Source organism: Lygodium microphyllum, chromosome 7, assembly GCF_053477565.2.
Source record: "Lygodium microphyllum isolate KBCC chromosome 7, Lygodium_microphyllum_v1.1.10, whole genome shotgun sequence".
NCBI classification, from domain to species: Eukaryota; Viridiplantae; Streptophyta; class Polypodiopsida; order Schizaeales; family Lygodiaceae; genus Lygodium; species Lygodium microphyllum.
Window position 1 is genome coordinate 127,141,033 of NC_141141.1, and position 72,089 is coordinate 127,213,121.

At 39.9% G+C, this 72,089-nt stretch overlaps 1 protein-coding gene across 2 annotated transcripts; it reads right to left on the reverse strand.

Moving 5' to 3' along the window:
• Nucleotides 1-18,479: 18,479 nt before the first annotated feature.
• LOC148033930 (putative phosphoadenosine phosphosulfate reductase) lies at nucleotides 18,480-41,475 on the reverse strand. 2 transcript variants are annotated; one of them, XR_015691394.1, is made up of 10 exons: nucleotides 41,303-41,474; nucleotides 40,574-40,847; nucleotides 40,052-40,168; nucleotides 39,854-39,949; nucleotides 39,695-39,760; nucleotides 39,411-39,470; nucleotides 19,398-19,453; nucleotides 19,170-19,320; nucleotides 18,858-18,991; nucleotides 18,480-18,769 (listed from the first exon to the last, which is right to left on the reverse strand). XR_015691394.1 is itself a non-coding variant. In XM_087681915.1 (10 exons), exons 1-9 carry the CDS (start codon nucleotides 41,365-41,367, stop codon nucleotides 18,926-18,928), a joined length of 951 nt encoding a protein of 316 aa, XP_087538041.1. In that variant the 5' UTR covers nucleotides 41,368-41,475; the 3' UTR covers nucleotides 18,480-18,769; nucleotides 18,913-18,925. The 2 variants fall into 2 exon arrangements, 1 of the variants encoding a protein (XP_087538041.1); XM_087681915.1 differs by having other exon boundaries at nucleotides 18,913-18,991; nucleotides 41,303-41,475.
• Between the last annotated feature and the right edge of the window lie 30,614 nt (nucleotides 41,476-72,089).

A 72,089-nucleotide genomic window follows, 5' to 3' on the forward strand; every position in this document is an offset into this window, starting at 1 on the left:
CTCAAGCTTTCGTGTCTTTGGGTTGTAGAGTTCATAGCCCTTCATGGTAGTGCTGTAGCCCATGAAAATAAGCTTCATGGACTTTAAGTCAAGCTTTGTCTTCCCCTTCTTCTTGTACATGTGGACAAATGCATCACATCCAAAGATGTGAAAGTGAGACGTGTAGGGCTTTCGACAAAAGAGATCCATGTAGAGAGTCATGGCTTATAGCATAGAAGTCGGGAAGTGATTGCAGATGTAAACCGAAGTAGCCACCACCTCACCCCAAAGGGAATGAGGAAGACCCTGATGCTCCAACATTGATTGTGCCATCTCTAGCATGGTTTGATTCACATGCTCCATAGGCTAGTTCATGTAGAGGTGGATTGCTTGTAACTAACACAAGGCTAGCTAAAAATAGATTAGATTACTTAAACAAGGTAATTGGATTGCTTGTAACTAACATAAGGCTAGCTAGAAATAGATTAGCTTATTGCAACTAATAATAACAAGATAAAAATAAAACATGGGTGCAAATGAGCGACATTTATTAAAATATGGCTAACCAAAGTAATATGATTAGAAGGTTATGACATAATGATGGCTAGTTAGAGCTTAGATTACTTATAATCAACATGAAAAGAAAAGTAAAAATAGATGCCAAGGAGCAACATAATGCTTTGAATGTGCAAAGCACTCAAAAGGTAAACTCTTTGTGAGAAGATATACATCATTATCATTCATATGTCTATTGACAAGCTCAATGCACTTTGTCCTCATAAACCTCCCTATTGAAGTGATACTTCACCTCAATGTGAATTGTATTTACATGAAAGACAAGGTTCCATACCTATTGAATAGCACTTTGATTATCGCAGTGCAATGTAGGCATCTCTCCTGCAATGTCCAAATCTTACTTATAATCCACATGAAAAGAAAACTTAAAATAGACGCCAAGGAGCAACATAATGCTTTGCAATGTGCAAAGCACTAAAAAGGTAAACTCTTTGTGAGAAGATATACATGGCTATCATTCGTATGTCTATTGACAAGCTCAATGCACTTGTCCTCATAAACCTCTCTATTGAAGTGATACTTCACCTCAGTGTGATTTGTCTTTACATGAAAGACAAGGTTCCATACCTATTGAATAGCACTTTGATTATCACAGTGCAATGTAGGCATCTCTCCTGCAATGTCCAAATCTCCTACTAGATGAGTAAGCCATTAGAGATCCAAGAGATTGCACTACTTGTGAAACTGAAGACAAAATCTATAGTAGACCTCTTAGAGTCTACACTCCTCCCTAGCAAATCAACATCTACATATCCAAGAATAGATGTGTCCTTCCTTTTGAATCATATGAACATAGATCTCATGCCATTCAAGTATCTCATGATATTATTTATTGCCTCTCAATGTGTGTTGTTATGGTTTGCTATATCTTGTTAACCACTCCCACAACATAGGCAATGTCTAGATGTATAGCAACCATGGCATATATTAAGTTATCAACCGTATATGCATAAGGAACTTTGGCTAGTTCAACCTTTTTCTCATGTGACTTGGGGCCATTCTCTTGGCAAAGTTTCAAATATGGTAATGGAACACTAATAGCTTTCCCCCTCTACATATTGAAATGCTCAAATACCTTTCAATGTATTCCTTTTGAGAAAAGTAGAGTATTTTTTGTCTTGATCTCACATAATGCATATATAAGATTGTGACCAATATTTTTCAAGTCCTTCATTTGGTAAAGGTTTCATATGACCTTTTCTTTAAAGCATCCACATCCATGATTGACTTCCTAGCAATCAATATATAATCCACATAAAGAATCAAGATTATAAAGCTACCATCATGAGCCTTTCTAGTATATAGATAGTAATCGATCTTGCTTCTAGTACACCCTTAAGACCGCATAAAGGCATTGATATTGTGATACCATTTCTTAGGATCCTATTTTACACCATATAAGCTCTTATGCAACTTACACACTAATTGCTTCTTGCCTTCAACAACAAACCCCTTAGGTTGATGCATATAAATATCCTCATGCAAGTCCCCATGCAAGAAACCAGTCTTTACAGCCATCTAAACCAACTTTGTATCCTCTCTAGCAACTAATGCAAGGACCATATGAAGATTGGTCTTGACCACAAGTGAGAATATCTTATCAAAGTTAAACTCATTTTCCTACTTAAATCCTTTGGTCAACAATCTTGCCTGTACTTAGATAATGCATCAGATGGAGATACCCACAACTTGTAGGTCCACTTAGATGGTAATGCATGTTTTCCCTTAGGCAAAGGAACTAACTCCTAGGTAGCATACTTTTCAAAATCAAATCAATCAAGCAAAAAAAGATGCTAGTAGAAGATTATGCACAGTAGTTTAAAAACCTATTAAATAGGTTGGATCATAATAATAGATTATCTTTGGATATGCAAACTCGTTATTTTTTGAAGGGGCTGAGTAGAAAGATTTCTAGGGTTATTGCCAATGTGGAGATTGGAGCACAACAGACATTAGATGCCTTGATTTAGACAGTCGCATGGGTGGAAAACAGCTTGGTTTTGGAAATTCCCACAAATGTAGAGATAGAGAGTCTTATTCGAAAGGGATAGTGATTCTAATGATGAAGAGGAGTCTAAAGATGAAAGTGATGGTTCAGATTCTGAATCTGATTTGGAGTCCGATGATTTTGATGATGAAGATAGAATGAAAAAGAAAAAGAGGCACAATAAGAAATCAAAACGTAAGAAATCCTCCCATAAAACCTCTAAATCAAAATTTTCTTCTAAACAAAAATCTATTAGTAAATTGGATTAAAAGATAGTTGAGAAATTGAAAGCTTTAGGAGTGCCTATGACAAAAAAATAGAGAAAAGATTGTCAAATTAGCAACAGAGTTGGCCATGAAGCCAAGACTTATCCCAATGTGAGAAATCTACAACCACCTGCCAGAGTACAACAACCAAAAATAGTTCATCAAGTTAGAATGTAGAGGGGTTCTGGTGGACCTTGAAGATTTTCAAACAAACACGCATGGGCCCAAGCTCAACGGCAATTGGAGGGGTGGCGAGGAGCTTGTCATTATTGCAAAGCAACCTAGGGACATTTCGTGGGGGCACAATGTGAATTGTGGATTAGGCATGAGCTGAGAGAGGAATATTGATAGTGAAGAACCACAATGAAGGGCAGTCCACAAGAGCACCTCATCTACAATCACTAGCCCCAATTATGATAGATTTGCCCGAGGAGCAAGCACAGATGCCAAGCTTTGAGGAAAATGCGATTACAAAATTATTATAGGAATCATTTGCAATTTTCAAGGTCATGCTAGCACCAGTGTAGCAGAGGCAAGAAACACCTATAAAAATAGAAAAAGAGGTTTAAGAAGAGAATGTTCTAATGAACCTTGATGAATCCCACTTTAGAAAATCTGCAAACAATAGTACTTGAAGCAAGAATATCTGAAGCATTATTATAGGCTTTGGTTACTTCATCATTGCAATTGACACTTGAACAAGTGTTGGATCTTATTCTTGGATTTAAGGAGAATTTGTTACAGAAGCTGAAAGAACAATACATGAGTCTTGTTAACCAGGAAGTAGGTCTAGAGCCTGTGGAGGCCATATGTCGTGCTATAATTCCTACTTAGCAATTGATGGTAGATTATGACACCCTACGATTTAGATTGAGTATATGGGAAAGATGTTCGATGAAGTTCTTTTGGACGGTGGATCCTTGGTTAATATTCTTCCAGAAGTAGTTTACTTATCTACTAAATGTGTAGAGTTGGCTCCAACACCATTTCAAGTGAAGATGGCTAATCAAGAAAGATTGCAACCATTAGCCATCCTAAAGAATTAGTTAATTAGGGTTGCAGCGTTGAAGTTCAAGGTGAGTTTTGTGGTTTTGCGCATGGATGATTTTGATGATTCTTATCAAATGTTGTTTGGAAGACCGTGGTTCAAGCTAGACAAGATGAAACAAGATTGGGCTTCACGGTTTGTGATTATTCCCCATGGTAAAAAGGAAATTAAGCTTTGTACGCAAGGTGAGATGTTGGTTTAAGTCCAATTGCCGGCCCGTGGTTGCTCAAATAGTTAATTTAGCTCCTGAGGTTGAAGATAATGAGGAATATCTTTTTCTTCAAGCTAATCGTACAATAGTTCTTGTTTTTGAAATTGTTGTGGAGAGGATAGTTCAAGAATACATTGCTATTCCTAAAGTACACACATCCCCTGCTAATCCAAACATTCAAGAACTTGCCCCAAACCTATGGAATTTTGTATTACAAGAACAGGATGTACAGGATCAGATTGCATCCCGCACTATTGACAAACAGGAGGAATTGGCCCAAAAGGCTATCGTTGAAGCAAAGAAAAATTTTGAGCATATGATGCGGCATTCAGCCCATTTTATAGAAGATGAAGTGGAAGAAGTATATTTAGGTGTCATTGAAATTCCCAAACCCATTAAGGTCAGTATTTTTTGTGGATTCTAATTTCAAGGAGCAGTTGCTTGCATTATGTAGGAAATTTGAAAATATATTTGCTTGGGAATACATCGATATGTCAGGATTTGACCCTAAGGTCTATCCGCATCGCATTAATTTGCAAAAGGATGCCAAACTTGTTGTTCAGCATCATTACAAGATGAATTCCAACTATGTTAAGTAGGTCAAGGAGGAGCTGGAAAAATTATTGCAGGTTGGATTCATTAAGCCCATTAATTAGGTCACTTGGCTATCACCTATTGAGGTGATCCCTAAGAAGAATGGTAAAATTTGGGTTTGTGTGGATTATAGGAAGCTCAATGCTGCTCCAATTGTAGATCAGCTTCCACTTTCTTTTATAGACTCTATATTAGATGATGTAGCAAGTAACCAGATGTACAGCTTCATTGATGGATTTTTAGGATATAATCAAATCTATATGGATCTCGATGATATGGATAAAATAGCATTTATTACTAAATGGGGTGCTTTTGTCAACATTGTTATGAAATTTGGCTTGAAAATTTTTCCTTCTATTTCAAGGAGCTGCACATCGAGCTTTTGACACATACACCTAACTTCTTTTATGAGAGTTTTCTTGATGATTTTTGTGTATTTGGCATGAAAGGAAGACCATTTCCAACATCCAGGCTGTGTTTTGAAAGGTGTCAACAATTCGGGCTCTCTCTAAATCTCTTCAAATCAATCTTTATAGCCAAGCATGGAGTTTTGTTGGGAAATATTACTTCTAAAGAAGGCATGGTGATTGATTCATGGAAGATTGAGGTAGTGAGAAAATTTCAACCCCCCAAGATAGTTCTAGAGATAATTTGGTTTGTTGGTCATTTTAAATGGCGTAGTAGATACCTCCACTCTACCTAGTCGATATCTCTACTTTGCTTACCATGTTGACTAAGAAGGGGATGCATTTTGTATGGAGAGAAACTCAGCAAAATTCTTTTAAAGCATTGAAGAAAATATTGGTGGTTGCACCCATTCTACATCCCCCTAAATGGAACCTCCCTTTTCATGTTTTTGTGGATGCTTTCGATGTGGCAGTCGGTGTGGTTTTAATGTAGGATGAGGTTCCAAACTAGTTTTAGCTAGTTTATTATGCAAGTCGAAGGTTAAGTGTTGTAGAGAAGAATTATTCCGTGACACTGAAAGAGAGGCTTTGGGTATGGTGTTTGCCCTACAAAAGTTTAGGCATAATTTGCTAGCTAATAAAGTCTTTTTTCATGTGGATCATCAAATATTTCTTTATTTGTTGAATGAGCCATGGTTAATTGGTTGTTTAGCTCGCCAGATGTTGCTTGCAAGATTTTGATTACTCAGTAGTTCATACACCTGGAAAGGGGCACATAGTTTTCTAATTTTCTAAGCAAACTCGATGGTGGACATGAGCAGTCAATAGAGGCATTGATGATTAGTTACCTAATGCTAACTTGTTTGATGTATAGGTTTACAATCCTGATGCATATCATAATCAACTCCTAAAGTTTCTACTTTTTGACAGCATGCCTGATTCATTAAGTTCTGATCAGCAAAAAAAGTTAGCTCGCGAAGTAAGTTTTTTCAAGCTATTTTTGGTCTATTGTATAGAAGGGGAGCTGATGATGTTTTGAGATTATGTGATCTAAAAGAGGAATAGTGGGTAGTTCTTGAAGAAGCTCATGCGAGACTTTTAGAAGGGCATTTTTTGGGTGAAGTTACAAGTCGATAGATTTTCTAGGTCGGGACTGTGGTGGCCTACAGTTTTGAAGAATGCATATCAATTTGCTAAATCTTGTTTGGTTTGTGCTAAGGAAGGCCAGCCCCAATCTCGTCTCACAATCCCAGGATCATATGAAGGATCATCCTATGCTTCCATTAGAGCCCTTTCAAAAATGAGGGATTGATTTTGTAGGCCCAATCAAACCACCTACAAGATATACGCGCAACTAGTATATTCTTGTCTATACAAATTACTATATACCAAGTGGGTGGAAGCAAAAGCCCTGACGGATAATACTACCAAAGGTGTTGCTAGTTTTCTGTATTCCAATATCATGACACATTTTGGATGCCCTATTGAGCTTGTTAGTGATTAGGGTAAACATTTCTTGAACGAAGTAATTGTGGAGCTAACTTGCACACATATGATTCTACACAAGAAGTCTACTCCCTATCATCCGCAAGCCAATGGGTCCAATGGGTAGGTAGAAAGTTTGAATAATTTTTTGTTAAGGATCCTGAAGGAAATTGTTGAGGAGAATCTTATAACCTAAGAAAGAGGTTATGGTTAAAAGAAACCTAAGACCTCCATGAGTTATTAATTTGAACCTAAGAAAGATTGAAGTTTCTAGGCTCAACTAGAGATGCTACAATTAACCCAAGAATGATTTTTCTTTCAAGAAGATAGGCTAAAGTCTATGTCAAGTTTATGACAACTTAGATGAATTAAGAAAGGCCCCATGCTAGAGGAAATGGCACCTTGAATAGATTCCTATATAGTCATGGAATCCACAAGGATTACCAAAACTTAAGTAGTTATCCTATGATGTCTTAATTTTCTTGCCCACTAATTTATATTTCTGAAGGGGAGCGACGGATCAAAGGTTGGACTCGAGAGCTATGGCGGGAGAGCAAGAGCAAGAAAGGGAGAGACTAGAAATGGGAACTCCAACAGTCACAATGTGTGACCGGGCCTTCCTTTATTCAAACTGTCACTAAAAGAATAAAGAATAAAGTGACGGTGACGGGCGCCCGCCACCTACAGTGTGCAGTGGCGGTGATTGTCAGTGTAGTAATACACGGGCAGCTAGGCAGAGGCGCCTTTACTCCCAACAACCTCCCACTTAAAGGCGAATCTGCCCCAATGAGGAGTGAAAAGAAAAAGAAAAAAGACAATACAACATGTATACATGTACAACAAGATGAGGAAAGACGTCATCTCATCCCACGCCCATCAACCTCCTAAGAAAGGCAAAGCGCTCTGTAGAGAGGCTTTTCGTGAGCAAATCTGCAGGATTCTGGTCAGTCGAGATCTTGACAAGATCAACAATCTTGTCCTCAACGACCCCACGTATGAAGTGATACCTCACCTCAATGTGTTTCATCTTTGCATGGAAGACCGGATTCTTGGCTAACTGAATAGCACTCATAGAATCCGAATGTAGTGTAGGGATAGCATCAATACCAAGGTTAGCAACTAAACGATCCAACCAAATGGCCTCCTTGCAAGCCTTAGTGGCTGCAACATACTCAGCCTCTGTAGTAGAAAGGGCCATGCATTTCTGCACCCTAGACATCCAAGAAACAGCACCTCCAACATAGGTGAATATATAGCCGGAAGTGGACTTCCTACTATCTACATGTCTTGCATAATCAGAGTCAATGTACCCCACGACTCCTGTATCCTGGCTGCCATAGCATATGCACATATCTGCAGTGCCCTTCAGGTACCTCATGATACCCTTTACGGCATCCCAATGCTTCTTGCCAGGTGTAGCCATATAGCGTGCCACAACACCAGTGCAAATGCAATATTTGGACGAGTGGCTATCATGGCATACATAAGACTGCCCACTGCGGATGCATAGGGAATCTTGGCCATCTCGGCCCTCTGCTCATCTATCTACGGACAATCAGCCTGTGATACCTTCACATAAGAAGGCAATGGACAGCCAATAGGCTTTACGTCTTGCATGTAGAAGCGCTCAAGGACTTTATGAATATACTCCCTCTATGACAAGTAGAGGAGTCCCTGATGCATGTCGCGTCTAATGCGCATAACAAGTATGTGAGCGGCCTGTCCCAAATCTTTCATCTCAAAGCTCTTCTTGAGCTGAGCCTTAAGAGCATCTAGCTCATCATGAGCTTTCCCTGCTACTATCAGCATATCATCCACATAGAGTACCAAAATCAATAAAGAACCATCACAGGCTTTCTTCGTGTAAAGACACGGATCCATAGCACTCCGATTGTAGCCCTGTGACTGCATAAAGGCATCAAACTTATGATACCACTCCCTAGGTGCCTGTTTCAAGCCATAAAGACTTTTTTTCAATTTGCACACTAGGTGCTCCCTGCTAGGTTCTGCAAAGCCCTTAGGCTACTCCATATAAATCTCATCATACAAGTCCCCATGTAAGAAAGCCGTCTTGTCATCCATCTGATATAAATCCAAGTCAAGCTAAGCAACCAAAGCCAAGACTAAGCACAGGGTGGTCATCTTAACCATAGGAGAAAAGACCTCGTCAAAGTCCACACCATGCTCCTGCTTAAAACCCTTTGCTACCAATCTAGCCTTGTATGCCTGCTTGGGGTGTCCAAGGGTACTTTTTAGCTTGTATACCCACTTGCATGGCAAAGCTTTCTTGCCCGTAGGCAAGGAAACCAAATCCCAAGTGTCATTCTTATGCAGGGAGTCTATCTCAGACTACATAGCCCTCTCCTAGGAGTGATTGTCACCCATGCGCATAGCCTCATCATAGGTGAAAGATTCTCCTGCATCTGTAACCAAGACATAATGCATCGAGGGCTGAAATCTATCAAGTGGACGTCTGTCTCTAGTAGACCGTCTCACGGCAGACTCTGCTGCCTACCCAGCTGCCTATCCAATGCCCTAACCATGAGCATCTACTGTAGCTGTATGTTGTCCACCAACTAGCTGTGCGGGAGCTCTCGGCTCAACCTGAAATATGACCCTGTGGATCTCAACAACTCTCTCAGGCTGTCTATGCATTTTGTCTTCATGGAAGACTACATCATGACTGCGGATGACTTTCCACACCTGCGGATCCCAGAGACGATAACCCATCTCGCCTACATCCCCATAACCAAGGAAAATGCATTTGACACTCTTGGGATCTAGCTTACTTCTCTTGTCCTTGGACACATGGCAAAATGCCTCACATCCAAAGACACATAGATGCGCATAAGAGGGGGGTTTTCCAGTCCATACCTCCTCTGCAACCTAGAAATCCAAACCACTAGAAGGTGATATGTTTATGACATGCATAGCTGTACTAATTGCCTCAGCCCAAAAGCTCTGTGGTAGGCCTGCATGACTAAGCATACTACGTACATGCTCTTGGATAGTTCTATTCATCCTCTCAGCCAAACCATTCTAGGAGGGGGGTGTAGGGGGGGATCAACTGATGCTTAATACCCCTCTTATCACATAACTACTCAAAAGCACATGAGACATACTCACCCCCATTATCCGTCCTTAGGCATTTTAGCCTATACACAGACTGGTTCTCAACCAATGCAAGCCATCTCTGAAACACAGCCAAGGCATCGGATTTCAGCTTAATGGATAAGCCCAAACTTTCCGTGAAAAATCATCTATGAACGTAACAAAATACTTTGCACCACCCATAGACTGACAAGGCATGGGCCCACAGACATCCGAATGTACCAATGCCAAGGGCTCACTCATGCGTGGCCTACCAGACTTCTTATGTGTAGACATAGTCTGCCTGCCATAAAGACAATGCTCACATAAATCAAAACATGCATAATCAAGGGGCGATAAGTACTGCAAACCAGAAAGCATTTGCATTCCCTTCAAAGACATATGGCCCAAACGGGCATGCCAAAGAGATACATGTGGGATAGAACCCATAGATAAAACATGATCAAGGGAAAAAGCTGATACAATCAAGGGGTAAAGACTGCCAGCCTTGGCACCTCTCGCAATCACAAGTCTGCCACAAGTGATCTTCCATGCAGAGTCTCCAAAACATACATGATATCTTGCATCATCAAGCTGTCCAGCTGACATGAGACTGCGTGTCAAAGTAGGTACATGACATACATCCTGCATAACAAAACTACTGCCAGAAGGAAACCACAGTCTAACATCACCAATGCCCACAATATCAAGATAGTTGTCATGACCTAAGCGCACAGAACCCGAAACAATACGGTATGAATGAAACCACTCTCGGCAAGGTGTCACATGAAAGGACGCACATGAGTCCAAGAGCCAACACTGTGCATACATAGAGTGTATCTCTGTCATCTGCGAAGCACTAGAAGAAGTTGCTAGGATGTAATCATCATCATCAACATTCTCAAGCTGCATAACATTGATCTCTTCAATTTTAACACTGGACTTTGCAGGTACTATGCTTCGATCAGAAAACTTATCCTACACTTTGTCTTTCCCCTTATCTTTGCACCTTTCATTGCGCAATTCATGGCATTGTGGCCTAATATGGCTCTTTTTCCCACAATGGTGATAAGTAACATCTACATTCTTGCCACGGGATTTGCCACATGACTTTCCACGAGACTTGGACCGAGAATCCCGTCCAAGGCCACTGCTACTGCCATGCTTTCCATATCCATCATTCCTACCTCTGACTATCATAGCATGCGACACATGAGAGGCATCCAAATTCTTACGGTTAACATCTTCTTGAGAAGAGCACTCTCAACATCAAATAATTTCAAAGTAGCAGTAGAGGCACATAATGCAATGCGGAATACATCCCATGACTCATTAAGAGTATCAAGCAAGAAAAAAAGAGTGACATCCTCTACAAAAGTGAAGTCAAGTTCTTGAGTATAGCATGGAACTGGCTCAAGTGAGCAGACATAGTCACATTCTCCTTCATGCGCAAATTCATAAGCTGCTTCAGTCAATACATTTGACTCGCTGGACTTTTCTTGTCATAGAGATTCTTGATTTTATCCCACAACTGCCATGTACTCTGTTCTTCCTCAAATACATTGTAGTAAACATGTTCTGTGAGAGACAATACAATGGTGGACTTACATAACTCATCAAGCTCAAGCCATTCCTCATCTGGCATAGTTGCAGGCAGATGTCCGCTTAACCTCAAAGGTTTGATCTGTGATTTTTACACCAACACTTGCCAAATCTGGCTCTTCCAATAAGATTAATTCGTACCATCAAGCTTAGTGATGTTGAAAATAGCATGATCAGTGGACGAACTCGCCATAATGCAGGCTGGAAGATTGTAGACAGTTCAAAACTACTTGCTGTTTAATGCAGAAAATGATCAAAAAATCACCAAAATCGAGGGAAAATGGCAAGGAAAGTGGAACCAAAGCTGCTACCCACCAAGTACTAGTGAAAGTACATCATTTTAGACTATTTCAGCATTAAAAATCCATGTCAGTCCATACATATATGCTTGCTGTAATAAATTTCAGATTTCAGTAAAAGAGAGCTAACAGTGCCAAAATCGGATCCCAAGGCAATCAAATATTTCCAAGACCAAATCCGGCATCATGCGAGCATAGCATAAGCATATGACGGTCAATAAGCTTGAATCCAACACCCAAGTATGTCATACAAACTTCTGCCAGTGAGTAGGCACACCCCCTAGGCAACAAGGCAAAGTGTTCTTGCCACTACCAAAACTTGACACTACCAAAACTTAACACAAGTAGGTGTCAGTTCACAAAGATACGGATCTAAAACTGAGACTTAGCTCATAAGCATACAGTGAACCAAGACATATGATGTATCATCCCAAAAGGTAAAAAGTCCCAAAGTCTCACGTGTCTATAACTGCTCAATAGCATGTAACGGCTCAATGCATAAAAGTATCACCTACTCAATGTCTGATAAGCATTCAAGAATGCTCCCACTGGCACAAAAGCCGTATGTACGAGCTCAAGAGCTCAAGCCAAGGCAAGACACAGTGCCAATGACATAAGTCCAAGACAATACATCAATAGTACATCCCAAACATGTAATCGGTAGAGCATCCGTATGTAGCATCCATAAGCATATAAGACATCAAATACATTCCAATCCAAACTCTGACAAAGCCAAGTAACATCCAAGACTACTCCAGATAATCCAAAATGCATCCAAGGTGGAGCTTCAACGAGCACTCAAGCTCAACGTATGCATAAGGTAATCAACCGTGACATGAGCATCAAGCCGTAGGCAACGGGTATGCATAAACCCAAGAAGCATCACTGTCAAAGCATATACCAATGTCAATAAGTGCACGCTGAAATAAGCTCAAGCTTCCAAAAGCATCCAAATTCAATGACAAGCTCAAAGTCGTCCCTCGATGATCAATACATCATAGCATAACCCAAGACATACATCCGGAACCAATAGGCATATGTCAAAGCATGAAAGATAGCTTTATCCCAAGAGTATTCAGCATGCATTTACTGTTATAAACTGTGTATTTCTAGTCCCAAAATCAGGCCAAAATCATAGCATTACATGTAGCTTCAATCCCCAATCAATCGGGATGCAATAGGCATCAAATCGATTATGTAGTCATGCCCAAACAAGCATAAGCATACAAATACATGCTATCTCAGACCTGAAATCTGTTGCAAAAGATTCTGTCATCAGAATTTGGCAAATTTGACATCACCATTGCATTCGGAGCATGCCAAAACCCCAACTTAGACTCTTACCTTGCCTGAATCGGGTTCTGAATGCCCGAGATATGACAAAAAGAGTGATTTTTGGGCCAGATTTTGAAACATGTGCAAAAAAAACGTGAACTAGCTGGGGGGGGTCTACTGTCCCACGTGTTAACAATGGGGCCCAAAGGGGACACAAATGAGGGCCAAAGAAGGCCTACACCAAGCCTTAGCAAGCCTTGATAAGCTCGAAGCAAGATCCAGGTGAAGGAAGCTCCAAGAGGTGTGCGCTATGGCTGCCCACAACTTGTTTACAGCCTGTGAGACCTGAGAACTGAAGTAAACCCTGAAGAAAATGATCAAATACCTCTGATGTAATGCCCTGAAGGTGCCCAATAATACCGAGAAGGTGCTTGGGAAGCTGGGGAGTGACGGGAGCTCGAAGGAGTCGGATATGGCTGCCGGGAACGAGACCCAATGCAAGTAGGGAGTCGATGGGAGAGATGCCACGAATCAAGCTCAAGAGTCAGAAAGCAAAGCTCTGATACCAGTTGAAAGGGAGCGACGGATCGAAGGGGACTCGAGGGCTATGGCGGGAGAGCAAGAGCAAGAAAGGAAGAGACTAGAAATGGGAACTCCAACAGTCACAATGTGTGACTGGGCCTTCCTTTATTCAAACTGTCACTAAAAGAATAAATAATAAAGTGACGGTGATGGGTGCCCGCCACCTGCAGTGTGCAGTGGTGGTGACTGTTAGTGTAGTAATACACGGACGGCTAGGCAAAGGCGCCTTTACTCCCAACAATTTCAAAAAGTATCATTATTGTGAGGATATAAATCCTAGATATAAAGATGGGGCACTTGGGCTTGAATCAATGTAGTGGGAATATCACTCACTCATGCAACCTCTTGCCTGCCTCTAATGCTCCTTCTCTTTGGTGCTATCATGAACCAATGAATTATCTTAGGTGCACTCTCACTTTGCTTCTCACTCAATCTTTGTAATACTCCAACCCTTGTGCCACCTTCACGGTGTGATTTGGCAATTTCAAGGGGAGTATTTAGCTAGAGAAGGGAGGTTTTATGGATGGCTATAGATTTAAGAGTAAAGATTTAGATAGTTATTTGGTTTAGAGAGATCTGCTCTTCAAAGTAGAATAGGCTAGGATTATAACTTAGGTAGCAAAAGTGAATCTATATTTGGCTTATTAGATCTTCTCCTTAAGCCATTGACAATGGGGTACAAATTGGGATTTTTATAAGATCTAAGGTCAATAAGTGGGATAGGGAGAGAATAGATTGAATTTAAGGGCAAGGAAAGAGGGTGGTTGATGAGAGTAATGGAGACAAGGGGGTCATGAGTTGATGCAATCCTCTGAATTTTAGGTTGTCCACAATCCCCTTCACCTTTTCCCTCTTCTCTAACTCTTTGATCTGCTCTTACCAATTCTCTCTCTCTCTCTCTCTCTCTCTCTCTCTCTCTCTCTCTCTCTCTCTCTCTCTCTCTCTCTCTCTCTCTCTCTCTCTCTCTCTCTCTCTCTCTCTACACATACATACATACATAGACACACACACATATATCTACACATCCATGCATATATGTGTGCATATGCGTGCACGTGCATGTGTGGGGGGCAGGCACGCATATATACATATGTAGGTGTGTGTGTGCGCGCGTGTGCGCACACACGTGCACACATATATATACATGTACATGTGTTTCAACAAATGTGCACTCTCACCCATGTACATGCATGTGTGTGTATGTATATGTGTGTATGTGTGCATATGTATATATCTACATATGTATGTATACATATACATATATACATATACATATCTACACATACATATACATATAAGTATGTGTATATACACATACGTGTGTGTGTGTGTGTGTGTGTGTATGTGTGTGTCCACATATGTATGTCTATATATGTATGTATGTATGTATGTATGTATGTACACGTGTATAGATATACATAAATACTTCTGTGTGTGTGTGTGGAGTATACACACACACACACACACACACACTCTCTCTCTCTCTCTCTCTCTCTCTCTCTATACACATACATACATACATACATACATAGACACACACACATATATCTACACATACATGCATACCTGTGTGCATGTGCGTGCGCATGCATGTGTGGGGAGCAGGCAACGCATATATACATATGTAGGTGTGTGTGTGCGTACGTGCGCACATATATATACATGTACATGTGTTTCTACATGTGCGCACACGCTCACCCATGTACATGCATGTGTGTGTGTGTATATGTGTACATATGTATATATCTACATATGTATGTGTACATATACATATCTACACATACATATACATATAGGCATGTGTATATACACATACATATGTGTGTGTGTGCGTGCGCGCATGCGCGCACGCATACATATGTAAATATCCACATATGTGTGTACATATGTATGTATGTATGTATGTATGTATGTACACATGTATAGATATACATAAATACTTCTATGCATGTGTGTGTAGTACACACACACACACTCTCTCTCTCTCTCTCTCTCTCTCTCTCTCTCTCTCTCTCTCTCTCTCTCTCTTCACACAACAAAATATAACTAAAACTATCTAGTTATCCTAGGCTTCAGAATTATTACATAAGCTTGGCTTCCAAACTGTACATGAAACTGATGGCCTCGTACAACTCTGCCCATTACTTCCATCATGAAAAAGTGACGATTATATGGAGGGTGTAGACACACTTTCATGAATTGCAAATGACAACTACAAGGATAATGAATTGTATCTAATGTTTGTCAATGGACATAAACTAATTAGATATTGATGGAGTCAACATAGTGATCTTGAGATTACTAATCAAGTTTAAAACTAAAGTAGATCCTTTCATGGATGCTCCATATAGGCTCTAAGTCTCACAAGGCAGGCTAGACTTGCACATAATCAATATTGACAATTTGCTCTTACTCCTCATTAGCATCTTCTTCCCTCATTTATACAATAGCATGAACTCTCTGCTTTTCAACATTCTCATGGCAACAAGGAAAATGACGATTACATTGAGAAAAACAATGGAGAAAAACAATTAATTTAAGAAAAACTATGAAGCTTTTAAGGCTTTGCTTTAGTTGTTATTTCTTTTTGTCCTTTTTGAATCCCCCCCCCCCCTCTGGCAATTTGCATACGAGGGGTTGGGCATCACAAAAAATTACCAATGATAGAGCTTTATTACCCAAGGATTCTTTGAAGCTACACATTTATGGCACCAAAGACTAGGCCACATTGATTAAGCTCTAGTTAGAGGATATGGTTATAGATTTTTTGGAGTGCACCTATCAATCACATATGTGAAGCCTACCTAATTGGTAAGATGTAAATTTTTTCTTTTTCAAATGATTCACATGTACATGCTCCCTCCAAATCGCATCTACTTCATATTGATGTTGTATGGTTCTATGAGGACCAACTCTATCAATGGGTTTCTCTCTTTTTGTCACATTCATAGATGACTACTCTTGATTCACTTAGGTTTATGGGCTGAAATCCAAGTCAAAGTATACTCTTATTTCAAAACTCTTATTACCTTGGTGGAGAACCAAAGCAAATCTCACATTTGAATCATATGCATTGACAAGAGGGTGAGTATTTCTCAAAACAATTTTCAAATTATATTGCATCGCATGCCATCCATCATTAGTGTATTGTTCCTTACTTCCCACAACAAAGTAGATGTGGAAAATGGAAGAATCAATACCTTATAGAAATGGCTTGATACATACTAAAGAGTAAGAATTTACCCAATTTATTTTACTTCGATGCTATTATTTGCACTAGAGATCTTCTAAACAAGTACCCCACAAGTGCTTTGAGAATCATCATTCCTAATGAATCGTGAATTGACTCCAAGCCCTCCATCAACCATAGGATATTTGGTTCCTTGGCATATGCTCATGTCCTCTCAAAGGAGGCACAAGATTGATGATAAAGCTACCCACTACATCTTTCTTGGGTAAAGTGCAAAAAATAAATACCACTATCTATATTAACCCTCTACAAGCAAGATTATAATCAATAAAGATGTAATTCACTTAAATTTCCACTACTATTGATGCCTCAAACGTCTTTCATACCTTATTACCACTCTACTCTAATGGTACAATCATTGATGAGTCTTCTTTGACTTTAGTTCCACCATGTGCATGCCCATTATAGTTAATGAGTCAACTCAATGCAAAGTATGACCTATTGTCCCACTATTGGCAATACTTTGGAGCACACTAGATTGGCATTCAATTGCCCAAAAGCATCCCTTGGTAAGCTATTAGACTCTCTTTGAGACAACAAATAGACTCTCCCTTTGACTACCTACCCTAAAGCCTCAACTTGAAAGAATATGGTCATTTCTTGCATGAGCAACAAGAACCCCTATGTTATAAAAATGACTTTTCAAATCACCAACGGGTGAATGCAATGAAGGTAGAGCTTAATTCAGTCCATCAAAATGCTACATGGAAGCCATGTGACTTACCTCCTAATAAGCATACAATTGATACTAAACGGATCTTTTAAATTAAAAAAGAGTCAAATGATTCCCTTGACAAGTACAAAGCCCACTTTTGTTGAACAATACATCAACCAAACATCAAGATGGCATTTTTGCATGGTCATCTCACTAAAAAGTTATATTGTAATGCCATTCATTCCATGATCTTATCATATTTTGTACAACTATAAGTTGCTATATCCCTTTAGATGAACTTGTGCAACCATAACCCCATGCATATTATTGTTATAAGATTTTGTCATCTTGTCCTGGACTACACCCACACCATGGAGGGAAATTTGTAGGCCATTTGATTGGCTACATGTTGATGCCTTTAATTTATTGGCTTAGATGTCCTAGGCAACCTGAATCGTAACTTAGGATAGGACACATTAGAACCTAGTGTATTTAGGATCATGGCTTCTTGCGAGTGAGGTATTGTTCATCGTGGTCTATTGAGTGTTTGTACTTTCATTCAATCATTTTGAAATATTGGCTTTCATTGTAATTGAGTATCATTGTACTTCTCTCTCTCTCTCTCTCTCTCTCTCTCTCTCTCTCTCTCTCTCTCAGAATACTACACTCCTGGGTCAACATTATAGCAGTTGAAAGGACGACAACTGCAAGGTATATGCGAGTCCTGTGAGATTATTAAGCCAATATGAAATCCAAGTTGCCTAAATCCAGTAGAGATGTCTGTCACACACAGTCAGTTCCATGGTGCAACACAGTAATAAGTCACTTGTATAGGTGACTGCTCCAGAAAGGCTGAGACTTATTGCATGAAGAGAGAATGAGGGACATCAAAAGTTCTTGCATTTAAAAGCTAAAATAAAGCAGCAGACATCTAGATGTATGAATATAGTTACAAGCAGTGGTAATGTGTATGACTCTATCAAGTCTTCAAAGAGCAGGGTCACATGATCAGGCAGGTATATTTCAGAGATGAATGGACACTGACAAGAAGAGCGCGCATATTATATCACAAGGTTAACAGATGTTTACAACAGATTAACATCGACTGAGTTCCTTAAACATAAAAACATATTTGGACAATGACAAATTTTTTGTATGGTCATTAGACAAATAGGAACAGAATTCATTGTGTATTGTGTTATCATGTGACTCTAGAGAGTTCATGAATGCAGCAACATTCACACAACATACAGTTAACCTAATATTTGCTTTCAAGAAGCTTTGAAGAAAGAATACAAGAGAACCTTAGTCCAGCTGCATCTTATAGACAAGACTATATTAGTACAACAGTTTCTAACCGAAGACTTTTACAAATAGACTCATTCTTTGCACACAAATAAATATCATCCCTCTCCACTCAACTGGTGATTGTTACTGCGGCCTGAAAATACCAACAGAGATTTCTGGCAGCCACAACAAAACTTCAGTTAACACAAGAACTTTGTCATGCATGATGTGGAAAAACAAGATGCCTTAAGGTTGGAACCTTACACATCAAAAAGAGGCCCAAGAAATGTAATCTAGCAACAAAGCGGCATATACATACTGCAAAGGAGCCCTTAGTTTTGTCCTCCAACATGGATGCCACACTCCGTCTTCTCAGAGCCATCTTTGTTTTTCAGGCCCTGCAAAATAATTAGTGCTAAGTGCTAAAAGATATCTTGTAATGAAATTGACTTACTACTGACAAAAAATAGCTTGAAGATGATCTGGTAGTCCTGATCATTCCTCACACACACACACACACACAGAGAAAGCGAGCAAGCGGGGGGGAGAGAGAGAGAGAGAGAGAGAGAGAATTACCTGAAAACGACCAGACCGTTCCCCACCATATTCAAACCATTTATCCTTTGGTACAGGCAATGTACTTTGGATATCTCCTATACTTGGATATCCTTGATCATGAAGCGGATGGTAAGGAATATTATATTTTTCCAGGTAATCCCATACATCCCTGTTCAAATTAAGCCATCTAGCAATAAGAATTCACCAAAAACCATGAAGAGTGCCATTTGAGAAATAGGACTGTACCTGAACTCCCAGTATGCCAATGGCTGAATCTTGGCCCCTGCACCTCCTTCAGCAACCTAGAAGGTGCAGATGGAGCACTCCAATCACTAGATTGATGAGAAATAGCATAACAAATAGCACCAGTTTGACCAGAAACGTGACAAATTTGGAGAAACGTAATCCTATCAATGTCAGATTCCATTCTTTCTTCTGCCCAACTCATATATGCGATGCAAACCAGAATACTCAATTGGTTGTGCAGATGAAAAACAATCATGCTATCGTCCCTATTATTGCCACCTTTCACAACAGTGCTTAGCAAGCACAATGCATGCATGATGCACGTGTGTGTTTTGACAGTTTATGCTCCCTATCAAATCAGTCAAGTTCACTGTTTTGGGAAAAAGTTTTGAGACAACACAAAATTTTCCATGATAAATGCCCCAAAATGCGTGTTCAGAGTCCCAAAACACCAAACAAGACAAATTCCTCCCTCCCTCTCCTACGGGTATGCATGTGCATGTGCATGCATTTGTGAACATTTGCGTGTTTTGACTCTCTATGCTGCCTATCAAATCAATCAAGCTCACTTGATCCTATAAAAAGAGACAGAAGTGCCAAAACACCCCACAACACCTGTTGGAAGGGCCAAAACACCAAACAATCTCTCTCTCTCTCTCTCTCTCTCTCTCTCTCTCTCTCTCTCATCTAGAGGCTACTCAGTGGTAAACCACTTATGTATTCACACACACGCACACGCACGCGCACACGCACGCGCACTCTCTCGCCCCCCCCTGCCCCCCAAAACATGGACGTGCATGTCATTTGGGATGAGATGTTGTAGGCCAAGTGCAGAAAATCTCACATCATTCCCAAGGTGAGAGAGAGAAAAACTCATAGAGAAGCTAAAAGGACAACATATGCGAAATATGCCATATGGAGATAGGAGCACTCTGCATGCGCATACCATGCCAGCTATGAGATACAAGGCTGCTATCACTACTCTTTCCCTAAGGGTTTTGTCCCCTACGTCAAGTTATAGCACTCCACAAAGATTCCTAGAACTCTTACCTTTGAGAGATCCTCTCACATTTGAGATTTAAAGATCCAGCCTTAAGCAGGAATAACAACAATCGGAATGTATGATACAAATCCCTATGGTATGCAGCAACCAATGCGTGGAATGCAAGACTTGACGTATTTGGATATGGCAAGTGGAACACAAAACCCCATGTATGATAGTATAGGCATGATGCTTGGGGCACAAAGTGGCATATATGGTTCTACACCCCCTAGTGTGTATGAATATTGGTCATGGAAATGCTTCATATGGTGGGTGCTAGCTATAATGCAAATATAGCAAATGCACCCTTTTTGCAGCCGCCAGTTTATGATAACTCAACTCCAAAAGGGCCAACAAAGGACTATGATGAGGGTGGTGAAGGGGTAAAGTTTGAGACCTATAGTGTTGTGCAAGATAGATTGAAAGCCTTTGACTTTCGTTTAAAAAATTGATACAGCTTACTCTAGAGATAACTTCACCAAATCCTATTCATAAGACAGCCACATTTTTGAAGGGAAATGCATTGTAATGGTGGTCCACACTTCTAATGCAAGGTAGAGCTCCACTAACATGGATACAATTTAAGCAAATGTTTGCTTCTAATTGATTAACAAGCACCTTTAAAGTGGATATTATAACTGCTTGGAATAAGTTAGATGCCTCACAATGTAAAAACCTGGAGCAATAAAATAGAAGTTTTTGTTAGCCTACCATTTTGTCAATCAATCATCTCCTAGTTGTGAGCTCCATCAAAGTCTAGTACAAACATTGGAGCTCTGACTATTCTAAAGCATTCTATTAGTCTGCATTCCTTTCTCAATGTGTGTCAGGTGTGTTCACACTATGCAATGGGTTTTTCCAGCTGTTTTTGTGGGCAGCCAGCCTAGGACATAAGCAATTTTGCTCAAGCCGGCCACAGCTATGTTACATCAGCATTTTCGTTCACCAGTTTGGCTGGTCAGCCAGATTTACCAAGCTGACTGCATTTATTATTCCTCCAGCAACTAGTTGGCCAGTTTCAGCAATTTATGGCTGTATTTAGCTGCCTTCAGCTTTCAAGCAGATCATCTTTCCTTCTCTTTGCAGGTTGCACACTCCAACATCCATCTCCGTCCCCATCTCTGGTGCTGCCATAATCTTCAGCCTAATCCAGTGCCCTCATGGATGCTTTGGCCTATGTGCAGAGACTGATCAGTCCATTGCATTCAGCATCTATTTCAGATTCAGTGCAGATTTCTCTTTCCTTCCTGCTATCTTTCTCTTCTCCTCTCCATGTTCATGTTTCTCTTCTATTGCACTCTCTCACAGAGAAGACCACCCTGTTGCTGAAAATGCAATTTTTCAGCCTGCTGTTTGCTGCAGAAACCACAAATTTTCTGCATTCTACAAGTGCTTCTAACAAAGCCAAGACATGTACAACTGATCTTTTGCAGGTGTAGCTGATTATTCTCTTTGTTCGAGCTCTTCCACAACAAAATACAACAGATTTAGTGTATTTGCAGGTCTAGAGACATGGAATATCACAAGTTCAATGGTTTTGATAACTCAGATGAGGAGTCTATTCACACCCCCTCTAATATGCATTGTGAACATCGCGAAGATTGGAGGTCAAAGCCTTGTTCCGAATGGGAAACCATTGCCTGACAAGTCTCAAAGATCAAAGCAGCCTTTCCCTCCCCCCTCTCTTCATGTCCCCCATAGGGCCCATCCTTCTAGCCCTAGGATGCCTATGATGGCACCTTCAACAAACATGCCCATTCTCCCTACTCTACCCAAGGAAGACCAGTTGGATGGATCTAATTACTCCCTTTGGTCTTATAAAGCAGAGTGTATTCTTGACACATTTGAGCTTTGGGCCTTTGTGACTACCTCTATTCCTCATCCTGTAGAGGATCTCATTCAACTATGGATCATGCAGCCATTTGGAATAGGCTCAACTCTTGAGCATGGTCCTTTCTCTTTATAAGCCTATAGGATTCTATCCTTGTTCATGTGCACAAGTTAAGGACAGCAACAAAAAAGCTTTCTTCTCTCTACCATCAAAAAACTTTTGCTCATCGTATCACCTTAGAGAAGAAGCTTCACATGCTCTCGGTTGATGACTCTCCTTCTATGAAGGATCACATCAATAAAATGGAGGATATGAGGATGAGCTTGCCTTCCTTGGACGAACGATATCTTCAAAGAATATGGCAATGGTTCTTCTTACACAAATTCCATCTCCTAAGTATATGCTTTTACACTAGCCTTCTTACCTCGAGAGTACGTGACACTGTTCTTTGGAAGGAGCTAGTCATGCTTGTCTTGGAGCATGACAAGCATCCCAAAAAGATAGAAGCCAGTGGATTTGGCTCTACCAAAGCATTTACTGCAAATACAAAAGGGGTACACAAGAAGGGGAGCAAGAAGGCAAACAACAAGGATAAGAAACAAGATGACAAGAAGGACAAAGCCCAAGTGCCCACACTATGGGAAGGTCACTCATCCAAAGAGGTGTTGGTAGAAATACCCCTATTTGAAGCCAAAGGAAGGTTTGAAAGACTCAAAGGCTACTCCTATGGAGTCTGTCTTTCTACATTTATTTGAGGTTAAGTATATAACCCTTGCGTCCTCCATTGAGGAGAAGCCATGGCTCACTAACAATGGGGCCTCTTCACATATGGCCTACTAACAGGATTGGATTCAAGATCTCTATTCTAGAGGGGGTTCCATTACCAATGGTGACAACTCTTCCATACTGATTTGTGAAGTGGGGACTATTTCCCTTTTGCCAAATAGCCAAGATTCATTGGCCACAGTTCATTATGTACCAGATTTAGATTTTAGCATTCTATCCATGCTTTTAACACAACTAGGTACACACGCAATCTTTACCTAGATGCTGTCATTGTTGAGGATTCTTCTATGGGTTCTATTATTTGAACAGTTACACAAGAGGACGTGCTTTACAAACTCGCTACCCTTGCTGTGAGAACTTCCCAAGAGCTTGGGTTATGGGCACCTATATTTCAACTCCATCCAACAGGCTTCTTGAAAGAAGTGGAGGGACTAATAAATTTTCCTCCCATTCACACTTTATACCCCAACTGCCTATAGGGCAAGCAACATAGACAACCTCATCCACAAGTTGCTTCTCCAAGGGCTACTACTACACTTGAGTTGATGCACACCGACTTGTGTGGACCTATGGGTACAGTCTCCATTGGGAAGGCCAAATAGTTTATGCTTATTATTGATAACTTTAGCACGTACAGATGGCCTTATTTTTTGGAGTACAAGAGTAAGACATACTCCCACTTTTGTGATTGGAAGGTATTTGCAAAAATGTAAACTTTTTTCAAAGTTTGTGGTATAAGAGTAGACCACAAAGAAGAGTTTTGCTCCAACGTTTTTAACAAGTTTTGCAAAGAGCATGGAATTCAAATAGATTACCCTCATCAAAACACACCATCTAAGAATGGTGTGGTGGAGTGCACCAACACACTATCTAGGAATGGTGTGGTAGAGTGCACCAACAGCACCATGCTTGAGATGGCTCGTTCGATATTGGAGGATCAAGGTCTTCCTCATTCCCTTTGGGGTGAGGCAATTTCTATGGCAATGCATATCTACAACAAGTCTGCGACTTCGGCCTTGAAGGACATGACTCCATATGAGGCTTTCTTTGGTAAGAAGCCTTCCGTGTCTCATCTTGCATCTTTGTGTGTAATACCTATGTCCATGTGGACAACAAAAAACAAGGCAAGCTCAATCCGAAGTCAAAGAAGCTTATCTTCCTCAGTTATAGCACAAGTGATGACATGAAGGGCTACAAGCTCTATGGCCCAAAGAAACCAAAGATTGAGGTAAGTAGGGATGTATCTAATGAGGCTCTAAGCCTCGAATGATTTGATTAATGGTGTGCTTCTACCACAAGTGGTTCTTTGTCATCAACTGACCCTAACCATCAACACCTCTTTCTTCCAAGTTACCGATCAACATTCCCCCCCCCCCCCTCCTCCCCCTTTCAGCTCCCCTTCCACCCTTTACAACTCCTTTTATTCCTTCTTCATCAAGTATTCCTACTCCTTCCTATTTCCCTCAAGTGTCTTCTAGGGGTGTTGAGGCGTCAAAGGAGTTCTTTTCTTCAAATAAGGGTGATGTACCTTTATCCAATGAGAGACAGTCCCTATTCCAAATAAGTGCATTACAAGGACCAAAGGCACCTTGGTCTCTATCACAATAGGATGAGTCTATTGTTATTCCTCAATGATACAAACAGCTTATCCAGGATACAAATGTTTCTCACTTTCTTGCTACACCAAGATGCCCACATAGATCAGCCAGGATACAAGCGTGGCAAGGTAGTTCACTCTATGTGAGCTATGTTTTAATGTCTCACATTTTACAGGATCATGAGCCTACTACTATTAATGAGGCTCTTGCATAGAATGTATGGTGTCATACTATGCAAGAGGAGCTTAATTCCATCTAGCATAATCAAACTTCGGATTTGGTTCCATGTCCACAAAAGTAAAAGGTAATAGTGTGAAGTAGGTCTATAAGACTAAATATTTGGTTAATGGCACCTTGGACAAGCACAAAGCTAGGCTTGTTGGCAAGGGATTTGCGCAGAGGGCAAGTTTGGACTATTTCGAGACATTTGCACCTACATTCCATACATCTACTATACATGTTGTTTTGGCTCTTGCTGCTCATCACTAGTGTTGGTTTATCAAATGGATGTAAATCCTGCCTTCTTGAATGACATCCTTGAGGAGGAGATTTATGTTGATCAACCTCCTAGTTTTCAAATGTAAGGGAAGAAAGATCATGTCTATAGCCAAAGGCCCTCTATGGCCTAAAGCAAGCTCCTAGGGCTTGGTAACAATAGAAGTGGCTGGACAGCACGGTGGTCACAATGGACTAAGCACCAAGGGCTAGTGACTTTGATGACACGATGGTGCATTCAAAGAATGAGGAGAAGCATACAAAGCACTTGGTCATAGTGTTTAATGAGTTGCACGAGTATGGGTTAGTAATCTATGACAAGAAGAGTGAGTTCTTTCTACATGAAATCCACTTTTTGGGGCATATTGTATTCGTTGATAGGGTATGCATGGACCCCACAAGATTGAAGCAATACAATACAATAGTGGCCATACCTGTGAAATGTATATAAAGGTCTTATAAAATGTATGTTTGGCACTTTGCTGAAATTTCTTCTTCATTGTATGCTTTGCAAAAGAAGGGTATTCCATTTAGATGGATAGCAGTAGAAATTTTAGTGGATGGGTAACTTCGGATCCAATGCTTATATTGCCAAATCTTAAGAAGTCTTTTGTAGTGTAGTGTGATGCATGTGGTAACAACATTGGGGCTGTTTTAATGCAAGAAGATCGTGTGATCTGTGGAAATCGTGTTCTCTAACAAATCATCAAACATTGCATTACTTTTTAACCCAAGTGAAGTTATCTAAGAAGCGTATGAGGTGGGCAAACTTCCTCTCAATGTTTCACTTTCAAACTCTGCATATTGTTGGCAAAAAGAATGTAGTAGCTAATTCACTATCAAAAAAGCCTCAAATTTCAATAGTTACTATGGTCTATCACATTGAATTGGATTCCACAAAATATCAATATGCTGCTGATTCGGACTTTGCCAATGTTAATGATCAACTTTGAGATGGTCAAACCATCAAAGGCACTAGCACTTTATGCTTCGAGAGGGCTTTCTCATGATGCATGGACCATTATGTGTCACAAAGTAGTTGAGACCAAAAGTGATCATAGAAAGTCATGCTCCTCCTTATGTAGAGCATAGAGACATTGATACTACAATGAAGGTAATCGAGCCCTTTTGCTATTCGTCAACTTTGAGACATGATATAGATCAATTTGTATACACATGCATCATGTGTCAAAAGGTCAAGTCTGGTAGGCAAAATATGCTAGGCTTATTGCACCCCTTGCCTATACCTGAGACCTTTGCAAAGCACTGCTATGGACTTTATCTTTGATCTTCCAAGGACGCATACATGGAATGATGGGATATGGACTATCGTTTCACAAGTTCAATAAGCAAATCCATTTCTCTTTTCTTTACATAAAGAAATGTGGCTAATTATATTACTCAGACCTTTTACGATAAAGTACATGTGCTCAATAATCTGGCTGGAGCTGTGAAAGGTCACAAAATAATCATATATACAAGCATTTTAAGGTCGTCTAGGTGGTATGAGAAAGAGAAGCCAAGTAGTACTTGCCTTTGATAGAGTTTGCATATAATAATATGGTGCATAGTTTCACTGGTAAGGCTCCATTTGAGGTTGTGGAGGGTGGTAAGAAAGTTTCCCCTATTTTGCACACAAAGGACGCAATTTTTAAGGCTGATAGGTACGTGGAAAGCATGGATATTGCCTATTAAGAGGTCAAGTAAGCACTTCAAAGGTCATAGGAAAACCAAAAGAGAACAACTGCTTACCATAGACGTGCTTTGTAATTTGCAAAAGGCGATAATGGGTTGTTGAGTTTCGAAAATGCAAGGTTGAAAAAGATGAAAGGCAAAGAGCATTTGTATCCAAAGCTGAATATGCGATATTATAAGTCCTTCTAGGTGATGGAAAAGATTAGTGTTGTGGCATTTAGGCTAAAATTGCCTCCACATTGGCAGATACATACTGCTTTTTATGTGAGCTTGTGACAACCTTTTCATGATAATGTGCCTGAGAATATGTCTACTGAGATTCAACCAAAAGTTAAGGAGCTGAATGAGAATTTGGTACCCGAGTAATTTTTGTAACTTAAAGAAAGAAAGATAAGAGGAAAGTTTCCAGGAGGTACTTGGTGAAGTTTCAAAATTACTCACCGATGGATACCAAATGGACGGAAAAGGGTGACTTGGCAAACTACTCTTAGTTGTTGTAGCTTTACCTAGAGGCTTTTGAGCTAGAGTCACCTTTAGATTAGGCTCTTTCACGTTCAACTAAGCAAAAGGTCCAAAGTACTATTAGATACTCAAAAGGGAGATAGCACTTCCACTCCTCTAATGATGGATAACTCATGTATATAGTGGATCTCGAATGTATTCAGTATGCATCCAAGGTACACTATTTGTTAGCAGTGTGTTTGCAATGAGTCTCTATTCAAAATACTAGTCATTGTAGTTGGTATGCCAATGGATATAGTTTTTACCATGGCTCTAAAATTATCTATTTGTATCAAGATTATCAATTGCTAGTTTTGAGTGGATGATTATCAATTATCGATGGTATTCAGCTGGTATTTATGGATAGCAGAGTCTTATTGGATGCCATCGATAATGCAGTCATGGTTTATGCTTAGTTTCTCCTTTACTATGGTTGTTTGATCAAAATACTTTTGGTTTAGAGTTAATGGATGCATCCCACATGGTTCAAACAACAATTATGATTTATTTTTGGTCAGTTATGATACTTGCCTTTTTCGCATTGCAATGCAATCAAGGACGATTACAAGGATTTCAAAGGGGAGGTCTATCATGAGGATGTGCATTTTTAATGCTAAGCTTTGGAACTACTAAACACATGTCCCACAAGGGTTAGCATATTAATTTTGAATGGGCACTAGCTAGTCTTGAGCAGAGTCAAATGGACAATAAAATTAATATTCAAAAGAAATTTTTGAAAAATAATTAATTAATGCTGAAAATTGCAATTAGAAGGCTGCCAAGTGGCAAAACAAGCTGCAACTTATCAAAATTACTCATGCAAAATGGCTGAGGATTGTTTGGGGCTGGTTCAGATTGATTCAAGCCAGTTAGTGCATTGTAGAGCTGAGAGAGAGAGAGAGAGAGAGAGAGAGAGAGAGAGAGTGTGTGTGTGTGTGTGTGTGTTGCTACATCAAGTGCCAACAATATGTGTGCATTCCCAAACAGACAAAGGGGCTTCTTCAGCATGCGATTGCTCCTAGGAGGTGATCAGCATTATGCGACTTCAGTTTGAGGCAAGTGACTACCATCTAGGGCTCATAGATCAGCAGGCGACAGCATTTTTGCTGTCCCAGATTCAGGCAAAAGCCAATACATGCACTTTAGGCAACAAAATTGGGAAATTTCTTTCCTTGTAGATTTTATTTTCCCCCTACAGCTTTCTCTCTCATCTGCCATCAGTGCCTCAACAATTCTCAGCCATTTCCAGCTTGGGGTGAAGAACAATTGAAAACACTGCTACTAAAACCCTAATTTACAAAACAGAGATTAGGGTTTTCACAACCACCTCGAGATCTGTATCCAATTACTAAAGGCCCAAGTACTAGGTGTAGTAGTTGAAGGCATTTTTTGCAGCTGATCCAAGGAGCAGCCCTTCCTCAAATTATTGTGGCCCACATGCAAAAGATTGAAGATCCAAATGGAGCCAAATTGTTGTAATATCAAGGGGCAACTTCTGTCCAAGTGATGATCATTTATGGCAGCCATTGTATTGAAGATTAAATATGATCATCCCATATCTCAATGTACTTCAACCTTATTGCAATACAAGATTTAAAAATACCACAAGGGGTGCCAATTATTGGGGGCCAATCGGGTGTTGATTGTCCAAGATTAAGTGGTAAAGTGTGCATTTCCAGATTTGTGTATTTAATGCTTTCTATAATTTGAGTTAAATCAAGTTATCACCACCCTTGCCAAGAAGGAAGGCTGGTTGCACCTACGACCAATCCAAGAGCTGTCACCATCCACCAGAGGCTTCTACCCATCATTTAGAGGTTATCACTTGCTATCTACTACTGCCACCTTGCCTATTGTCTACTACTCCTACCTTGCCTAGCAAGTGTTGCTGCCTACCCAATCAGCTACCAGCCTACCACCATCAACAAGAGCTGTTGACCTGCATTTTGCTGCTGCCCATGCTTGATCCAATGTTACTACAAGGTAGTCATCATTGTATGGTCTATTGGCTGCATTTTCAGCCTACACAGCTGTATTTTGGGGTCCATCTCAAGTACAACACACTCTTGAAGTTATTCTCGGCATCTCTACTACCACTCTCAGCTCATGCAACCAGCCTTTCATTTTACAAAAGGGTAGTGGAACTTGGGTAACACTAATTCACAACAACCAATAAATGCATTAAATAAATGATAAGTTGAAAATTTTCACATCTTACCACTTTGGACGAGGATGCCCTCAAAAACCTGAGATGAGCTAACACCCCACTAGCACCAAAACATTGGCCCCCCTTTCGGTATTTTTCTTTTCACATCAATTCCGAAACCTTGTTGTGCAACTCAGATTTGATTACACTCTCAAGTCGCCACTTCCTCTATTGACCAAGCCAATTCTCCTATAACATTTGGAATATCTTGTTCTCTATAACCAGCAATCACAAAATCCAATTTGCCAAATTCCACCATCGCAAAAGCCTAAATTGAATTCTCTTTTGTTCTTCTTGTTGACCTCTCTAAACTCTCATCCATTTCGCTGTCCATTGGCCAATTTTACATCAACAACCTTCCTCAACCACTGAGGCCTGCATGCACACATCCCAACACAACCATGCAAACCTTAACCTTGCTGGGGTTTCAAGCTGAGATCAGCAAATCACCAATCTAACCAATATAAGGGAGAAAAAAAATTCTGATTTTCAGCCCTAAAATAGTGACCGGCATCAAGTTCCAGCCTAAAATAGTGACCGGCATCATTAATCCTCAATTTGCCCCTTCTATCTAAATGCTCCGAAATGCAAATTGAGTCCTCAACAATTGCATGCAGGTCACCCTTGCTGTAGATGACCAAATCTCTTCAAATCTGCTATAAATCTTCAATCTAACAATAACAATCTTTCGTGCATGATTCTGATTTGCTAGCATGCATTCCAAGTCAGCCATACAAACCCTAATTACTGCTGTAGCCTGTAATTAGGTCTGAAACACCAAATTAAGGTTGAGAAATTCAACTTTGCTGAGGGAGAGATTCATGGCAGGTTAGAGAGAATTCTCCATCTTTCTCACAAGAGAGAAGCTTGCACAGCAGTCACTCTTTGTTTCCAGCCCCTAAGAGTGATGTAGATCAGGTCACTTGCAAAAGTTGAGAGTTTTTCTGCTGTCTAATCCTCCAAAAATCTAGTTCAACAGCTATCAATTGCTCCAGAATGTGCATCAGCTGCTAAATCGATCTGCACAACCTTATCCAACCTTGCATGGCCCAGAAAACTGTAAAGTGCGCAACGGAAGAGAAACATGCACACATAGAGAAGCAGAGAGAGAAAGAGAGGAAGCAGAGAATGAAGGAAGAATACTACACTAACTAAAGAAGAATGTTGTACAATGGAGATAGACTGATCAGTCCCTGCATGCAGCCCAAAGCATCAGTGAGGGTGCCAAATTAGGCCGATGACAATTCCAGCTCATACCCTCTGCCTTTGTCCTTCATAAACATGAAAGTTCAAGGTTCTGTACTCACTCTGCATAGTGTGTTTACTACATTGAGCATTGTATCTATTCTTTCATTATTCTTTTATCTTTTGTGTTCACTGTCTTTGATTTACCCTAATCCTATTAAGTTCTTTTATCAATCTATGCGTTGTTGTAAGATTGTGCTTGTATTTTGTGCTCAAGTATTTCTTGATTGTGTTCATTGTCTTTGAGTTACCCTGACACTATTGAATTCTTTTATCAATCTATGCTTTGTTGTACAATTGTGTTTGTATTTCGTGTTTGATATCAAAGCTAGGTACTATCTTGAAGAAACCTAGGCCCTTGATTGAGAAATCTTATTAGATAACTTCGAAGACTTCTACACCACTACAATTTCTGAAGCATCCTATGTTGAGAATTGAGCAAGAATGGACCTTATAGCTTGGCCAGCAAGGTTCTAACATTGAAAGAGACACATCAGACTATTATTGTGTCTACTACAAACCCTATGTAATAAGATCCCAAAAACAAATATTGTTGTCAAGGGAAAACCGCAGGTCCTTGACCACTAACTCACTATTTGCAAATCCCGTTTTGTTTTGGAGCCGTCAGGCCTCTCTCCCTTACTATCTGTAAGGTCTAGCAGCATGCGGGTCCCTGTTAGGGGCTGCTTCTTGCCATGGGTCTGTCAATGCGCAGGTCCCTGTTAGGGGCTATTTCCTGCTCACAGATCTGTGTTTTGTGTTGCACACCGAACGCATGTTGCATTGGACGTAGCCTGCTCTGATACCACTGTCACGTGCGCATCATGCACACTCTCCAAGGGCGCCATAGCCATGCCTTGGAGGAGAAGGTAGCTCGGCTCTCCACCCAATCGTACAAGAAGTTATATGAGCCCTAAGTGCCCTCGTTGGGTTTTATACTAAAACCCTGGCCCATGTCCACAATCACCCGTCCGGCTGCCCTTTGATCCATTGATCCCGGACTCGTACTTTGAGCATGCAAACACCTTTGATCCAATACTTGGGTCCCTCTTGACCCTTGAACCCCGTCTATGCCTTAGCGCCTAGGCCGCGCCCCGCTCCTGGCATAACAATTTAAGCAACCTTTGGTTTACAGAACCTTGTCCGGGATGCGGAACCGTGTCCACATGACCATTGTCCTGACAAGCCTGATGCATGTAGGAGGGAACATGAATGCATAAAGGAGGGCCACGCACCTATGGGAGAGAGAAAGGCCTTGATAGGCATAGCATAGAATTGAAAAAAAGCTATCACTTTGTTGTGGGTGTTTGTGAGTCTAGAGAAGATAGAAAGAGTTGTGTGCCAATAGAGGGGCAATCTATGTTGTGCTTGGAGGTCATGTTTGTTATTTCCTAAGATGTTTGCCATTGATGCTTCAACCCAGACTAAGAATCCGGTTGTTTCTAGTGGTTAAATTGTCCAATCCAAGGTTCAAGTAGCTTTGGTACATCTCCATGAGCAAGAAATAATTACTCAGCTTCAACAATACAAATTCAATGAAATGGGGGTATCAGTGCTCAGAATCACGAGTCTATGATTCCAAAGCTAAGCAAAAAGTGAAAATGCCCCCATTTCATTGAATCTTGCTGATCACAACTAACAAAAAGAGGCTTGAGATAAAGAATCTAAGCAGAGAGAAAGAAGCAGAATCACTTTTGGGGTTGTAAGACACGTTGTCATGAGGACATGTAATTTTGAAACCCCACTTACATGTGGATTAATTTTTAATCACATGGACCATAGTTAAGTAAATGTAGCATATGTGAGATGTAACTCGAGTTAGAGTAAATTTACTAGCCTGGGACCCAAGAAAATCACAGAATGTCAAAGGCAAAAGTTACTATAAGTTACACCACACAGATACTTGGTGGTAACTAGTGCCAGTTGTTGGCCTAAGTCATTCATTTGGCCATAAGTGTCAATTGGTGACATTAGAAAAGTGGCATTTAATAATACTTGACGCCAATCTAAGAGTCAAAGATGACGCAAAGACACTCAGGAATGGAAGTTGCCTAGCCAATTTAATTATTGGCCAGTTAGATTATTTTTCAAGACACCAAAAGAATTATTAGATTAATTTTCAATATTTAAAGACTGAAATTTTATATTTAATTATTGATAATGCTGAAAAAACCATTTGGGAAGATTGGCACTGGTCAAAAATACAAGTGCAAGACTGAAAAACGTCTTTAGAGGTTGGAGAGAGACGTTTTAATGTGTTCAGCTTGCAAGAGAGAGGGAGGAGATGCTGCTGGTCTGATTTGCAACCATTGGAGGACCTTCTAAGGCAGCCAAGGGCAAGAGAAGACCAATCAATAGCAGGTGACAGCATCTTCAGACTGTTGAGATAGGGCAACAGCAGTAAATGACTGATTTTCTTCAGTTCTTTGCATCTACAAGATGTTGAGACAGCACAGCCGCAGTAAATGATAGATTTTCTTCAATTCTTCGCAAAGAAAGTCTACATTTTCTCTCTCCTCAACATTCTCTCCCATCTCCCAACCTTTCTATAGCCTTGCTCTGAAGATTACAGCATTGAGATCACCAGAGGCTAAAAAATTTCAGCTTTCTCTGCTGTAAACCCTAATCTGATCATTTTGGGCAGCAAGGGGAGTTGGAATACCGAAAGGGATTAGGAGAATCCCATTGTACATCAACTTCTTCTTCAATTAAGTTAAATAAATACCGAAAGCGGCGCCAATTTTGGGGCCAACAATGTGTCCAATGCCGAAGATTATATGGTAAAGTATGCATTTCAGTTTTGTGAATTTGTTAATTGCTGTAAATAGTGCTTAATCAGGTTATTTACCACCCTATCCGAGAAGGAAGGCTGGTTACATGGTTCCATTTCTGGGATACCACTCAATCTCTTGATTTGGAGGGCCCGAGACACCTAATTGCAAGTCAAATATTTATGCTAGTGCTAATTTTTACTCTCAACTAAGAAATTACAGCAATATGTCTTCATACAATGAGATGGACTCAAATAGTGATGATGCCTCTCAGTATGAACATTCACATGGAAATAAAAGAAATGCAATACTTGACCTTGGGCAAGGGTTAGACCATGGACAGCAAACTAAAAATGTTGCTGCTAGGCAAAATGCACGGCCTTCAGGGCATAAGAAGGCTGATGACCAGCAAAGTGAAGAGGAATTTGATGAACAGTTCGAGAATCGGATGACGACAGCAGCAAATCTCTTTGCTGAACTGGCAAAGGATCTTACCCAATTTTTGAATGCTCCAAAGAAGGACAACAAAGACAATAAAAAGAAAACATCTTTTACACCTTCGAGACAGCATGATGCACCGAGGATAATGCCAAACCCTTCATTTGAAGCTCCCAAAGATGCTAATGAAATAAAACAATTGGTACCTATGGGGCAAGGAATGCAAATATAAGGTCATCACGGAAGTGTCAATCCAATGGATTTTGGGCATGCATACTATGATGAGGCAGCCATGATATTTTGATGGAAGCACGATTTTTCATGCTGTGGTTGGATAAGAACCGCATGCGAAAATATATGGCACAAATCCCTATAGTATGCAGCAACCAATGCATGGTGTGCAAGGCCCAATGTATTCGGATATGGCTAGAAATATGCAAAACCCTATATATAGCAGCATTGGCTTGATGCCTAGGGCACAAAATAGCATGTTTGGTACTGCATATACATCCCTAAATGCTTATGGGGCTCAAGGAATGAATGCTGGTCATGCAAATACTCCATTTGGCGTTGGCCTTGATATAAATTCAGAAAATGCACCCTTTTTGCAACAGCCAGTATATGACAACTTGACAACCAAAGGGGTAGCAAAAGACTATGATAAGGGTGGAAAAGAAGTGTGAAGTTTGAGTCTTTTAGTGGTATACAAGATTGGTTGAAAGCTTTGACTTTCATTCAACAAATTGATGCAACCTATTCAGGGGGAAACTTCACCGAGTCCTCCAAGATTTGAAAGGCAACCACTTTCTTGAAAGGAAATGTGCATGAGATCCGTAGCTTCTTGGGCTTATGTTCTTACTATAGAAAGTATATACGCAGGTTTGCTAAAATTGCATCTCCATTGCATGCCTTGCAAAAGAAGGATGTGCCATTTAGATGGACAGCTGTGGAAATTTCAGCATTTGAAAAGTTAAAGGAAAAGATAACTTCAAATCTTGTGCTTGTGTTGCCCGATCTAAGGAAGTCATTCATAGTTCAATGTGATGCATGTGGTAATAGCATTAGGGCTATTCTTATGCAAGACGGCCGAGTTGTGGCTTATGAGAGCCGAATTCTCCATGGTGCAAAAAAGGATTTGTAAGCCTATGAGAAAGAGCTCTTTGCTGTAATCAATGCACTGTCTATGTGGAAACAGTATTCGTTGGGGGCTAATTTTACAGTGCAGACAGATCATCAAACTTTGAGGTACTTTCTGACGCACACAAAGTTGTCAGAGAAGCATATGAGAGAGGTAAATTTTCTCTCTATGTTTCATTTTCAGATTGTACGTATTGATGGTAAAAGGAATGTTGTGACTGATGCACTGTCACGTAAGCCACAAATTTCAACCGTCGACATGGTTTATCACACTGAGTTGGATGCCATGAAAGAGCAATATGTTGTTGATTCGGACTTTGCTAATATTTATGATCAGCTTTGCAATGGCCAAAGGCATGAACACTTAAAGCGAAGAGATGGATTTCTGATGATGCATGGACGACTGTGTGTCACAAAGCACTTAAGGCCTAGAGTTATTATTAAAAGTCATGCTTCTCCATATGCAGGACGCAAAGGTATTGATGCCACGGTCAAGGCAGTGGAGCATTTCTTTTATTGGCTAGCTTTGAGGCATGATGTAAAACAGTTTTTTAAGATATGCATCATATGCCAAAAGGTAAAGCATGATAGGCAAAAGATGTCGGATTTGTTGCAGCCCTTACCTATTCCAAATAAGCCTTGGCAGAGCATTGCAATGGACTTTATATTTAAGCTTCCTAAGACACCTACAAGGAATTATGGGATATGAACTATCATTTGCAGGTTTAGCAAACAAGACCATTTTATTCCGGTGAGTAAGAAAATAAAGATTGATCATATGGCACGATTGTTTTTGTAACACATCTTTAAGTATCATGGTATACCAGAGTCGATCATTAGTGATCGAGACTCTCGAATGACCAGTTTATTTTGAAAAGGGTTGTTTGAGAATATGGGTACCACGCTGAAATTCTCATCATTCTTCCATCCATAGACAAATGGTCAGTCTGAATAAGCAAATTCCACAGTATTAGATCTTTTGAGGTGATATGTTTTAGACCACAAGACACAATGGGAGCAGTATTTGCCCTTAGTTGAGTTTGCTTACAACAACACATTGCATAGTTCTATGGGCAAAGCTCCGTCTGAAGTAGTTGAGTGTGGTAAGAAGGTACCACCTATTCTACAAACTAAGGATAAGATCTTTGAGATTGATCGTTATGTGAAAAACTTGGATATAGCCTATGCAAAGATAAAATATATACTTTAATGATCGTAAGAAAAGCAAAAGAGGGCAACTGGTCGCCATAGACGTGCTTTGCAATTTGCAGAGGGTGATTATGTATTGTTGTATTTTGAAAAGGCAAGACTAAAAAAGATAAAAGGAAGAGAAAAATTGCATCCGAAGTTGAGTATGAGATGTGTTTGAGAAAATCAATGATGTGGCATATCGGCTAAAATTACCTCCACATTGGCGAATACACAGTGCCTTTCATGTCAGTTTGTTGAGGCCTTTTCATGGTGATGTGCCAAAGGATACATTTGCTGAAATTCAGCTTTAGGTTGAGGAGCTAGATGAGATTTTGGTACCCAAGCAAATTTTGGCACATAAGAAAAGAAAGGTCAAAGGTAAAGTTTCCAAGAGATACTTGGTGAAATTTCAAAATTATTCATCAATGGATGCCGAATGGATAAAAGAATGACTCGGCAGACCATCCTCAAATATTGTAGCTTTATCTAGATACCTTTCAGTTAGAGCCGACTTTAGTTTAGACTCTATCAGATCTAGCAGAACAAGGGTCCAAAGTATTGCCTGATGCTCAAGGGAGAGGTAGCACTTCCACTCCTCCAGTTATGGACAGCTCTCGTATGCAATGGATCTCAGATGTATTCAACATGCATCCAAGGTACTGCACCGACAGTATGTTTGCCATGAGGGCCCTACTTAGTATATTAGTCACTATGAGATGTATACAGAAGAGTATGAGTTTCACCCGAGCACTCGAACTATACTTTTGCATCAGCTTATGATCAATTTGGCATGAATTTTGCCTCAATTTTGAGACAAAAATTCCAATCAATTTTAGCTCAGTTTTTAATCAGCTTGAGAATCGTTTATGGTCAGTTTTGGGATCAGTTTTTGCATTGATTGTTGGTTAGTTTTTGTAACAAGTTTGTGATCAGTTTGAGGTCACATTTGCAGCAGTTTGTGATTAGTTCTCAGATCAACAAGTAATCAGATTATGCTCAGTTTTCAATGGTTTAAATTTGGTTCCATGGACAACACTATATATTATGTTGCCATTGATGATTTAGCCATGGTTTATGCTTGGATATGCTATGCTATGGTTTAGTTTTGCCACATGAGTTGAGCTCATGAGAAATAAACATATCACATTATATTCTAGCAATGTTTTTTTAGATTCTTTTTTAGTCTTATGTTATGTTACGATTGGATAGTAATTTTCAGCATGTCTTGGACATATGGAATGGTTGAGCAATAATACGCAATGTTGTGTTAACTACGATGCCTTATGGAAATTCCAGTCCACTATTTTCATTTTGATGCATCCAGCAGTGCAATCGAGGACAATTGCAAGGATTTTAAGGGGGAGGGTTATCATGAGGACATGTATTTTTGAAATCTCACTTAACATGTGGATTAATTTTTAATCACATGGTTAAGTGAATGTTGTACATGTGAGGTGTAACTGGGGTTAGAGCAAATTTACGAGCCCAGGACCCGAGAAAATCACGGAATGTCAAAGGCAAAAGTTGTTATGAGTTATGCCGCACAGCTACTTGGTAGTATCTGGTGCCAGTTGTTAGCCTAGGTCATTCGTTTGGCCATAAGTATTAGTTACTGACTTGTCAAAAATTGCCATGCAAAACTGAAAAACATCTTTAGAGGCTGGAGAGAGGCATTTTAGTATATTCAGCCTACAAGAGAGAGGAAGAAGATACTGCTGGTCTGATTTCCAACCATTGGAGGATCTTCTGAGGTAGCCAGAGGCAAGAGAAGACCAATCAACAACAGGTGACAGCATCTACATGCTGTTGAGACAAGGCAGCTGTAGTAAATAACAGATTTTCTTCAATTCTGCACAAAGAAAGTCTGAATTTTCTCTCTCCTCAGCATTCTCTCTCATCTTCTAGTCTTTCTACAGCCTTGCTCTAAAGATTATAGCATTGTGATCACCAAAGACTAATAAATTTCAGCTTTCTCTACTATAAACCCTAATCTGCAGCAAAAATTAAGGTTTAGCAACAACCTTAGGAAGCATGCCAGAAATTGAAAGCTCCAAGACTTGGATCCAATAGGGGTAAAGCAGTTTTTAACCTATTCCAGTGGAGGGACCAGCAAATCATTGAATTAGGGGCATTTTTCATCTCCATCAAAGCAAGTAAATGCTAATTAATCGTCCGAATAAGGGGCAAATCAGATTGAAGACTTGCTGATCATTTTGGACAACAAGGGGAGTTGGAATACCAAAAGGAATTAGGAGAATCCCATTGTACATAAACTTCTTCTTCAATTAAGTTAAATAAATACCGAAAGGGGCGCCAGTTTTGGGGCCAACAAGGTGTCCAATGTCCAAGATTATATGGTAAAGTGTGCATTTCAGTTTTGTGAATTTGTTAATTGCTGTAAATAGTGCTTAATCAGGTTATTTACTACCCTATCTGAGAAGGAAGGTTGGTTTCACACATCCTTCAACTTGAAAACAATGCTCACTCCATGTAGACCCTTAGGTTCAACCACATCACAATTACACATAAATGCTCATAACCACAGCTGGAATAAGGTACTCAAGTAAAACATGGTCAATAGCGGAAGGCACTTTTGCAATTATTCTCCTTCAACTGCCTATACACAAAATGTCATCAAGCAACACATTAACCAAATGCCCCATAGGTAGTTGATGCATTCATAAGGCTAAATGTTAGAACCCGAAGCTCAACCAATGCAAATGACATCCAAAATACCAACTTGCACAAACATCTGCCAGTGCCACCCTTTCTAAGAGTATTCATATTTCAGGCCCAACTTGCTGAAGAAAACAGCTATTGCCGATTGAGCAATTCATCAATCTTAAGAAGAGAAAACTTCTCTCTCATGGTACGCTTAGTTCTCACTAAAAAAAGGCTCTAACAACATATTCCAAAAATCTCAATTGTTGCAAGGTTCTCATCTCTGGGTACACTAGTTTGGGGGTAAAGGCGCCTATGTCTAGCCGGTTTTATATTACTACACTGACAGTACCTGCACATCTATTTGAGACTTATTTCGAATGTTACAAACTATACGTATGACAAGCACTGCAAACCTCAAGGTGTGCCCTTTCTGCACCATGATCTCGTCGCCGTCCATTAATCATCGCATCAACCTAATTGAAAATACAAAGCTTATATTAAGCTTGGCATTAGAAAGACAAGAGAACAAAAGATGTGTGCATATGTAGAAAAGTTACACACCATTACTGTATAAGCACCCATATGCGGTTAGATTCAAAACACTGCTGTCTATCACTTCTCCAAAAGCAAAGGCAGACTAGCCGTTAAAAAGAGCACAAATGCCCCTATGTTGAGCTTTCAGAGGCCTGGCTCTCACCTTCAATGTCTCCAAAGATCTGTTGAATGGCTCCACTTTGCAAATCCTGTCATACTCATCAATATCCTGTTTATGAAAACAACACACTGGTCCATCTAAGAATGTGAAGAAGCAGCTTAAACCATGCTTTGAAAAAGAGGCCTTGATATCAGTTCTTACTCTTATAAACAGATCTGTCCCATACTTATCTTGGTACTCCTTTTTGCTCTTTACATCTGCAGCATGAAAGACATGGGCTTTGAACCCATATCTTTTCTGCATGACATCATCCACACTCAATTATCACTGTATCATTCACAATCTTAATAAACAAATCACCAAAGATTCCAAGAAAAGTAATACTGTAAATCCGCAAACCTCCAAGTCTTCAAGAAAGGTGTAGGTTTCTGGAAAGAGATGGAAAGTGTCAATGAATATGACTTTTACTTGGCCATTGGTTAGGGCTTCAAGTCTGTTCAGTAAATCTAGTATTACCTAACCAACAAACAAATTTAGTAGTCAACATTGAATATAATCAAACATAGGGAAGTAGAAAGGGGTTGCTTCCACATTGACACTTGGAGTGAACCAGAAACTAAATCATTGCAATCATGATTAAGAAAGCAGAACAAAGTGCAGGAAAAAGACACATTCCAGTGTGCACATAACACTTGTGCCTGGTTATCTATTCTCATGCAGGCGTACAAAAGTTTAGGAAACAAACAGAAAAACACACACACACACACACGATTTATTAAAGTATGCAAAAGGATATGCATACAAGGAAGTGTAGGAGCAAGCATGCATAAATAATCAGGTTTACAGGTGTATGTGTGCTATAATTGCACCTGACCACATCACCAGTTACAAGACAACATGCAACACTAGACAAGACCTTACCACATCACCAGCTATAAGAGCACATGGGAATGCTGGGTTTTGGTATGTCTCTATGGTCTTCTTGAGCACAAACAATGCTTGTTCCTCCAAATGCCCAAGGCGATCTGTGCGGGTCTTTGCTACCCATTCAGTTACATCGACGACAGCAGTGGAGGCAGCAATCTGCTTGGAAGAGAATAGACTTTTGGACTTGAGGTAGCCTTCCTCTGCCCATTTCTTCCCACTCGTCACATATTTAAATGGGATTATGCTAAAACCCAGCAGTCCATTTGCTCTGCATAGCAAACGCCAATCAATGATTTAGCAAGAGAGAAATGAGTTCTCGACAATGCTGAGCCAGCACACCATAAAGGCGGGAAATGAGACAAAAAGGCATCAACTGAAGAAATTGCGGGTTCTTAAATAGGATTAAGCTAAAATCCTCCCTCCATTTGCTCTGCGCAGCAAAACCCCAATCAAGGATTAGCAAGAGAATGATGACTTCTTGACAATGCTAAGTTAGCACATCATAAAGACGGGAAAGGATACAGAAAAGCTTCAACTCAAGAAATTGCAGGTTCTTATTAATGGTAGAAGGTTCATTTGAAAAGGTTATTATCGATGCAAGACAGAAGACCTCCGCCTCCAAAATTGCAGCTTGGGCGGTTGGCTTCGTATTCACGTTCTCTCTGCATACTTAGAAATTATTGACAAGAAGGAGGCAGTGCAGAGAGAGAGCTGTAGGATCACCTGAATGATGGACAGGGGTGATGATTCTGCTGCAAATTCAACCACGGCAGACGAGACACAGCCATAATAGAGCCCTTGCAGTTTTTGGGTTGCTGATGTCTCTCCTAAGGCTCGGGAACCTCTATCGTGAATTCTTAATCTCTGAAAATCCAGGTCTTGTCCACGTCACCAGAGCTTGCTGTGAGCTTTTTGACACCTAAGGTTGAGACGAGAAGGTTATGTTAGCGTAGTCCCACGCGGAAACATTTTGCTACACTCTCTCTTCAAAGTGCATTCGTTCAAAGTCTACAAAGTAAAGCCCAAGTAGACTTATGATCTGCACAAGGCTCCATTTACAAGATCATCTAGGTCATTGCATGAATAATGGCCTTCATTTTGTATCTAGTATTACTTGATCGGTTATAATTTAAGCGAGTACTTCACATTAGTAAATAAACTTTGCAAATTAGGCTACTTTTTTGAGGATGCCTCGACTCATGGAGGTAATTGTCATCTATTATGTTGCTCCATAAGAAGACATGCTACAACTCTTAGGAATAAAGGGCAATGTACCTGACCACTGGGCCTGCTGCCCACCCGGCATTGTACTCTATGTACTATATACCTATCCAAAAAACCAAAAGAGGTACACTATTGTACCCACACGCTGTGTTATTCTCTCTCTCTCTCTCTCTCTCTCTCTCTCTCTCTCTCTCTCTCTCATAGCATCCACCATTGAAGCTTCGTTCTCTCTTTGATCCATGCACTTCAAACTGGTATCAAAGCTCAAGATTCGAGAGCAAGAGCTTGTGCAACAAAGGAGCAGTAGTCAGCTCAAAAGCTTGCAGCTATGGCAGCCATGGCAGCTCTTCATTGAGGTTTATCTTGATCTCATTTGCTTTGGCATATATGAGGGCACCTCTGAATCTCATCAAGGCATAGCTGGGGCATTATTGAGTGTGTCTTGAGCTCTTTTGGAAGAGCACTTCAAGCTAGGAACAGGACAGCCATGTCTCTTTGCTTCTTGTGAAGCATAAGTATTACCATTGCCTCTGAGCTTCAAGAGGGAGCTTGGGAGGGTCATTTGGGACCACCCCCCCCAAATTAGCATTGAGTCATTGTAGCCTTCTAGCCCTCCCAACCGGCCAAGCACCATCACGTCAGCAGCCATGAGTTTGTCTCACTTCTGGATAGATTGACCACATGTCACTATTTTGCTCATAACTTGAGCTAGAAAACTCGGATTCAATTTTTTTTTAAATGAAAACGAAGCTTGCTTCAAGCTCTACAAGTTTGTAGGGATCTCGTGAGCTGATTTGGAGTGTAGATATGTCTAAAATTAAAAACATAGAGGCTATTTTCTAAGGATAGTGTATATAGATGTTGGCTACATGTAGATCAACCCACTATCTTGATCATCTCTTTCATCATTGGCAACTCTAGGACCATCATTAGATACTTGAGAGCTCACTCTTGAGCTTGGCATTGGCATTGGGAGTGTTTTACTCAGTTTCTTGGACTGTTCGTAACAGTTTACAAGGCAACATTGATAGTTCATGCATATGCTTGAATAACATTGGTTGTTTGATGCTTATACATGCCCAAATGGATGCCTACTTGTCATGGGATGTTATGCCTACCATTTGGTATTGATTTGGAGCTAACTTGGGCACTATCATTGCTCATTTTAATAGTGAATTCATTGCTTCACTAGTAGGGAATGAATGCAATTTTGTCAGTGAATGACATGCCTATTGGTTGCATGCACTATCTCGGGTACTCAAAGTGATGTCTATATTCTTATCTTGGATGTCATATACTTGGGAATAAATTTGGGGATACTTTGAGCTTGGGACATTTTGTATTGGTGGGAAAATTACAGTTTGCAAGTACCATAATAGAGAGGGTACTTTGGACAATTGGATGGTTCCCATTGAGGTCCTTATGTACTGATATTGTTGGCATATGCTTGGGCATTGGGTGCACATGCTTTATGCCTCATTTTTAGGCTGAAAAATATCAGTCTATGCAGGCATTTTGGTGTTGTTTATAGTGAACAACAAATCTTGCTAGTTAGTTTGTATCTCTTCTTGATCACTTGTTTTTTGACACATTTGGCTTGTCTTCTTGTCATTTGAGCTACAATTATGACTGGCAACAGTGATAGTAATCATCTTATGCATATCAAGAAGCTTGAAGGGGCACATAACTTTGCAATTTGGCAAAACTAGTGCTACAATGTCTTGGTGCAAAAGAAACAAGTAAAGCCTATCAAGTTGAAAGGAGCACGACCAGCAGACATAGAGCAAGAGGATTGGGATGAGTTGAATGAGTTGGCTCATTCTACCATTGAGCTTTCAGTTTTGGATGCTTTGTTGTTCAACATAGAAGGGCTCGATTCTGCCTATGCCATTTGGAAGTGACTGGAGGGATTGTATGCTCAGAAGAATGTTGCAAGTAAATTCTATTGGCTAAAGAAATTGATGGATTTACTCATGAAAGAGGGGACAGTCATGTCTGTATGCCTCAGTGAGTTTAATTCTATTTTCAACTAGCTAGTTGCCTTAAAGTTCAATATTGATGATGAGTTCAAGGCTTCTTTTATGTTATGTACTCTACGTGAAAGCTGGGATACTTTCATGACATCCATGAGCAACTCGAATGCTATGCTATTGTACTCTGATGTAGAGAGTTCTCTACATATGGAAAAGATGAATTTGCAAAACAATGCATCTAACAAGTCGTCGAGTGCTTTGCATACAAGAGGTAGGTCTTAGCAAAGGGGGAATTTTGAAAGCAAAGGACGTAGTAAATCTCGTGGGAAAGATGTGGAGTGCCACCATTATGGCAAGAAAGGACACTTTAAGTAGGAATGCTTTAAGTGGAAGAAAAAGAAAGGAAAGAGTAAGAAGACTGATGATAGCAAGGATGAGAAGAAGGACAATCAACCAGCTAAGAAGTGCAGTGTCAAGATTGAAGAAGTGAATGTAGCCAGCCACCATGAGAGCAACAGTGGTCATGATGTGCTCCTTGTCTCTTCTTGCTTTAGTGCACATGCCTTGGTAGCAAATATAGATGATGACATGCATACTTGGATCTTGGATTCAGGTGCCTCATTTCATATCACTCCTCATCATGAGTGGTTCTCAGAGACTACACTGGGGGTAGACTTGGTGTTGTCCACTTGGGGGACAACTATGTATGTGACATTGCAGGCATTGGCAATATGCAGCTGCAATTTCAGCATGGATCTGTCTTTACTCTTCAGAATGCACAGCATGTACCTCAGCTCAAGAAGAGCTTGATCAATACTGGGCAGTTAGATGATGATGGCTTTCATACCACCTTTGGTAATGGGAAATGGAAGATATGTAAGGGTTATAGGGTTATTGCCAGAGGCTCAAAGAGTGATACTTTATATCAAGTATATGTATCTAATGTGTGTGACCATGTTGTTGCCGTGACCGAGCAACCAAGTGTTTCCTTGTGGCATGACCAATTGGGACACATGAGTCAGACTGGAATGAAAGTACTTACTCATTTGGGTTATTTGCCTTGTCTTTGATATGCTAATTTTGAACATTGTGATCATTGTGTTTATGGTAAACATGCGTAGACTTCACATAAAAAGTCTTTTTCATTGAAATCTTTGCCTTTAGAGTTAGTACATTCAGATGTATGTCAGATGCCAGGGTTATCTCTAGGGGAAAAGAAATACTTTGTCACTTTTGTCGATGATGCTACACGAAAAGTTTAGGTGTACCCTATTGGTAGTAAGACTGAGTTCTTGTCAAATTAAAAATTATTGACAATGGTTGAGATTATGACTAGTAAGACACTTAAGTGTCTTCACTCTGACAATGGTGGGGAATACGTGTCCAAAGCCTTTCAGAACTTTTGTGACAACAAAGTGATAAAGAGGGAGCTCATTGTCCCTCATAATCCATCCCAAAATGGAGTTATAGAGCATATGAATTGGACCATTTAGGATAAGGTATGTACTATGCTGTCTCATGCTGCATTACCCCATGGTTTTTGGGCTTAGGCTGTTATGATGACAGCCGTTCACTTAATTAATCGATCACACTGAACAAGTCTTTAGAGGGGAGAGTCTCTCAGGAAGAGTGGTCCACAAGCCACGTTCTCATCTGGATGCAAGGCCTTTGTGCATGTTTGTAAGGAGGAACACAACAAACTTTAGCCAAAGTCCTATAAATGCATTTTCCTAGGATATGGTGACGAGGGTGAAATAGGATACATGTTATGGGATCCTGAGAAAAGGAAAATAGTATGCAACAACGATGTAATCTTCCGTGAAGATCACATGCATAAGCAACCTGAAAAGACAGAGGAGGTCAGAAGGGTTGTTTTCAAGGAAGATATACCTATTGGACAGTAGATTGTGCCCAGTAGGCAGCAACGAATACTTGTTGTAAATGACCCTGAACATGTAGGAAATGATGCTGAAAATGGTGGGCAAGGTATTGCCCATGATGCCCCACAGTCTCAGCATGAAAATATGTAGTTTGGACAGCCACATGTGGCATGAAAACATGTTGAAATTTCAGGACAACAAGCTGTAAACGCAAATTTGCAAGTCCCACAACCCACAAATGCTAAACCTTCACTTTGCAGGTTGACCCAAACTTCAAGAGCACCTGATAGGTTTGTTCCTGGTGCTCAATATGTTGTTGATTATGTCATGGTGGTTCCTCGTCGAAATACAAAGCATAGCTAGTTGCAAAGGGGTACAAGCGGGAACATGGGATTGACTTTGATGAGATATTCTCTCCTGTAGTCAAGATGACTACTTTAAGAACCATCTTGGGCTTGGTTGCAGCCAAGGATATAAAACTCATCCAGATGGATATAAAGACTGCATTCTTACATGGTGATATGCATGAGGACATATATATGCAGTAGCTTGAGGTTTTTGTGGCAAAGGGCAAAGAGAAGATGGTATATAAACTCAAGAGGAGTTTGTATGGGCTGAAATAGGCACCTTGAGAATGGTATCCAAGTTTGATACATTCATGTAGTTTCAGGGCTTTCACATGAGTCAAGTGGATCACTGCTTATATACCAAGAAGGCAGCAAATGGCAACCTAATTATCTCGGTCTTGTGTGTTGATGACATGCTAATTGCAAGCAGAGATATTCATGCCTTGGACTCTCTAAAGCAAAGTCTACAAGGCAGTTTTGACATGAAGGATCTTGGTGATGCAAATTATATTCTTGGGATATAGATTCTTAGGGATAGAACCAAAGGGGCTTCTCTATTTGTCACAGCAACAGGAGTATGTATCCAAGGTTTTGCAACGTTTCAATATGGAGGGGGAAAGCAATTGGGGTTCCATTGCCTCCATATGTGAAGCTCACTGCAGAGGATAGCCCTACATTTGATGATGAGAAGGTTGAAATGGCCAAGATTATGTATGCTTCAACTATTGGTAGTTTGATGTACGCTATGGTTGCTACACGTCCTGACATTGCCTTTGTAGTGGAAGTGGTTAGCAAGTACATGGCAAACCCTGGCAAGAAGCACTCGGAAGCAATGAAATATATTATGAGATACCTCAAAGGCACAAAGGGTTTGTGCATCTGCTTCTGTAAGTAGAAGGCATTTATTATTGGCTTTACAAATGCAAACTATGCTGGACAAGTGGACTACAAGAAGTCCACCTCAGGGTATGTATTTACCTTCACGAGGGGATCAGTCTCTTGGATATCCAAGTTGTAAAAGTGTGTTGCATTGTCTGCTATAGAGACAGAATATGCGGTTGTTATTGAGACATGGAAAGAGGCCTTATGGCTATCACGTTTAATTGCTAAGCTTGGTATTACTGGGGTTTTTGTCCTCCATTGTGATAATCAAAGTGCTATCATGTTAGCATGGAACCTTATTTTTCATGAAAAGACAAAGCACATATAGGTGAAGTATCATTTCATCAGGGAGGTACTTGACAGCAAGAGCATTGAGCTAGTCAAGGTACACACTGATGATAACCCTGCAGACCTTCTCATGAAGGGTTCTTCCAACAGAGTGGTTTGCCCATTGTCGGCAGATGATGGGGATTGGTTATGTATAGTCTCTTCAACTTTGTACATACTTAGACTTAGCTTATTCTTTTTCCTCTACCTTTGGGCACATTGCCGTTAGGGGGGAGGTTGTTGGGAATAAAGGACAATGTACCTGACCACTGGGCCTAGCTGCCTGGCATTGTACTCTATGTACTATATAACTATCCAAAAAACCAAAAGAGGTACACTATTGTACCCACACACACACACACTCTCTCTCTCTCTCTCTCATGCATAGCATCCACCATTGAAGCTCCATTCTCTCTTCGATCCACGCACTTCAACAACACAGAGAGAGAGAGAGAGAGAGAGAGAGAGAGAGAGAGAGAGAGAGAGAGAGAGAGAGAGTGTGTGTGTGTGTGTGTGTGTGTGTGTGTGTGTGTGTGTGTGTGAAAGCAAGAGAAGAATCATTAGAAGGTTCAAAAATAACCATAAAATACATGTCAAGTGAATTATCTCAACATAAAGGGATGACAACACAACCTATTGTTTCAAGTGTCTACACACACTATTCGATTGTCTCCTACCTAAGCTATTCAATTGTTCTCTTAAGAATATATACAAGGGAGAAGAAACCTTCAGAAGTAATGCCCACTAATGCAACCATCTCCACCATTGTAGTCAACAAGGTTGGAGAGAATCTCCAAAAGCCTCTAACCAATTGCACCCATCTCCACCATGAGTGATATAGAGCAAGAGAGAATCAACTTGGCAAATGCAATATCTAAATTTCATGAGTCTTATTTGACTTTATATACAAGAATGTAAATGGGGGTTCAACCCTTCCACTAGCCTTTGGGTCATCCATAAATTGTTAATGTGCCCAACTCTTGGTCTAGGCTTTTGTAGGGTAGAATTTAGCAATTTGTGTCGGAGAGAGCACAATACTTGCACTTTGCAAAGAATAGTGGTTGTAATTTGCATGGATCAAAATATATTACTATGCTAATAAAATGAATTGGCAAAAATATTTTTCCATGCATTCTTGGTTTGATGGATCGTGCTCCTTCTTCTTGAGCCTCTAGCTTTCCTTATATTCTTTATTAGTATTGCCCTTTAGGGCATATGCTTATACAATGATGCTTTGTGATAAGATGGTGTAGGTCCCAAAAAAAGTACCCATTGTTAACTCAATTAAGTAGTCTAATTAACATGAGATGTGTGGGTATCCTACTTTTCAAGAAATGCAAGTTTATTTTTAGAATATTAAAGAAAAAAGGCAGAGAGAGAGAGAGAGAGAGAGAGAGAGAGAGAGAGAGAGAGAGAGAGAGAGAGAGAGAGAGAGAGAGAGAGAGATGGCAATGCTCTTGCACGTGATAGTATGCCCTTGTTTTACTATGTTGTTATTTGCTCTTGCTTCTCTTTTCTTTGTTTACCACCTTCATATTGTCATAAAGAGGTAACATTACCCCGTCAATAAAGGGTGTTGATCTCTCAACCCTTGTTTATAATGTTGGAAGGGAGGGGTATTGTTAAAAATTGGTGGCTTGGGGATGAAGGTGAGAGTGGGTATTGATGGATGAACTCATCTTGAAATTATATACTCTCCTTAGGGGATGTTTTTGCCTTTCGTTAGTGAAGGTACATGTGTTCATGTGATTAGGAGATGGATTTAATGCTAGGCAAGCCAAAGCTCCCTAAGTATATCCCATGCTTTAAGGGGGATGTAACGTAGTGGATCCCTAGGGTTTTGACATACTCAGCAAGCCCCAAGGTTTCATGCACTTTATTTGCCTGCACTAGTGTGTGAAGAAGGGGCTAGGGAGTTAGGGAAGGAACCAATCAAATGAGGTCATGAGACATTACTAAGTTGAGGATCCCTAGATGCCATGGTGAAAGCAACCTTAGTGCATAAGAGTGATGGGGTTTTCTTTTTTCTTATTTTTCTTTGTTTTTTGTTTTCCTCATCTTATTTTTTAATTGGTGTACTAACTACAAAGATACAACCAATTTTTGGATTGCATGGAGTGTGGTGGAGAAAGGGGGGTAGTGTTATCACTCTCACCATAGCTCAACTCTTAATCAACAAGAAATAGAAATGAATCTACAAAACAAAGAAAGAAAGCAAAAGACAAAAAAGTACATGACACAAAGATTGGGTACAATCTCCCCACATGCACTGAGAGGTAGTCGAATTAGAATAACTTGTGTGCCCAAAATAACCCTTTACAAAAATAGTAGTAAGCTTTTGCTAAATTTTCTTGCTAACTACATTAATGTTTAAAAATCGACGTGTGCCAAATAAAGAATTAAACTCTAAGTCTAAGTGCTTTTCAAGAGTAATAATAACAATATACTGCCAGGCACCTTATGAAAATAAATAATCGATGGCACTATAATGGAATCACCCATGTATACAAGAGAGTGTATTATGTGTTGAAATGATAGAAGCCCTATCAACCTTTCACCTAAGCTAGAGAACCATACAAGGCCATTTTCTCCTTAAAAACATAACCCAATGCATTGAGGAGAACCATTTACGATCATCATCCCTCTAGCTAGTCTCCCCTAGCAACATATCCTCAAAGTGGAAAAGCAATTGCCTTATTACACACTTAGCTCATGTGTGACTAATAAATGATAATTTTCTTTATCTTAGAATATATCTTTAGTGCCTTTTAAAATGATAGATAGATTATTATGCATGATCATTATGGGGGTGCGTGTTAGCAAGGCTAAAACAAAATTGGAGTTAATATGCAATACCAAAGGAAAACTTGTAAAAACTTAGTACATGAAGAATCTAAATGAGATAAACATGTGGAATGGATGATACCTTGATTTGGGTATTAGTTTTTTTTCTCAGCAAGATATAAGTGTATTAAAAGCACTATTTCTTAGGGTGGATTAGAGTCAAGGGCTTAGGAAAGAGAGGGGTGTTTGGGGAGGGGTATCTAGTTTAGAAAAGTTACGTGAAGTAATAGTAGACCAATTGGTTTATAGTAATCATGAGAGATGATTAAACTAGATTCAAAATAAAGGTTGACAAATTGGAGATAAAAAAGACCTAGATAAGTCTAAAATATTGAAAAATAACAAAAAATAGAAACAAGCAATGCATTAATGTCAAATACTGAAGAATAAGGCAAAGCAAAAAGTTGCAACTAGGTTAAACCATTGTTTCAAAAGAGAATAATTAAGACAATGTAGTAGTTGTCCTTGAACAACCATATGTTTCTTTATGGCATTGTTGTTTATGGCATATGTTAATTACTAGAATAAAAGCTTTGTACTATTTGAATTATCTTTGTCCAATTTTTTCTAATCTTGGTTTTAATGAGCATTGTCCCTTTAGAGATCAAACAAAAATGTCCCATAAGAGACATATTGGGAGTAGAAGATCAAAATGTTTTGACTTGGTTCATAGTGATTTGTATGGGCCAATGCCCGTGGTTTCATTGGGCAGAGCATTGTGCACTTATCTCTTCATGAGAAGAGTGATATGTTGGATGCATTTCAAACGTTCTTGGCATTTCTAGAGGATCAATCAAGTAGGAAGCTTAAGTGCTTGAGACCATTAATTGTGAAGAGCATATCTCACATGCCTTTATGAACTTTTGTGCAAGCTACCATGGTATCAAGAGAGAGTTGACAACTCTTGAGAATCCTACTCAAAATAGTATGGTTGAGAAGATGAATAAGACCATTCACTAAAGGGTCCTTAGTATGCTATCTAATGTTGGTCTTTACTTATGGATTTTAGGTTGAAGCTGTAAAGACAGTAGTGCATTTGATCAAAAGGCATCGTAGTAAACCATTGGATGGCCAAATACTAGTGGAGTTATAGTCTAGCAAGAGAAATAATGATGATCACTTGCATGTTTTTGGATATGAGGCATTTATGCATATACATTGGGGCAAGTGAAGTGAGCTTAATCCTAAGTTTAAGAAATGCATTTTATTGGCTATGGAGAGTCAAGTGAAATGGGCTATTGCTTGTGGAATCTAAATCAAAGAAGGTAGTATGTAGCCATGGTGTCATCTTTAATGAGGATAAGATTTATAAGCATCCTATCAAAACAGTTGAGATCTGCATATTGGTATTTCAAGAGGATGGACAAGTAGCATGTGAACAAATTGTATGACTTGTTCCACATAATGTAGGGCTTGGACAACTAGTAAATGCGAAGATGATAGTGCCATGGGATGGTGGATAGCCTCATATTTTATAGGATAGATAGGTGGGATAGCGAGAGGCTCATGTTCAGCCAATTGTACATAGGTTTACGAGGGTTTCTGGACTAGTAGATAGATATAGTTTGTCTCTAGACTATGTCATGGTCATGGATTGTGGTGAGTCTTCTTGTTATGTTGATGCTATGACTAGGGATAATATACATAAGTGGAAGAGGGATATGCAATCAAAAATGGATTGTCTTTTGTTATCACCCTTGAACATTTGTGCAAAAAGGAAGACCCATAAGGTAAAGGTAGTCCATTGAGGGCTTCTTATTGCATCCTAAGATGAGTCATTCTTAGTTAGGTGTGTCAATGATGATAGAGAAAAGAAGTGAGGCTGATGGGCAATCGTGCCTCATTGATATCCTTAATTGGAAGCTATAAGTAGTACCATTAATACATATATCAACAATCACATTAGTGAATAAGCCCTCCAGCAACCTACAAAAAGAATCTTTGAAGCCCATAGCCTTTAGGGCAGTTGACACAAAGTTCCATGTCACTCGATAATAAACCTTTTCCATATCCATGTTGATAAGCAATAAATCACCAATGTTTCAAGGGGCAAGTCCACAAAGGGAACTAGGTTAAGGATGACTTCATATATATGCTTGCTATGTACAAATTCATATTGGTCCTTGTGTAAAATCCTCGGCAGTAGGAATTTGATTAAGAATAAGGTTTCTTGGATGATAAAGATCAAGGATGGACATGTGCTGGGTGCCCTATTTTATAGAAGTTTTTGAGCCATCTGTCTTAGCAAAGTTCTAGAATCTCATCTTTTTGAGTTAATTTTCTATATTTGTGTTCTAGGGCTACATGGGAGCTGAAGAAATTACCCAAGTGTTATGAGATTGATTTAGGCTAAATTTTTGGTAGCTTAACACCTCCAAGTATTGGTGCAAGAGAGCAGCAAGCATTTGATGGCATTGTTTGGATGTGCAAATAGGATACCTTGCAACTCAATCTGTTTGGGCGTTTCATCCTTTGTGACTCTTCCAAAGAGGAGTAGCAGTCAAGTGTTTGAGTGGCCAAGAAACCAGCCTCAAATGCACCACGTGAATGTAGGGTGTCCAACCAATACTTCAGGTCAATGATCTTGATACGCATAGTCTAGTTTGAGCTGTTACCCAAAAAAGGTTTTCTCCTATCATCAAGGACTTACAGCTTGGTGTAGATACACTTGTCTAATCTGCACTTGGTTTTCAATTTGAGTGCATCACAATAGTTTGATAAACAACATTATTGTATGGCATCATATTGTTGGCTGGCTGATTATGTCATATTAAAGCTAATGTTCCAAATTACTTGTTTCCTGATATTGCACCATATTTGTGTGTTGTTTAATCCAGTGTGCTTCTTGGTATTTGATAAATAGGTCATTTACGAGGATCTTCCATCAAATTTGTGTGCATTTCATGATAGAGTTGAGAGCCTTGCAAGGAGCTTAGAATCAGGCATGACTCCAGAAGAAAATGGCCTTAAAGGTGAGGTTAAGGACACAGCAAGTCTGGAGGGAAGCCTAATTGCTCTAGAGTGTTTAGTTGATACATCATCAGGGGAAAACAAATCAGATTCGATTATTGATGAGGAAACTCATGCGCTTCTCAAGAAGAAAAGGAGAGGCAGATAGGCACCTATAAGAGAAGAGTTTGGAGGACCAGAACTTGTGTTAAAGAGTTTAGTGGGTTTCCATGGGAAGGAACGAGTTATGCCAACAAGGAGATTTCCAATCATTGGGAAGAACTACTCTGAGCTCTCAAAGAAGAAAAGGAGGAGCAAACATCCACCCATAAAAGGATTAATGGATAACTTTGGAGTGTTGGAATGTGAGATCAAGAACTTTATAGCTTCCAATGGGAAGGAAGGATTCATGCCAACAAGAAGTTTTTTGCGGGAATGTGGGCGTATTGATCTTGAAAAGGCTATAACAGCTATGGGTGGATTTCAAACTGTTGCTGGGAGGATGAAACTTTCACTACTATATAAATCACGGAAGCCTGATGGATACTGGGACAAATTTCAGAATTTGCGACATGAGGTGCCTGCTTTTATTTTGATTGAAACTCATCATTATCATTTTGCAATTTGTTGTATGTTGAATAGACTCTCACAGAAGTGAAGTTTTCTGGAAAGCCTTCATGTGATTTATTGCATTTCAAAGGCCATCCTTGTTTTGATTATTAAGTATGCATCGTAGGTGGAAATGTGTTACTTCTAAGTGAAAGTTACTTGAAAAACTTGGGTCTTTGCGAGTGTTCACACAACCTGTGCTCCCCTGCAGCTGCCAATCCCTGCACAGGCAGTGTGCTTGTGTGAGCATGCTCCTGCCTTGCACGTGGTCTACATGGAGACACAGTCCTCCAGGCTGCTGCGCCATCTTCCAGCCTTCAGAAAGCGTTCGCTGCCCTCTCAAAGTCTGTGCGCCTGCTGCATCAGGGAGATGGACTGCCTGCATTCCGCCCCTCCTGTGCATAAACTGTCCACACTGTAGACAGGTGTGTATTCAGCACACAACCAGTCTGCTCCACCCTGCCACCTGATACAATTGTGCTACCCGTGCTGTGAGTGGACCTACAGAAGATGTCTGCTCCTGTTCCTTCATGGCAGACCTGAATTCAATTGATACGGACCGGGATGTTGCAGGCTTGGCTGCAGATATGGATGTGGAAGAACATGCTGTGGAACAAGACATGGTGCCCTGCACTGATGAGATGGCCCCGCTCCCTTCAGATGCTCAGGTGGCTTCTACACTTCAGAGGATTTGCCAGAACCAAATTGGGAATAGTTACTTGAGTTTGCAAACTCTCTCTGGGAGGAGTATGTTGAGCACAATCGCTTAACGATTCCTGCCTGCACGGAGGAAGAGATCTTGGATGCACAGGTCAATACCCGGGAGGTTCTTCGTTCCTTTGTTGCTTTTCATGTGCGAGTGACATTCTATTTTTCACCGGCTGGATTCCCCTGCTGACCCAGATCCGTCAGTGGTGGCTGATGTCTCTTCTTCAGACTGATTGTGTCGAGGAGATATTTGCTAATCCGTGGGGTTTCTATGATGTTGTGCTCCTTTCTACCTTGGCACGAGATTCTCTTCTCAATCAGCAACCCCTTTTCTTTGAAAAATAGTTGGTGCATATTGTCCCCTGGCATCCAATGGCACATTTCCAATACTTGCTTAAGTGGGCATGTCTAGTATGGGTGGAAGTGGAGAGTTGCCTGGTTGTTTACTGGGCCTTGCTCAAGGATGCAATGGCTGGAGTGGGTCATGTGTTGGTGCCCCCAAGCCTGAAGGTAGCAAATTGCAATTGACTGTGTATGCTATGGGATACAACTAGAAAGAGACCCAAGTGGTTGTGCCTTCATTGCAGTGATATGTGGCCTCTTTGGTTTTGGCTCAAGTGAAGTACTTTTGCTGGTCATTGTTTTTCTTGTGGTCAATTGGGTCACTTCATGGCCAAATGTCTAGATAGACAGAGTACCTTGGTGGACCAGCCATACACAAGGAGCACACCACATTAAGGACCCCCATATCACTTGGTGTTGACCTTGATGGGTCTCCACCAGTAAAGAGAGGTTTCTATCTAAGCCAAAGAGCTCTCACATCTCTTGGTTTTGATATAATTTTCACTTGAATGTAGCATGGGGAACCAAGTGAGGGAGGCTTCTACCTAGACTAAAGAGCTCCCACATCACTTGCTTTTGACGTCATGTTCACTTGAACACAATATGGGTCACCACCAAGTGAGGGTGGCTTCTTCCTAGGGTCAAGGGCCCCCATATCACTTGTTATTGACCCTCATGGTCACCACATGGCAAGGGTGGCTTCTATCTAGGCCAAAGAGCTCCCACATCACTTGGTTTTGACATAATGTTCCCTTGAATGCAGCAGGGGATACCAACAAGTGAGAGAGGCTTCTACCTAGACTAAAGAGCTCCTACATCACTTAGTTTTGATGTTGTGTCCACTTGAACATAGTATGGGTCACCACCAAGCAAGGGAGGCTTCTTCCTAGGGTCAAGGGCCCTTGTATATCACTTAGTGTTGGCCCTCATGGGTCCACCATGCAAGGGAGGCTTCTGTCTAGACCAAAGAGCTCCCGCATTACTTGGTTTTGACGTAGTGCTCACTTGAATATAGCATGGAACACCACCAAGCAAGGGAGGCCATTGCCACTAACTCTACATGGGATCTTATGGATCTACCACCTAGTAAGAATGCCATTGGTACTAAGTGGCTTTTCAAACTCAAAAATAAAGCTGATGGTACAATTGACAGGTACAAGGCATGGTTGGTAGCAAAAGGCTATGCATAAAAGAAAGGCATAGATTATGAGAAAACTCTCCTACATCCCATATGAGTATGGTGAGATGTGTGATTGCAATGGCTGCACATTATGGCTAGAAAGTACATCGGTAACATTAAGATAGAATTCTTAAATGGGGATTTGCATGAGGATGTTTATCACTCACATTCTTCGGGGTTTGTGGTTAAAGGGAAAGAGCTCGTGCATGATATTCTAAAATTTATGCTTATTTGGCCAACAATGGGTTAAAAAATAGTTCAACTGCTCCCACTCTATACATTAAGAATGAAGGGGGGGGGACTTGCTGATTATCGTTCTTTATGTAGATGACATGTTGCTTGCTGGACCTATAGAGGGGAAATTTGCAGATTTTAAGGCTGAATTAAAACATGCATTTGCTAAGTCAGATATGGGCTGTCTACACTATTCTTTAGGGATCCAATTCATCCAAAATTAGCATGGCATCATCGTGTCACAGTCAGAGTATGTGGATAAGTTGTTACATAGGTTTAATATGCAAGATTGCAAACCCATGTGCACTCCTATGGAGCTAGCAAGCTTAAAGCCATTTATGCATGATGGTGAAGAGATGCATGATGGTGCAATTTACAGCTAGGCCATTGGCTGCCTTATTTATCTTTGCAACACATGTCCTGACATTCAGTATGAAGTCTAACTCCTCATGCATGGCCTGCATCCAATGCACATCTTACTGAGCTTCGTCCAAGGAAGTAGGCTCATCATTATCCAATAGTGAGCTCATAAATACATGCTCATTACAATCATATACTTTTGTTATATTAGCCAAATGCGTCCCCCATGCATCATGTGCTATATGCATGGCAACCCTTCTGGTGTACTGAGGTAATGGGGTACCTATTTTACTCTCTTGGAGAGTTTGTACAAGCCATCTTGGGACTGTTTTTGCTGCATTTACAGCAGCCCTTTCATGTTGAATTGCATCTTCCATTACATGTGGCAAACCATCATCAATATGCTGCTGCTTAGGAGCATATGGTGCAACAACAACTTCACGTATTAAGTTTGTCTTGCCATTTACAGCAGGCATGGACCCCAAAGAAAGTGGTAAAAGGCCTTCGAAAACATTGCCAATGTCATGTGTGGCTAGCATTTGAAATTGGTTATGAAAAAATGTTGCATTTTCAACAAATAGGACGTCTCTACTGACAAATAGTTTCTTCATGTGTGTGGATCATGCATACGATAGCCTTCGCCTTCCGAATTGTAGCCATTAAAAATGCATTTTACAACCTTACCATCAAGCTTTCCACGAAGCTCTATTGGAAAATGTGCATAGACTATGGAACCAAACATGCGAAAGTAGTCAACTTTGGGTTTCTTGCCATGCCAAGCCTTGAACGGTGTGCTTGTCTTTAAAGCTTTTCAACATAAAATGAGTTATTTCCATGAAAGTGCGATTCTTTCTTTTGGCAACTCCATTTTGCTGAGGAGTCATTCTAACTCTAGCTTGATGCGTAATGCCATGATCCAACAAATATGTCTCAAATGCACAAGACATGTACTCCTCCTCTCTATTTGTGCCAAATGTCTGCTCTTTTAAATCAATTTTAGTCTCGAGCTTTGCCGAAGATGTTTAAAATGCATGAATACATTAGATTTAACTTTCAGCCCATACATCCATGTCTACCTTGAGTAGTGAAAGACTAGTGATTGCAAGAGCATCATGAGATTGTTGGTTATAAGTGTCTAACAAGAATAAATCCTTGTATAGGGTGTCGGACAACTCGAGTACATAGTGCATCTCTTTATCTTTGACAATACATTTGCCATCCTCAAAGATGACGTGAAAGCCATGCTTATTGAAGGTAGAAATAGACAACAAGTTTTTTGTAATGCCAGGCATAAACAATACATCTAGAAGCATGAAGTTTGAACCATCTGTAGTAGTAATAGTGATTGTCCCAATGCCACAAACATCATAATTACTGTTGTTCACACATGGGACACGCATCCTACTAGGGGCTGAATGCAATGGAGTAAACAACACTTCCTAGAAGTGATGTACTTTGAAGCACCACTGTCAAAATGCCATGTTTGTCGTGTTTCAACAACATTAGATGCTGAATCAACCATAGAAGAGCCATAATTGCATGTGAGAAATGCATAATCGTCCTCTGTCAAGTTGATTGAAGCATCACCATCTGCTGATTTACTGATTGATGTCTCTTGAACAGCCAAACTGAAGTCTTTCTTCTTCTCCTTGACCAATCTCTTTTGGCATCCATCAATATAGTGACTGGGCTTCTTGCAATAATGGCATTTTTCATTCCTTCTAGACTTATATGAGTCTCAGACAGCCTTGTTTGATGACTGTCCAATATTACCCTTTTGGTGATTTTTGGCATTTTGCCCAGCTTTACCCTTGCCTTTGAACTTGGAAAGCATAGGCACATCACCTAAATGCAATGCAACATTTTTCCAAGTTTGTTTCTCTTGCAACAAGAGACCTTCCAACTCCACAAAAGTAAGGAGCTGCTGCTCCCTCGAAGAGGTGTGAAAACCAAGATATAAAAGAGTTCAATGTGATGTTCACCAATTTAGCATCTTGATTAATCTCATTAACTTTGAGCACTTGCTCATGCAAATCCTGTATATGAGTAAGGTGATCTGTCATGCTATCACCCTCATCTGTGTTTACATTTGCTAACTCTCTACCAAGACAGGAGGACTTGGCCTCATTGCAGGCATCAAACATACACTCACTTATGTCCCATGCTGATTTTGAGGACTTGTTGCAAGACCGAATATGTGGAATGATGGCCCTTTTTGGTGACAATGCTATTAAGTGCCTAAGCATCTTTCGAATCCCATTTCCTTTGATCATCCGTAGGAGGGGGAGGAGGAGTAGTTGTAGCAGCAACATCAACAACTTGTCCTTAAGCATGACACTGAGGTGTTTGAATTGCGAGACCTCTTGGTCACTGGAAGTCACCTGCAACACGGTCCCACAAGTCCTTTGCAACAAGAATGTTGCGGACCCGAAAACCCCACAATGGATAGTTGGAGCCATCAAGCTTGTTCTCCTAAGTGAGGATGCCCAGGATGCTACTCTGATCATTGTTTCTCTGGCGTGCCATGCTCTTAGGAATGAGCAAAAATCTGCGGCCAAATACTTTGATGTTGAAGTATAATGTGTGTACTCTCGAGAGTACCAAAAATCCTTTGGAATTGTCAAACATTGTCACACAAATGCGAAGTGTGCACAATGTCATCCAAATCAGCACACTCAGACACGAGAATAATAGCAATGACTATTGTATATTGCTGTAGACACTTGCCTCATAATGTGTACATGCAAGATTACAAATTCCAGCAATTTAATACCGATTCTCAGCAAAATTTCTGAATTTTCCCCAAATTTACTATAGTCTGCAATTCAATGCTTTTGTATCATTGATTTACTACCTTGGGATACGTGTAGAGAAAAAGCCCCAACTTTCTTCTTGAATTTCAGAGAAATCGAAGAAATTTTTACCTTAGAGTCCAAATTTTTGTAGAAATGTCACCTCAGGATACGTGCCAATAGTAGCCAGCAGTTGGTATCCACCTCGTGATGTATGCCAGAGCCAAAAAACTCAAAAGCTCCAAATTTCTCACACCAATGTTGAAGAATTTGTGCAATGTTGGCAATTTTGGTGGAGATTCAAGCATTAGAACTCAAACCGAGCAAAAGCCCCAACTCTCCTTGAAGAAATTTCGAGAAATTCTAGAAAATGGGGAAGTCAGCCAAAAATCCCCAAATTTATTGTCATGGAATGTGAGAAATTGAAAATTTCTTTGAAATTAGGTATGAGATGAGCAAGATAGATAAGAAATTGTAGAAATATTTGAAAATCCCCAAATTTGGAAAATTAGGGTTTCTGTGTTTGTGCAGGGCTGAGAAAATGTCAAGCAAGGTTGAGAAAATGGTGGGTAGGGCTGAGAATATTATGAATAGGACTGAGAGAGGCTATGTATGGATAGTTGCATGTATGACTATGTATGGGACTACGTGCAGACTGAAAACAACAGCAACATCCTCTCCAATACAATGACATCTCTCCTTGTGCTGAATGTTGCTTGGCTGCAATAGGACCTTGGTGGAGTGGTACCGGTTGACAGTGGCATTTGGAATCCGTGTGTAGAAGTTGCTATGATACCAAATGTTTGAAATGGAGGAAAAAAGAGAAAGTGAGTGAATACAAGATAACGAGCAAGAGTGGGTAGCAGTTCCACACTCAAAAGATACAAGTGCTAGAATGATAGAATGAAAGTACAATAGGTCTATATAAGTAGCAGACCTATCTCTAACTCAACTAGAGTTCATTTAATTGTAGAACTAACTCTAAAAGTAGTGACACAACTTATTAATGTAGTTGTGTTCACACTACAAACCAACTAACTAAAACATTGGGCATTGCCCATAGAATTGGCAAATTCTAACAAGTGCCCATAGCATCTATTCACCCTTCTTCTTTGCAAGACCCCCTCTACAGTTGTGTCCTAGCGACAAATTCTCTGGTGCCAATGCCTCAAGTTCCTACTATTGCCAAAGATCCATTGACCTCCACATAGTACCCACCATAGTAGGGCCCAAAGAGCGACAACAACCACATCGTTCGTGTAACCCTCCATCCCAACTAACCTTTGATGGGATTGGTAAAGTCATCACTCCATGGGATCGCAAGTATCTAGGTTCCACCCCACATTGTAGATGTGCCTTTATTCTCATGGGCTGATTGTTAGAGTCTCATCCCCTTTGTGGTTCTAGGGGACTTCTTTGAAGATGGTGTATTGAAAATATTGGCAGCCAAGGCAGAGGCCCACGCCGCCAAATCTCGTGAGAACTCTTGATTCCTCGTGTCTATTTGGTCCTAGGGTGCCTATTGTACTGTTGTCCTTTTTGTACCCATTGAATCCATTATATTTGGTTCATACATGATGGCCTAGAGCTAGCTTGCACTTTATAATCTTGTTATCTTGTACTTCTGATGCCAGGAGGCATATTTCACGGTGGATTTTGTGCCACGGTGGATTCCGTGAGGTTTTATAGTGGATTCCGTAAACTTTGATGACCGGGGCTCATACACAAACTGGATTCTTTGTGCGAGAAGTTGATGGGGACGCCTATCCTTTTCAGGTGTTTCATTAATTTAGTGTGTACATGGGTGATTCCATAGCGGGTGATTCCGCAAAATGTATATTAAATTAATAAATGTTTATGAGTTTAGAGTGCGCACTCGTAATAAATTAAGGTTAGGATTGATTTTTAACCAGTTGATTTATTTATGTAGTTGAAGACTGCTACGTATTCACTTTTGTCAGTTTAATTGTATTATTTTACTAACGATTGTGAATGCTTCAGTTGATGTGTAGAGATAGTAGCAGTGGCGGAGGAAAGCATTGGAGGATAGCGAGTATTCGATTTATCATTTATATTTTGATGGGTGTATACCTTAGGCATAGCACCTATATTTTGTTGCGTCTATTTATTGAGGCGTTGGATATTTATTTATTATTTTGTATACGCATGGGCGCACGATTATGTTATTTGTACTTGGACATTGTATTGGGTATGCTAGACTCTTTGGGCACTGCCCATTAGCTTTATTTCTATTTTGTGCTAAAGCAAACTCAAAAGCCAAAAGCTTGCTATTTTGTAATTTGGGCTATTATTTGAGCTTGAAGATGATTAATACATAAAATACATGCTTTGTGGAGCGCTCACACAAGGCATGGGGGGAGATTGCACCCAAAGTGGTCGGTCGATACGGGTGGATTCCTGGCGATCAAGAACCTCTGTTTCCATCCTCAGATCGCGAAGGACCGACTTGCAGCAGCGGAGGACCACTCCTACATCCTCACATACAAGTCGTGGTTACACAGAGATAAGCTCCATATCTTCAAAAGCTTAAAAGCTTTCATTAGTATTAAGCTTAATAATAAAGCTTAAAGGCCACAAAACTTCGACGTCTGGTAACTCGATATGTCTCAGCGTGATTTTCGGCGTGGAAAAACTGTGCCCCCCCTAAAAAATCGTCGGCTGTTACTACCAAGCTTAGTTATCTAAGCTATAAGTCATAAATCCTCCTAATCATTCAAGTCTTCCAAGTCTCATCAATTCTGTAAGTATACAAAGTTCAAGTTGTGCAAGTATGATAAATCAACCAAGTTTTGCAGGTCTTGGTACTCTGCAAGTCACATAAGTCTGTAACTCTACAAGTCAGACAAGTCATCTGAAGTCAAAACTGACTTCTGTTCAAAACTCATAGAAGGGTTGTTCTTGCGCAGAAACTCCGAACTGCAAAGTTGTTCATTGGAAGGTACTATTCACATACGCAGGTTTGCTGAACCATTTTCAGCACACGAAGCATGATAAAACACAGATTTTTCAAAGATTACAAATCCCGTAATAGCCAAAGACGAAGATTGTGAAAGCCATATACAAAAATATATAAGCCTTGTATACCTGATTTTGAGCTACGCTCATCCCGCTAATTTGATTTTGAGAGTGTGAGGTCTTTTGAGTTTTGTAGGATGACGGAATCACATATGGATGATTTAATGGCTGAAGGCGATCTACCTGAACCTACGATGGAGCAAAAGTTGGACTTAATTATGATGCAGTTGGATGAAGAACGACGAGCTAGGCAAGCATAGCAAGTTCAATTGGCTAATTTACAAAGGACGACTACCGACAAAGACGAACCTCAATCTGAAGATCTTATTCGACGTACCATCGACGTGACTCTCGAAGCTCAATCCATCCGCAAGGAAACAAAGATAAGTAAAAGAAATTTCAAATTCCGTACTTTCAATGGCACTCGAGAGGGAAAAACTGTTCTTGCATTCATCAGTCAGTTTGATGACTACTTTCATGAGGAAACATATGCAGAAAAAGATAAAATCAAGTGTGTCACTAATCATTTAGTGGATAGAGCATCTCTTTGGTGGACCGTGGTTCGTAAGAGTATAGATTGTCCCACTACTTGGGAGAATTTCAAGAAGAAGTTTATGCAGAATTTTCTTCCTCCACAATTCCATGAAAAAGCCATAAAGCAATGGGACCTTCTTCAGCAACGAGATCGTGAGCCTATTCCTCAGTACACCGAACGCTTTTGGAATGTATTACTCCAGTTACGCATGCTTGAAGACGTACCTGAAGCGACACACAAGCGCAAGTATATGTCTGGACTACTTGGGCATTACTATGCTGAAGTTAATATGTTCAAGCTTGCAACTCTTGAAGACGCAATTTCATTAGCTCACGACACTGAAGACAAGCTTCGAGGAAGAGACAAGCGTCCACAGCAATTCCAACCCAATGGTAACTATGGATCTAAGCAATTCAACTCAAATTTTAGAAGATTTAATCAAGGTCGTTTTCCTTCATCATCTTTCCGTAAAACTTGGGCAAAACCACCTGCTTTACCATCCAATAGCAATCAAAACCCCAAGCCCATTCCACAGCCAAATCCTAATATTCTTAGACTTCTTGCCATTGCAAACAATGTAACCAAAGCCAAGCCTATAGTGTGTTATAAATGCCACCAACCTGGATATCTAGCAGCAAATTGCCATTCGAAGAAGCTACCTGTCCATATCAACTACCTTGGAGCAATGGAAGATGACGAACATGAAAAAATGCCTGATTTCACGGAAGATGAAGACGACATTACTACTCATTCGGATACTTTACCAGGTATGCCAACTCCACATTCTTTATTGACAATGAAATGTTTAGTACATGGAAAGGAAAAGATTATTTTGCATGATGATGGTAGTACTCATGATTTTATTTCTGCAAAACTAGTGAAAGAATTGAACTTACAAACCGTTCCTACGCATTATCGCATTAAAGCAACATTCTTAAGCACTAGGTATAATGGAACAAAGGAAGTACATGATTTAGAAATTCAAATTGGTGAATACACTGAAAGAAGAAAAATTTTAGTTGTATCATTACAATCCAGTGATATTATTTTAGGTATGCCTTGGCGTCATCAGCATAACCTTGATATAGATTATTCCACATATTTAATTAATATTCAATTTCAAGGAAAACATATTACATTGTATGGTATGCATGCATCTAATGCTTTTCCAATGCTTTCGCATACTCAAGCTAAACGTGCATTACGTAAAAGTAGTAAATCTTATCTCATTTGGGTGAATGAACTGCAAGTTAAAGAAAACCATATGCACCCTAGGCATAAAGAATTTCTTGCACAATTTAAAGATTGTTTTGCAGAAGATCCACCACTTGGTTTACCTCCTTCACGTCCAGAAGACCATAAAATAGATTTGATTCCTGGTACACAACCACCTTGTAAAGCACCATATAGGCATAACCAGATAGAGCAAAAAGAAATTCAAAATCAAGTTGATGAGTTATTAAATAGAGGATTGATTAGACCTAGCAGTTCTCCATTTGGTGCACCTGTTCTGTTAGTAAAGAAGAAAAATAATACCTATCGTATGTGCATTGACTATCGAGATTTAAATAAGATCACTGTAAAGAATAGGTATCAAATTCTTAGAGTCGATGGCCTTATGGATAAACTGCAAGGTTCTGCCATATTTAGTAAAATAGACCTTAAATCTGGTTATCATCAGGTAAGATTAGATAAGTTTGACATATTCAAGACTGCATTTAGGATACAATTTGGTCATTATGAATTTTTAGTGATGCCTTTCGGATTGACTAATGCACATGCTACATTTAGTAGAATGATGAATCGTATATTTCTGAAATATCAGCATTGTGTTATTGTATTCTTTGATGATGTTTTGGTGTTTAGTCAAAATGAGAAAGAACATTATGAACATTTGTCTTGGTTTTTAAGTTATTAAAAGATAATCAACTGTATGCCAATCCAGAAAAGAGTGAGTTCTTTAAAATAGAAATTGAATATTTAGGTCAAATTGTATCATCAGATGGTATTAAGGTTGACCCTAAGAAAATAGAAGCAATATTGAATTGGCCTATACCTAAAAATGTGCATGAGTTACGATCATTCCTAGGTCTTGCTAGTTTCTACAGGAAGTTTGTGTGTAATTTTTCATTACTTGCTTTGCCTCTGACTAAACTTCTGAAGAAAGGTATTGTTTATCATTGGTCTGATAATCAACAAAAATCCTTTGACTTATTGAAACATGCATTAATCCATGCTCATGTATTATTACTGCTTGATTTTAATAGACCATTCTTTTTAGTAGTGATGACTGATGTTAGCGGATCTGGAATAGGAGCCGTACTTATGCAGGACAATCATCCTATAGCCTATTCTAGTTGTAAACTAAAACCCTCCGAACTTAAATATTCCACATATGATAAAGAATTATTAGCTGTAGTACAAGCCTTAAGACAATGGAAACACTACTTAATGGGCTCTGAATTTATGATTAAGACCGATCAACAAAGTATTAGACATTTACTTAGCCAACCTCAAATATCTGACCGACATATCAAATGGGCAGCCTTTATTCAGAGTTTTCATCTGATTATTCAATATCAACCCGGTAAAGAAAATGTAGTGGCCGATGCATTAAGTAGAAGACCTGCCATTCATAATATTTATGTTATATCATTTGATTCTTTAACTCCTATGAAAGATACTTATCATCAGGACGTTACTTTTCATGCTGATTGGAATAAATTAGTTCAAAATAACTGGATTCCTATTGATTCATTGTCTTCTAATGATGGATTCATGTTTTATGAAAAGAGATTATGTGTTACAGTTCCATTCAGATCTTTTGTTTTGAATGAGATTCATTGTCCTCCATATCAAGGTCATAGAGGTATCATATCTACTTTACGTACATTAATTGAATATTTTTATTGGCCGCATATGGACACTGATGTATCTAACTTTGTTTCTGAATGTTTGATTTGTCAAAGAGTTAAGAGACATCATGGTAAACAGTATGGATTACTTATGCCTTTATCTATTCCATCGAGACCATGGGAACAAATTTCTATGGATTTTATTACTGGTTTACCTAATACTAAATCTAACCATGATATGATCTGGACAGTAGTAGATAGGTTTAGTAAACAAGCATATTTCATTCCATGTAAGAAAACTTTAACAGCATCACAGGTAGCACAATTGTTTTTGAAAACTATTTTCACTAACCATGGATTACCAAAAGTTATTATTTCTAATCGTAATTCTAGATTTTGTAACAATTTTTGGATTACTTTGTTTGCTAACCTAGGTACAAAGATTGATTTCTCATCTGCATTTCATCCTGAAACTAATGGACAAACAGAAGCCACTAATAGTACTATTCTAGATCTTTTACGTGCTTACACTATTTCTAAACCACAGAAATGGGATATACATTTGCATTTATTACAGTTTGCATATAACAATACACCACACACATCTACAAAGAAAGCACCGTTTGAAGTGATTTATGGTTATAGATTGTCTACACATGTTGCATCTTTATCAAATAGAATTCAGAGTGCTGATGATATTGCTAATATGCACACTACTATTTTTGATGAGGCTAAAGACATGATTGCCAAAGCCCAGCAATCATATACCAAACAAGCCAATAAGAAAAGACAAGCAATGAATTTCAAAGTTGATGACTATGTTTGGTTGAGAATAGAAAAACAAAGATTACAAAGTGTAGATAGACACCCAGTTGTGAAATTAGCCCCTAGATTCTATGGACCATTTAGGATCATTTATAAAATTAATGACAATGCATTCAAGTTAGAATTACCACCTCACTGGAAAATTCACAACACATTTCACATTAGTTTATTAAGACCCTTTAGAGGCCAATTATCTGTACACCTTGTTTATGAAAATCCACCTTTGTTAGAGGAAGAGACTGAAATACTTGAACCTGAAGCTATCATAGATACTGACTTTATGACCACTAGAACTGGCCGAAGATATTCTAGATATTTAGTTAAATTTAAGAACCATCCTGTAGAAGAAGCCCAATGGATGCACGCTAGAGACTTAAATGCTTTCCCCACTCTGTTAGCTACACATTGAGCTAATAAGAATTGAGGTCAATTGCTATCCCACCCCGGGGGTATGATGCCAGGAGGCATATTTCACGGTGGATTCTGTGCCACGGTGGATTCCGTGAGGTTTTACGGTGGATTCCGTAAACTTTGATGACCGGGGCTCATATACAAAGTGGATTCTTTGTGCGAGAAGTTGATGGGGACGCCTATCTTTTTCGGGTGTTTCATTAATTTAGTGTGTACATGGGTGATTCCATAGCGGGTGATTTTACAAAATGCATATTAAATTAATAAATGTTTATGAGTTTAGAGTGCACACTTGTAATAAATTAAGGTTAGGATTGATTTCTAACCAGTTGATTTATTTATGTAGCTGAAGACTGCTAGGTATTCACTTTTGTTGGTTTAATTGTATTATTTTACTAACGATTGTGAATGCTTCAGTTGATGTGTAGAGATAGTAGCAATGGCGGAGGAAAGCATTGGAGGATAGCGAGTATTTGATTTTGTTAAATGATGCGGATCTAGGACATGACACAAGCTATGGTGGATCAAAGATGAAGACCAAGTTCATAATGACATGGACAAGTAGAGATAAACTATTACACAAGTGAATTAGGTTCCAAGATAGATTAGCTTGGACTCATAAACACAATCTTGTGTAGAATTGACAATGACAGACACTTAACTGAAAGTACAAAGCATCATGATATTGTATTCATTTCATAGTCAAGTACAATGCTTTATAGGCTTTGAGTTGTTCCACTCTCCTCACTGTGCATATGGGATTCAGGACAACTCCTCTTGGAGCATACATCATTTGTCTATTTCTCAACACCCCCCCTCAAATGATGAGTCCCTACACTTGCTGGCTTTTGCCCCCCCTTCATGATAACATGGCCCGGAAGACTATCTCATAGGCAGCCTAGTCAAGTTAAAGCTTGAGACTTTACATCTTGGCAAGGGTTTTACAAATCAAATTCACTAAGGAAAAGAAAGATCCACTGTGGGAAAAACATATGAAAGATACAATGAAAGTTCTTCAAAACAATCTGTCAGAGTTGTTGATGGTAGTGGAAGCATATTCTTCTTCTTCTCTTTCTTCCATGTATTGGTTCTGGTGATGATCACTTTGCAATTGTTGGGCTCTCTTCTTGTGGAAACATTCACTAGCTACATGGCCAGTCTTACCACAATAGTGACATGTAATCCGATCCTTGTTATTGTTGTTGATGAATCCTCGACCTCTTCCTTTAGGTCCAACAGCTCCTTTGGTGTACAAAAGATTTTTTTCCCTAGATGATGAGACATTGTCTTTTGCATTCTTGGTTTTTACTTTGCCTTCTTCATCGAGTAGTGAGTGCTCAATATCTTTAAGTGTGAGGCTTGGAACATTACTCAAAGTGGACACAAGATTTTCATATGGATCCTTGTTTACACTTGCAAGCAGTACGGCTATTGCTTCATCTTCCTCAATATTCTTTTTAAGAGATGCAAACTGAGTTTTTAAACTCTTAAACTTATTAATGTGTATGGTCATAGAAGCACTGTCTTTGATATCCAGTTTATAAAACTGCATGAGAAGTTTTACCTTTGAATTCTTTGCTTGAGTACCAAACATTTTATCAAGTTCCTCCCAGGCGGTTCTAGCATTTCTAATGCCAGATATATGATGTAACACATCATCACTTAATCCCCAGGCAATGATGCCTAGTGCCTTATTATTCATCTTCTTCCATTCTTTGGATTTGAACTGGTCTTCTTCAACAAACCGGTCTTCATCATCTTCCTTCTTGTTATCTGCATCATCTTCAAACAGGTCCCACAAGTCTTTCCACATTAGGTGATACATGGTCTTTTCCTTCCAGGCATGGAAGCCTTCTCCATTGAACTTTGCTATTTGCTCAAGCTCTGCCATGTTGCTAATCTTCAGTTACCCAGCAAAAAATTGTATTTTAATGTGTCAAGAGACACAAGAGAATCAGTGTCAAATTGACACTAGTTGAGTGTTAATGGATACTAGTCGGTACTTGATCTGCTTCCTCTTAGGAACTTCGTGGGTGGCTTCTGAGCTTCCTTGGACACTTCCAGACTAGTAATGAGCTTCAAAGAGTATTTCTCAGTGATCAAAATCACTGTTGATGATGGTAATGAGAAAAAAGAATAAGGTTTCCAAGCTTTTCAAATTTCTGGATATGGCTTCCTGGATTAGGGTTTCTGTAGCAGCCTGGTTTTTTGGTCTGTGTGCATTACAGACTTGATCATTCTCAGAAATTTTTACATGGCCATGAAGCTTATCTCATGGGCTACAAAAGCCTTATGGTTGCTGTGTCGATTGCGCTGCATGTTGTGCGTGCAGCTGTACGAACTGTCGCGCTGTTTTAGACTGCACCATTTCTGGAGATTGCACAATGCTGCCTGCTGTGGATGCTAATGTTGCTGTCCGATGTGATAGGCTAAAGCGCCTGGAGCAAGGGAAGATACTTCCAGAAGGATTCACTTGAAGATATGGCCCGTAGAGAGAGATCCAAGTGTTTGGTGCAGTCTGGCTATGGCTGCCACAAGGTCCAACTGAGATTTGAAGTTGAAACTGGAGATATGAGCTGAATGTGGGCTCGTTAGAGATTACCAGAGGTGAAGGGAGACTAGAGTTTCAGAGTATGAGCTGTGCCATGCCCAACTGGGCTCTGATACCATGTTAAATGATGCGGATCTAGGACATGACACAAGCTATGGTGGATCAAAGATGAAGACCAAGTTCATAATGACATGGACAAGTAGAGATAAACTATTACACAAGTGAATTAGGTTCCAAGATAGATTAGCTTGGACTCATAAACACACTCTTGTGTAGAATTGACAATGACAGACACTTAACTGAAAGTACAAAGCATCATGATATTGTATTCATTTCATAGTCAAGTACAATGCTTTATAGGCTTTGAGTTGTTCCACTCTCCTCACTGTGCATATGGGATTCAGGACAGCTCCTCTTGGAGCATACATCATTTGTCTATTTCTCAACAGATTTATCATTTATATTTTGATAGGCGCATACCTTAGGCATGGCGCCTATATTTTGTCGTGCCTATTTATTGAGGCGTTGGATATTTATTTATTATTTTGTATGCGCATGGGCGCACGATTATGTTATTTGTACTTGGACATTGTATTGGGTATGCCAGACTCTTTCGGCACCGACCATTAGCTTTATTTCTATTTTGTACTAAAGCAAACTCAAAAGACCAAAGCTTGCTATTTTCTAATTTGGGCTATTATTTGAGCTTGAAGATAAACTTGTATCAAACCTATGAAACCCATTTCATAACTCCAATTTCAGAAACCCTTGGCAACTATGCACATAGCACATGCCATTTATTCTCATACAAGATCGTCACATGTCATGCTATTTGTTGCAAGAGGAAACCCCACAAACATTCCAAGTGGAATCTTCATATACTAGCAAAGCGACAATCTGTTTTGAAATTCAAGGCTGGTCCTACCTCCATTGAACATTTTCTACCAACGCTTCAAGCACCCCATCATCCAGAAAATAGCCAGCATTGCAAAGACATTCTACCCATGATGCTTAGACTTGGAGGAAGAGCATTGCTCCTCTTCATCTTTTTTCCTTTCTTGTGATAAGTCATCTCTCTTTGTTTTCTTTTTCGTAATAGGTAATTATATTAATTATGAAGTTGGTGCGTAGATCGGATGCTGTACGCTCACGTAGTGATTGCCAGAAGGTTCCCAAGAACAAAAGAATTCTACTTTTTGCACAAAACTCAAGGTAAAAAGCATGCACGACATGAACAAGAGACCAATTGGGTGCAATCTCCCCCCATGCCTTGTGTGAGCGCTCCATAATCTGAATTAGTGGCCTGCATGACATTAACCTCTTCTATCTTCACACTAGACTTTGCAGGTACAATACTGCGCTCAGAAGACTTGTCCTGCACTTTTACTTTTCCCTTTTCCTTGCACTTATCATCACGCATTTTATGGCACTGTGGCCTAATATGTCCTACTTTCCCACAATAATGACAGGTAAAAGTCCCTACCCTTATGATCATTATCATGCCTGCCATTTCTGAAGTAAATTGCATGTAGATGCTTTGTGACCAATTCGTGCATAGCATAAGTGGCATATAAGATTCCAAGGCTGGAGCTAGCATCAAGGATTGTGGAGCCACCGATGTGTGCAAAGGAGGAGGCAACTCATTTTGGCATTGAGGTAAGCTCACTACATTCGTAGGTTTGAAAGCGCGTCGACTATATGAGAGGTAGCCATTAGAGGTCGCTTGGAATGCTTGAAGCAATAAGTGGTCCGTGGGTCTTGGCGGTTGAGCGAGAGCTCCCACATTTTGGTTCCATTGCCGGGGCCAATGGATTCAAGCTTGAGCACTTGCGCACCTCATATTGAGCGTCGAAGTAAGGGATTCATCCCCGAATCGGAGCTTGAAATAGGTAGGAAGTTGGGGCTTTTGATCTTCGATACAAGTAAGTATTCTAGTTATTTTGGTTTTTTAATGATTGGGAAAGGGAAAATGATTTTAGTCATTTGCTTTTGATTCTTATTGCATTTAGCATAGGATAGGATTACGAAATCAAATTGGAGAAGCATAGGGTTTACTGCTATAAAACAGGGCAAAACAGGCACAAATCGGGGTAAATGGGAAAAAAGAGTGGTTGGAATAATTAATGCCAGAAAGTAAGTGATTGGGGATGGAAAAACCCTACTCGGGAAGGGGTTTAAGGGCCAGAGGACTATAGAGAAGCTCATTTTTCACCCTAGCACAGAGAGAGAGAGAGAGAGAGAGAGAGATTCCAACATTAATTTGATTCGACCTTGCCATTGGGGAGCTCTTCGTACAATTCAAGTACATCAAAACCTTCATGCTATGTATTTGTTGTGATCCGGAAGTCGGCATGCTTGATGCTTGCGTGGATTGTTGGATTCAACGAGATCATTCTCGACGCGGTCATCGTCACGTGCGACTCGGCCCGTCCAAGTGGATTGGATTTGGTCTGAGTCCCAAAATCGGACCATTCGGCACTCGAACCACCCAATCCATTTGGCCCTCGGACCACTAGGATAACTCAGACCGCTCAACCCAGATACATACTGCTCAGCCCATCCGAGTCAACCCCTCGGGCCACTCGGCCCTCAACCCTTTTTCCACTCAGCCCACCTTTGACACTTGGCCCACTTTTTCCACTCGAC

Excerpts from the sequence above, each read along its gene's own strand:
- LOC148033930 (XM_087681915.1), bottom strand. The coding sequence starts at position 41,367 with ATGGCTGTGTCTCGTCTGCCGTGGTTGAATTTGCAGCAGAATCATCAC. Across the intron at positions 40,848-41,302 it reads CACCCCTGTCCATCATTCAG|AGCAAATGGACTGCTGGGTT; the intron begins GTGATCCTACAG and ends TTTGCTATGCAG. Across the intron at positions 39,761-39,853 it reads GGACAGATCTGTTTATAAGA|GATATTGATGAGTATGACAG; the intron begins GTAAGAACTGAT and ends TTTCATAAACAG.